The following is a 72,089-nucleotide window of genomic DNA, read 5'->3' on the forward strand; positions in this document are numbered from 1 at the left end:
CAAAAATGGATAGGGTCAACTGAGCATGAAAAATTGAAGTTTCACTTTTAAGGAATTCAGTGGGCAAGTAAATAGGAGTTGTGACCTTAAATTTATCAGTTTGTTCCGTAATATAACTGACAAATTATCTTTGAATTAGTCTAGAAAAAATATACCACAGATTTCAGGGAATTTATGTTTTCTCTCTTTGACAAACAACACAGATATTGAAACGGGAAAATATTATTCAAGTGAAATTATTATTTACTAACTGCAAGATTTCTAACAGACAAATTATCAAAAACTGCTTTTGTACGAAAATGTTCAGAAAATTTCAAAAATGTAATACGTTTCACTGAGTAAATAAGTAGGTAGTAATGAAAAAAAAAACCTTTTTAGAATGTGCATATGGTCGCCCATATAAAATTTTCATTCTGTCGAAAATTGTGCAAACTTTTTTTTCGTGAATTAAATATAGTGCTGACTAATTTTATCCTTATAAATTGTTTTGAAACAAGTTACATTCAGTAATACAATAGAACACAGTTTTCAACAAACTTATAGACCCTAGCCTCATATTTCCCTTTGGCACACTTACCTCATTTGAACCTAAGAGCATTTAAATTTCAAATTTTTAGGCTACTTAAGATTCATTTATTCCGTTAAGAGATCCATAAAGTAGCTTGCTTACTACTTAGTTACATCTTGTAAAAAAATCTTATTAAAAGTTATACGTGTGAATGTTTTGGCAATGAAGAGGAGCCTTTCTCAGCGTCTCAATCTACTCTTCTCAGAAAAGAGAAAAATTTAAACTACCCTAGGAGCCATCGAAAATTAATAAATTGATTCATAAACCGTAGGATACATCGCAACGTAGTGATCAATCCATTGATGAGATTTGAGTTTAGAGCATTGAATAAACATAATTTTAAAGAATAATTACCAATATAATGAGGTCTCTGTTTAAATCTCCTTCAGTTACACTCTTACCAAAGAATAGAAAAATAACCGTGATACACCCTAAAATCGGATTTTCTAACACAATGAAATGCTCTATTTTCAGATATTTCTCAGAGTCTATTCAAAGAGTATAACAAATTTCATATGAATTACCGAAAACCTAATCATTTAACTCACTAATTATTTCAAATACTAGAAAATCGCCCGTCAAGATATGACGGGTGAAAATTGCTTCTACATTTAAACGAAGCAATTGCCTGTTTTAGTGATATTTTGATGGCTGAAATTTTAATCCTAACTCCAGTGGATGAACCCTAAACTCCAGTAGATAGCGTTTCATTGTTGACTAATCTTTTTTTTTTTTTTTTTTTTTAAGTGTTGTCCCTTTTTTCCGTAGGAGAAACTAAAAATCAGTTGAAAACTCTCCTTTTAGTGTAGAAGAGTGAAAGAAGAGTAGAAGAGTAGAAGAAAAATAGTTCCATATCATAATAGTAATCCATTACATAAAAAACTAATTTTCAAGGTCTGAAATGGAAGATGTCAAAGAGAGAGAGAAATGTGTAGTATGTAGAAAGGGAAAAATCCGAACGTCAAAAATCCTAACTCGCATTTCGCAGCTCGCTCTGAGAAGAAAATCAGTGATATTTTAAAAATGAGCTTTTGTCAATTCTTCCTTACAGAAATTAATTCAACTTTCTTTGCGTGAATTGTTATATTTTCCATTGTTGCTTCAATTTTCGTTGTTTAATTACTGTACAAGCTGCGTCGCCCGGCTTTGCACGGTGCACCTCGAAAATAAAAGTTATGTCAAGTGACGCGTGTTCAACAATCAGGCTTGAAAAAACAAATCAGTGAAGTTTTGCGGCAGATTGCGGAAAAATAACCAAAAAGTAAGCATTTTTAATCCCCGATTACAGGAAAGCCTCAAAACAAAAGCCAGAATGTTATTTCTTCATATTCGCGAAAAAAATGGCAACACATCTTTCTTCTCAATGATTTTCTTCACACTATAAATTTTAATAAAAGCATTGTTGCGGAAAGTTGAGATGAAGCACTGGAGGGAAGCCTTCGAAAATGGGGATTTTATATTGAAATCTAAGTATCCTAATTAATAGTTTTTTTATTGATATCTCTGCTAATTATTATTGAGGATTATGTTAAATAGCCGCACATAAAGATGAGAAAATTACGAATTCATCGATACCTGGTTCGATGGTCAGTTTACTGGCGTTCGGAAGAAGTATTTCGGACATAGATATATACATAGATTGATAGATATATAGATAGATAGATATATAGATAAGTAGGTAGATAGGTACATATGCTTAGTTCTTAATTATATAAGATAGTATGTTTCTCACAGAAATCAAACAGTATGTAAATATTTTTCATGTATGTTCAATAGACAATAATAGTTATTATTTTGTTAAATTTTGTTTAAAAATATAATTACATATTCTGTCCTGTATTTTATGTTACGTTCATACATAGTTACTATCTTATTTGAGTAAATGATATACGGTTTTCTTTAGCGATGTTTTCTAGGTTATTTTCAAAAATCTGAACGACTTGTGTTCTTATGAGTGTGGATTTTCTACGCATTTTGTGAACCGCGGGCCGTAGATTGGTCATCTCTGCATTAAAGAATGTAAACCACACGCATAAAATTATAAGATTTTTAATCTTTAACATATAAAATTACACATCATTTACCAAAAAAAAACGCTACTTTTCAACATTCTTCGAAATGTTGCGAACTACATTCGCTGAAACTATAGTTCATTCTGTGTCCTTTTTTTTTTTTTTTTTTTTTTGAATACTAAAGAAAAGAGAAAAAACTGAATGAAATACACCAATAGTTGAGATTATAAACTGACAGCTCATGTTCAAAGATTAGCTTGATTTTATGTCACGCCCTGTGAAACAGCAGCTGGTATTATTACCTAGTTTACACAAAGCACGCTTTATCGACATTATTTCGACATTATTCTCTGAGATCTTTATAATTTTTGTTCCTACTTTCATGACATTTTTTTATATTGTTCTAATTTTTCTCTCAAATTTTCTCACAATTTTTGTACATTTCCCTACTTTTTTACGGGATTTCCTTCTTTTCTTTTCTTTTTCCCCTTTTTATTTATGAATTTATTTATTTCAAAAAATTCCTCAAAAACACTAGTGTTGATTTCTTTCTTTCTTTCTTTCTTTTTTTTTTTTTTTGTTAAAAGAAAAAGCCCTTGCAGCGGTTTATTTGTCTGTTGCGTGAGCTTCCATTGAGGCATCTAATACAACATTAGAACGAAGCAATGAAAGGAACAGCAAATTTTATCAGAATCTATCGGAAAAGCTGATACTATTAAATTGTTCTTAAGGTACTTTATCACTTATACTCATGAATATCAACTACCCGATTTCGTGAACAGTGACTCCCAAAAGTGTTCGCACACCTACGACTTTCAATGAAATAGGACCCTATCCATTGGTTAGAATTAATATATCGAAATAGGTATTTAATTATAAGATCTATGATCAATTTTCAACAAAACTACATGATTTTTTTTTTAAATATTAAAACTTAATTTTTTAAAAATAAAAAATCAAAAAGTGCCGGAAATTTCATCTTACAAAAATCTTTGTACACTTTAAAAAATGTCTATATATTATTGAATAATCTAACTTTTTATTAAGTTATTTACTAAAATATTATGCAGTATCAACAACACCTTTTGAACGTCTGGGAATAGTTTTCATTCTTTTTTTTCTTTTTTTTTTTTTTTTTTTTTTTTGCGTAATTTCTGAGTAAGTATTCTACCACACTTCGAGTCTTCGAGTCCTACTGTTTCTAGCTCTATTTTCGTTTCAATGCCGTATTTTCGTAATCTAGCCTCCAGATATCTCTAAATATGTTACGTTAAATTCAAATCTGGAGATTGAAGGGGTATTTTCTAAACTTTAGGACAATTTTTGAGGCACTAGACGCAAACGTTGAAAACCGTGTGCTTTTTATCGTTATCTGGATAAAAAACAAAGTTGTTTCCGAAGACCGAATTTTTGGCTACAGGTTTAAAATTGGTTTTTAAAATATTTAAATGAACAGAATGATTCATTATTTCATCAAAAGATTCCAAACTACCAAATCCTGATGCTGATATGCACCCTCACACAAGAACAACTTCACCGTCCTGAGTAACTAATCCAACGAAGTTCTTAAGAATAAGTTCCTATTTTTTTCTTCTATTTACAATTATGCAACAGTTTAACAAAAAATGTTGAATTCATTTTTATCTGCAAGTAAGACGTAATTCCAAAACGTTTTGAGCTTATTTATCATTGATTTTGTGACGAAAAGCGTAAGCTTTCTGTTTTTCGCACGACCAAGAAAATTTCTGCGGGAAAAGGCCCTATTTAGTCAAGGCCGACTGAGGGTGTTTCGCTTTTTCTCTCTGATCCGACTTTCGCTCTGTGTTCACCATACAAATACAATACGCACAAGTGTGGATATATGTAAACACACACATATATTAATGCATATCAATACATGCACAAACATACACATGAATATACATCGTTTCAGATTTTTTTGCAAGCAAATGTGCAATTTTTTCGAAATGTTTTTTTCCTTTTTAAACAATAAGTACGAACACACTGCTCGTACCATATTTTAAATTACCAATGTGACTGAAATTTTAATTAAATGGCGTAGAATAATGCAGGTGAATGGGATATTAATAACTATATCATTCTATCTGTTCAGCTACCTATATCTCCATACATATACACACACATTCAATTATGTACATAGGAAACTATGAAATGCATTTTTAAAAAGTTGTCTAAGATTACGAAATTAAGATAATTGATTTTCTAATTCACTGCAGAGTAACAATTTTTCTTGCTTTAATACGTGTTTAAACGTTGAATATTCAACAAGTTTGTTTTCAAAAAATAATAGTTTAAAAAACTAAAAAACACGCTTTCGTAGCAAAATGAATTAAAAAGTGAAAAATAATCTTTGGATGATAGTAGTTGACCAATCACTTAATTTTAAGGTATTACAAAAAAAAAAAAAAAAAAAAAAAACCGTGGGGTGCTGTCTATTTACATTTCTGCATGGACAACAAATGGGAGAAATTCAAGACAATTGATAAGAAGCTCCCCACGCTTTTTTGTATTACATTAAAATTAAGTGATTGGTCAACTACTATCATCCAAAGATTATTTTTCACTTTTTAGTTCATTTTGCTACGAAAGCGTGTTTTTTAGTTTTTAAAACTATTATTTTATTTTCTTCTTTTTAGTTTAACTTGTTTTACGAAAAAATATCGATGTATGTGTGCGGAAATCATATCTGCATTACTTTGAAAATTTGCGATGCATTTAAATAAAAGTTTTGTTCAACACTGGTCGGATCAGCAATGAATTTCCAGTTGAAGGCTCACCTAAATTTTAGCATAAAATTAGTTTAAAACAATTATGTTTCATGTTTTAATTACTTTGGAACATTGGAACAAGTTTTGTCTGATGCAGAAAAATTAAAGGTTTTCGGTAGATATTTTTAAATAATTCTTGCGAGCATTTTTTTCCCCTTTTTTACATTGTTGGATTTATGCCAAAATATTGATTAAAATTGGAGGAAACTAACAATTAAACGAGTTAATTAATTAATTTGAGTATAGAATATTGCTTTGTCATCGGGTCTGAGGTCGCGTGCCAAATTTCAAAAGAATCCGATCGCAGGAAGTGGGCGAAATTTGAGCTGCAAGATTCCATTACAAGTTACATACATACATACAGGTGAAGCTAATAAAAGCGTGTTAATAAAAAACAACACTTACTGTCAGAGCAGTGCTAACTTTTATTGATTTGTTTGAAAACGAAATTGGTTCCAGCTAGAGAGAAACAAATAAATTCCGTTTTGCCTTTTATTACACAATATTTTCAAAACATGCAAAATTACAAATTTTTCGAAAATTTTCAGAAGAAAAGTCAGCAAAATTGTTTACCTATTCACTTGCCATGATTTTATCCAAAGTTATTTTGTCAATAGTCTCCAATTTGTCATCTCTGCTTATTCTTGATGGAAGTTGCTTTTCTGTTAAATATTTCGGACAGTTCTGGAATATTTTTGGATAAGCGCCAGTTTTCAATTTTGGAATTGATCTTCGAATTTTCGTTGCAGTTCCATCTTTATTAGGCAGTTCGTCAAAGTTAATGACGTCTTCATCTGCAAAATGGTTTTCGCACCACACAACACTCATAGCTGAAGAACTGCGTTTTTTCCCGGTATTTTTCGAATCCATATATCACGAAGTCCGGTCAGACATTTCTTTTTGATAAAAATGAAGGAAAGATTATTGTTTTGTCAAAAAGATTTAAATCATTCTTGTATACATAAACACGAGAAACCACTAAGCATTTGTCATGTCAACAAAAACTAAGAAGGAACAACCGTTGAAGAAAGGCGGATCAGACGTTCTTCGTGACGTAACATCACGTGGTTTCTCGGACTGAGGGGGCCTTATCAGCTCCAGTCGGCCTTGATTTAGTCCAGCTAATCGGAGAACTTTGCGAACAATTTTAGGTGAAAATTAAGTGTAAAAATTTTCATTTAACTCTGCAGAAACTTTTACAGCACTCAAATGTGTATTTTTCATATTTTTTTTAACTGTAAATCTCCGATCACGCTTTGTCAACTTTGCCGGTTGAACTTTTCTTACCTTGTTTTCGGTCCGATTTTCTTTAAAGCATTTTATCAAGCACTTTACTATAGAATGGAATAAATTAACTAATTTAGAGACATTTCAAACCAATTTACCGCTACTGTCAGGAAAAAATTCAAATTTCGAATGCCGTTTGTGGATTTTTACGAATACTAGCCATTTTAAAGTAATAAGCACAATATTAAGGAATAAATAAACAAAAATTAAAGCCAAATGACTTTTTAGGGTCAACACACTGCACAAATTATAAAAAGAATGACGTATGATAATTTTTAATCATGAATTTGTTCGAAAATATTTGAGATTACGACAACTTTTGTGGCGTGTCATTTCTCTGTCTCTTCGTTTTTTGACCCATTTTAAAAAAGAAGAAACGTCAATATTTTGAAAAAAACTACAAGTTTCATTTAGAATGACATAGGAATGCTGTGAAAAACTATTGGATTTCATATTCGAACTCAGTTTCGCGTTATTTTGGAGTTACAAGAAAATTTCAAAGTGTGCGAACACTTTTGGGAGCCACTGTATGTAAGACATAATGAAAAATTCAATATTAGTTTCCTTAATACTAATTTGTTTCCTGCAATGATCATACAAAAAAAAGTTCTTAAATATAACAAAATATGAATAATTCTAAACATGAAATTAAATGATGAAAAAAGTTCATAATTTATGTGTTTACTAGAGGACCCAACAGACGTTGTTCTGTTCAAACTTTGTAAATTGAAAAGTTGAAAAATTTCAATAAACTATCAAGTGTTTGAACCTTTTTGCTGACAAAAATAAGTGAAAAAAAATGTTTTAAGCTGCTTGGTGTTAGAATGCATATATTTATTACAACTTGATTCATCTAATGCCCACTGAGCAGCTGTTTTATTAACTATTTTATTTCGTGTACTTGAAAGATATTTATAAAATTTATGATTTGTTCCTTCAGCCATACTCAAAGGATAAAAATCGTCCTCAGATATCAAGTGTAAAAAACTAACTACCCATCTAAAACAAACGACAAATCCCGCGGCAACGTCCCTCATCTAAAAAAATATAAAACAATAGAAAGGATATCATTTGAAAAAATGATAAAGGTAAAAAAAGTTCCCTGAAATAGCGAAAACCACTCCCCCCCCCCTCCTGATATAAAATAAACATTCTTCTACTTACATAACTAAACTCTTTAAAAACCAAAAACAATTCTTTGCAATTTAAAATATCTCTGCGTACTTGAATGATCTTCAGAGTACCGCATTTTCTGTGGTTTCGACAATCACGGTCATGTCCGCTGACAAATTGGGATCAGTTATGCCGCTGTTTTGGGAAAAAATTGAAAAAGAACTGATGTTTTATTTTCAAGAATAATAATTTTAAAACATGAGACTGAAGCAAAATTTTCAGCCCTAGGCAGCTGCCTGCTTTGCCTATTGGGAAATTGGGCTCTGGTTACTGTGTTAACTAAAGAAAATACAAAAATAAAACTATCTACCTTGATGATAACAGGTGTTTCCATGAACTTACATGTCGAAGATTGCGACACTAAAAACAACTATTTAGACAACTTGCAATCATAACCTCAATCAGAAAAAATGCCGGAATAGCAGAAACTTTGTTTCATGCACCAGCTTCTGCCTAGTACTGCTACCTGCCAGGGAGAAGGTCAACTAAGTCTATACATTGAGTTTGATAGAACCAGGACAGATTTTAAACACTTTTTTCTCCGTGGTTCAAGTACCCCCCGGAGGCTCATGTAGTCCCGGTTTATGGTACTGATAAATTAGGGTTTTGGTGGAATTGGAGATCTCAAACAATCAGGTTCAAAACGGCACATTTTCTCATTTTTCAAACAAAATACCACATATCCAATATCCAAAATTAAAATAATGATATCATCTTGATATTTTGTATGAAAATTTCTCACTCAGAGATATTATCTGTTTGTGCTCAATTCTATACCCAGAAAATATGATAAAATTATTTTGCTGTTAGCCTAATTCACTTTTCTCACCACCTAAACATTTTTGGAAAAGGGATGCGTCCTCTTTTGATTAAATTTGTCCTCGATATCCTTTCTTTTCTCTCATTGAAATTTTAATTTGTGTATCTAGTAACTTTACGTTTTCAACATAGAAACAAAATATTAGTTTAAAAAAAACAAGCATTTTATTTGTAAGGATATCACATTGTTTTCATTTACATAGATACATTTCGCAAAACAATAGAAAGGAAAACTTGGAAAACAAATAGCTTCCAGAAATTTCCAGCTTATTCACTGGAAATAAATGCAGTCACTAACAGGATTTCAAAGTCTTAAATTCGTTGTCATTTAAGACCACATTCACTTCAGGGCAGGTTTTGAAGCTGTGAGGAAGAGAGGAGAATATTAAAAATGCGTTCAATCCTTCTTTTTAAGAAAATATTTAGCCGCATAATCTAAAGAACACTATTATTAAATATTGTCAGAAACTGTTTTTTCAAAACATTTTAATTTCTTGAAAACTTAGAACTATGTCTTTCATTTCGTGCATTCCAAATAAATGAAAATGGTTTACGTGCTTAGTGAAATATTAACTGCACAGAGAAAACAAATCTCAGTACGTCCTCATTTATCAGAACAAATTTGAGCCAAAGGCAGTCTGAAGAATAGAAAATCTGGGTAATAAGGGTAAAGAGAAAAACAAAGAGAAATGTTCAGTGAATGAAGTCAGAACGTGCTATGTGGAAACACTGGCGAAACAAAATGCTGTACCCGCATAGCAGCAGGTCTGGAGAGTCTGGACCAGCGATTCTGAACCGGTGGTCCGGCGGACCGATACCGGTCCGCAGAACATTTCGACCAGTCCTCCGACACTCTTCTTCGTTCACGTTAAAAAAATTTCTTACTCGGAAAAAAAAAAAACATAGCAATAATAATAATATTCTTTACGATATTTCTACATGTATTTTGTGATCAATTTTTGTAATTTTCTGGGATTTTTCACTAATGCTAGGTACTTATGTATAATTATAACAGTATTTAGTGGTAGCTAATTTTCTTGACAGTTCTTTAATGCCAAATTAAGTTTTCTTAGTATATTTATTTTTCACTGTTATTATTGCTCTGTAAAAAAAAAAAAAAAAAAAAAACTCAGCAAGTCAACACAAATTTTTACGGGTTTTTAACGGTCCCCGTCCCGCTTTTTTTTTTTTTTTAAATATTTTAATGTTAAATAAATAAAGTAAAAACCTCACCATCTGAAAAAAAATTATCACATTTTTTAACAATCTGCGAATGTATGTTTTTTTTTTTTTTCAAAAAACAAATAATAGTAATAATAATAATAATAAAATTAAAATGGTCGCGATTTTTTTTAAAACTTTTTTTTTCTGGTCCGCGGGTCACAAAAGATTGAGAAACGCTGGTCTGTGCCATCTGCTCCCACCGTTCGTTTCTCAATTGAATGTCGTTTATGTTCTGTCTTTCGATTTATTTTACCAAGTGCATTTTAGTGCATTTGTTCTTAAACTAAGAACAGGAAAATAAATGAACAAAAGATCAATTTAATGTATGTCTGAAGAGATCCTGGCAAAGTTCCACTGGAGTTCCACACAACCGCAGTGGGGGTCTTAGAAATCCTATCACTACATAAACATGTATTTGCTATACTACATACTGACGGAGTCGGGGTATTTGTCAAAATTAATTCAGGGACGATCAAAATTTATAAATTCGCTTGTCTATACTGCAGTGAGAAGCACAAAAATCGTATTTACACTTTTTAGCAAGATTGGGTTATTATCAGTAGGTTATGTTCTTCGTAATATATCCCTAAATGCAATATCTTATGGTTATTTCTGACTGCGAAATGTTGAAAACATTTCTAAAAATGAGGCATCTGAATCAGGTATATGAAGACGTGAAATTTTAATTAGTAAATTTGTCATTTTTTGATGGCGACTACAGGTACCACTTTTATGCTTAGCACGCTAATATACTTAAATACGCAAGAATAACGTTACAAAACAGTCAAAAGTGAATCAGGAATGAAGAAAAAGAAGTTACATTGAGGTTTGTGTGAGACATTTTTCGTTAAAACTGTCTTTATTTCATACTAGTGGTACCCGCACGGCTTTGCCCGTAATAGAAAAATTAAAAGGTCTTTTGGTTCGCCTGTATATTTACAAATAATGTATGGTGAGTTTTCTCGCCAATTGGCTCGTACCCATGTTACGGTTCCACGTTATGATAATTTCGTAATTTACTCGTCCATCTTATGATAATTTTGATCTTAAAATTGGAATAGAAAAAGAACCACATCGAATTTTCAAAAAATCGCTTCGATGTGCACATCCCATGCTACAAACTAACTTTGTGCCAAATTTCATGAAAATTGGCAGAACGGTCTAGGCGCTATGCGCGTCACAGAGATCCAGAATCCAGAGATCCTCCGGACAGAGAGATTTTCAGCTTTATTATTAGTAAAGATAAAGAACTGGCAGTAACAAAATAATAACTAACAACCAATTCCACAAGAAAAAGTGCAGTGATTGATTCGAGAAGAGCCAATAATTAATTTTTCGCTCTCCTCTGTATCTAAAATTACACGTTCTGTTACCTCTCCCACACCCGATTTGGCAATAAAAGTTTATCTGGCAAAAATCCAACATAAAGTTGAAGTTCTTTAGTTACAATATTTTTTAATGTTCCGTAAGGATTCATTACATCCTAATAGATGCGACCTTAAAATCTTAGTTTATATATGACAATCAAATACAACTTACAGGTATTTTCCTCGGTTGTTAAGAAATGAGACGTGTTGAAGGCTAAATGTATCTGTCCCTTTTGCCAGCCATCCGTTATATTTCATGTATAAGGCCGTTACTTCTTTTATGGGTGTCAACTTCTCTTCAAGAGTTATAACAAAAACCTTTTCGTCTCCTGGAGTTAATTTGTCATCTTTTCTGCAAAAATCAACCATAACAAAGTAAAGTTAACAACAAAATAACTTAAAGGGGTTGAAGATCGTTGTCCATTCAGGATACAGTGAAACCTGTGTAAGTTGACCACTTGTGGTGCACTATTTTAGTGGTCAACTTAAGCAGGTGGTCAGCTTATAGAGGTTGAATCATATGATATAGATCTAATTCTGTGCCTGAAAATAGCGGTCAACTTAGACAGGTGGTCAACTTACAAGGGTGGTTAACTTTACAGGTTTTCCTGTACTTCTATACAGAATACTAGTGTATAGATGAATTCCTGTAGAAATCCGATCTCGTAGTTTTCGGTGGAGTTTGGTTTTAATTCTCGAGGGCATGGCTCAAATCTCAAGTTTACTAGCACAGTTTCTTATTTTTTGAAGTGAAAACTTTTTTAGGCACGTTGAGGATTTTTGAGGTGGGGAAAACCATTCATTTCGCGACACTCACCGACATTTGGCAAACAGCGCGTGCACGGCTTCTCTATGCTCCTTTACGTGCGTTGTTTTTGTCAAGATTACGAGACTCGATAGCGCAGTCGGCAGCGATTCAGTCTCATGATCCAATTCCCGAGTGCGCAATCTGACGATCGTGAGTTCGATCCTCACCCAGGAATTACATTTATTCTTCAGAAGTCAACACATATAATACTTTTAAATTGAAAATTTCTTTAGACGAGTTGGATATTTATTGAGATGAAGAGAAACAATGTTTCCGACATCGGTGAGATATGTGTTGGCCGTTGCCACTCTAAAAAAAAGACAGCTAATTGTAATGGTTGCTGTTTTTGTTTCACTGGTTAAGTCTATAAGCGCAATATAATATTTTTTATATGAAAATTTATTTATTTATTTTTTTTTTCCTAAAGACGCTTTCTGCATTATTTCAAAATAAGATAGCGGAAAAACTTTGATGATTTGTCAATGATTTTGAGTTAGGATTTTGGCATCAACTTTGCAGATGATAAAAATCTACCATTAATTGATTTTTTAATAGAGAATTTTATTTAACGATATCCAATGATTGCAATCTCAGCACAACAAGATGTAAAACTACAAAAAATTTTGAAAAAAAAATAGAACCGACTTCAAAATTGCTCTAAAAAGTGAAAAATAATTTTATTCTTTAAACACCATCGATAATGCTTTTAAACATAATTTTTGAAGTTGGCGCAAAAACAAAACGTAAAATCCAGTGTAACCATGCTTCGTTCATATTTTTTTTTAGAAAAGCATCCAAAGTTACGAACGAAACATTTATATCGCTATTCAAATATGCTGTCGTCAATGCATAATGTATGTGATAGTGAAGAAACTGGTCCTGGTTAAATTTATAGTTGTATTTGAGTTATGGCTGTGAATGATTTTATCTATCGTTTTTGCGCCAACTTCAAAAATTATGTTTAAAAGCATTATCGATGGTGTTTAAAGAATAAAATTATTTTTCACTTTTTAGAGCAATTTTGAAGTCGGTTCTATTTTTTTTTCAAAATTTTTTTTATTTCATTCTTTTTAGTGTAAATGTAGGTATTTCAGAAATAATAAGAAGTTACCGTCATGAAACTTCACATTTTTTCTTAAAAATGCTCCATACTAAAAAAAAAAAACTATTGGCACGCGTTAAACTTTAAGCGATTGGAACTAAAAACTTATCTTTGTTCCTCTCTGGAAATCATGCGTAGTTAATTTAATTATAACCATTTAAGTATTACGTTTTTCCTAACTAATTTACATTCCACAGCATCTAAGTTGCTCATGATGCAATCCTGTATTTTCTTACTTAGCCCGGATCATCTGTTATCGGCATAGATGATAACGATAAAAATACTACAGAGTAGTTGAGTCAAACCTAATGGTAGCATTGTGAAGGCTAAGCAGATCCTAATCACTGCATCACCTCGCTTCCAGGTTAGGTTTACCCCTACTATGGAGCAATAGCGCTGAAGAAAGGAAGATTTTGATAATTCACATAGGGTTACTATAAATCAGCAGGGTTACTAAAATAAAATTATTTACGCCAAAAATGAGACGACAGCGCCAGATTCCCCATTATCGAAATGTCCCTTGAAGAAATTTGATGCTTGCTTCAGAGAAGCCTTCATTCGAAATTATCATTACAATTACTATTAATGTTACTATTATATGGCACCAAACTTTTATACCAATGAGTTTCCTATTGTCGCGTAGATGAAGATAGCGAAGACAATGTGAAAGCAAAATGAAGCGAATACTCGTTAGTCTCAACTCGAGATCTTTATTCAGAACCACGAATGAACGTTACATCTCCTTATATACAACTTGAGAAAGTGCTGGAACTTTCCAGACTTGGAAAGATACAGAAATTAATAGAAGATTCGAGAAAATACGGGAAACAGTAGAAACGAAATTTTAGTAAAATTCACTTTGTCCTAGTCGGGATTTGAACCCGGGTCGCTCGTGTGGGAGGCGAGAATTCTACCACTGAGCCACCGTTATCCACGGATGAAAAGTGCGAACTTCGCTACAAAAACATTTAATAGGGAAATCGCATAAAATTTACTGTTTTTTGCCCATAACTTTTTTTCTAAAGAACAAATATGATCAAACAAAGTAACGGGACCTAAGTTGAGCCATCCCCTATCCATTAAAAAAAGAATCATCAAAATCGGTTCACTAGGTGAGACGCTATGAGTGGACAAACAAAAAAAAAAAAAACATACATACGGTATGAATTGATAACCGCCTCCTTTTTGAAGTCGGTTAAAAATGGAACTTTTTTATTTCCATTGGATTTTTTTATTTTTTAAAAAGGCTTTAGAAACTTTTGTAATTAATTAATGTATACATTTAAATATAATTAAACTAAAAATCGATGTTTTAAAAACTAAATTTCAAATAACACGTCAACAAAACGTTTTCATATAATCATGCAAAAAAAGGGTAAAACGCAGTTGCATGTGATTCAAATCAAACTTAAAATAGACTGCATAGTTGTACATATGAATGCATAACAAGAAGTTCCTTTTAGAACTGAACAAGCCTACTTCCCGTATACCCATATCTACTTTATATAGTACAGTGGCTCCCAAAAGTGTTCGTACACTTTGAAATTTTTTAGTAAAACCAAAATAACGCAAAACTGAATTCGAATATGAAGTCCAACATTTTTTCACATCATTCCTTTGTCATTCTAAATACAACCCATTGGGTTTTTTTTTTTTTTTTTTTTCAAAATATTGACGGATCTTCTTTTTGAAATGGGTCAGAAAACGAAGAGACAGAGAAATAACACGCCACAAAAGTCATCGTACACTCAAATATTTTCGAATAAATTCATGATTAAAATTATCATATGCCGTTTTATTAATATTTTTGCATTGTGTTGACCCTTATAAGTCATTTGGCTTTAATTTTTTGTTTATTTATTGCTTAATATTGTGCTTATTACTGTAAAATGGCGGATATTCGTAAAAAACCGCAAACACCTTTCAAAATTTGAATTTTTTTTTCCACAGTAGTGGAAAATTGGTTTGATATGTCTCTAAGTTAGTTAATTTATTTGTTTGTACAGTGAAGTGCTCGATAAAATGCTTTAAAGAAAGGAATGGGACCGAAAACAAGGCAAGAAAAGGTCAACCGGCAAAGTTGACAAAACGTGATCGGAGAACTACACATTTGAGTGCTATAAGTTTCTAAAGAGTTAAATGAAACATTTTACATTTAATTTTCACCTAAAATTGTTCGCCAAGTTCGCTGATTAGCTGGATTAAATGGGACCTCTTCCCGCAGAAATTTTCTTTGTCGTGAGAAAAACCGAAAGCTTATGCTTTTCGTCACAAAATCAGTGATAAATAAGCCAAAAACGTTTTAGAATAATGTCTTACTTACAGATAAAAATTAATTCAACATTATTGGCTAAATTGTTGTATAACTGTAAGTAGAAGCAAAAATTAGGAATTTAATCTTAAGAACTTATTTGGATCAGTTAATCAGGACGGGGTGGAGGTGTTCTAGTGTGAGGGTGCATATCAGCATCAGGACTTAGTAGTTTGTAATTTTTTGATGAAATAATGAATCATGCTGTTCCTTTAAATATTTTAAAAACCAATTTTGAATTCTTAGCTAAAAATTTAGTTGTTGGAAACAACTTTGTTTTTTATCAAGATAACGATAAGAAGCACACGGTTTTCAACGTTTGCGTCTAGTGCGTCGAAAATTGTCCTAAAGTTTAGAAAATACCCCCTCAATCTCTAGATTTTAACTTAATGTAACGTATTTAGAGATATCTGGAGATTGGATTACGAAAATAGGACTTTAAAACGAAAATAGAGCTAGAAACAGTAAGACTCGAAGTGTGGTTGAACACTTACTCAGAAATTACGCAAAAAAAGGAAAGAAAAGTATGAAATCTATTCCCAGACGTTTAAAAGGTGTTATAAATACTGTATGATATTCTACTAACTAATAACTTAATCAAAAGTTAGATTACTCAATAATATATAGACATTTTATGAAGTGTACGAAGACTTTTGTAAGATAAAATTTCCGGCACTTTTTGGTTTTTGATTTTTAAAAAATTAAGTTTTAATATTTTTTAAAAAATTTTCATTTAGTTTTGTTAAAAATTGATCATAGATCTTATAATTAAATACCTATTTCAAAATATTAATTCTAACCAATGGATTGGGGCCTATTTCGTTGAAAGTTGTAGGTGTACGAAGACTTTTGGGAGCCACTGTATCTGATCAATATTCTCAAAAATAGCTAAAATCGCAAATTGTTTCAAACATAATTTTTTAATATTTTAAGCTGATTTCTAGGAATCAAATATGCCTCAATCATCTAAAAAATTAGTCGCGTAAAAAAAAATATAAAAAAACGAACAAATAAAATAGCAGCACCTATTCGGAACTCCAGTGCTCGAATACGCTACTTTGTGGTGATTTACAAAACTGCAAATGAAACTAAAACATTGCCACGTTGCGTTCCACGCGTGTCTGTTGACGTAAACACAGGCAGTTTGTTCTGAGTATTTATTAACGCAATCGATGTGTCTTAGTTTGCTTTCAGCTACAGAAATTAATTCGTCCCTTAGTAGTATTCTCGAGCTTCTCAAAATAATGTTAGTTTTCATTATTTCCTTAATAATTGGTGAAAACGAAAATTCTGGATTAACAAACTTGGATAACGTTATACAAGGTAAAAAATTTTATTGTTTTGTATGAATTTGTAAGAATATGGGGTTTTTTTTAATCTTAAATTAATTAAACTTACCATATTTTACAGCAGCATTTAGTTGGAATGGACAGTATGCAAAATATTTTCTTGAATATATTATCGTAGAACAAAATGAATAACCGAGAAAGAATTTACTTTATTCCTTTTATTCTCAGCTGAAAGGTTTCGCCAAATTTGTTTAGGGTTATAGTTTTAGTATAGTGCGAGCAAAGTAGCCTTGGCGAGATTTCGCGTTTTTAGTTAAACCATTTTAAATTTTTATCATGAGTGGAATAAAATGGTAGTAAGATTACAGAATTCGATAAGTGAAAAGAAATAATGGTCAATCAACTGAAAAGAAAACTACCACCATATATCCGTGAGAATTTTGTTGATGATTTGCATAACATGACACAATTAAATCGTAACTCAGAAATTAGAAAAATCGAAACAGAAAATTTTTAAATTAACCGATTCGGGAATTCGAGAGAAATAACTCAGCTAGAAATGGAAAACAATAATCGCTAGCCAAGTAAGGCAAAAAAGTATCTTCTTTCGATAACAATTTGTAATGTCATATTGAATTTTCTAGCATTAATTGTTATTCTTGTCAGGCCACAATTATTATTTAGTTTTATCACGAATTGATAAATATCGAATTCAACATCGTGGAAATAGCTGCTTAGAACTACGAACTACGTAGTTTGCATTAATCTTTGCCGTTTAGTAATGCTTCTTGAATTCTCATTTCTTTCTACGTGGGCCAGAATATCCACAAGACTTTGAAAATATATTTAAAAAGAATAAAGCGAAAAAAATCATACGTACGAACAAAAATCACAACACTTTTAGCATTTTCTTCGTTACCATGTGCGTTTGTTTTGGTTTTTAAGTCCGCCATTAGACAGTGACTTCAGTGCCCCCTATAGTTCGTTGGAGTTGCGAATTAAACAAAGCAGCTAATGCTCTTTTTTCCATTTAAAAAAAAATTCTTTAACCGCTTTCAAAGAGAACAAAAAATAATTGAAATAAATAAGCTTATGAAAATAAATACATCATATCAAAAAAAAAAAAAAAAACGTTTGTTTTTCCCCTGTTGCCAAAAAATAATTTTTTAACTGAATTAATGTACTTTCCAAAACAAATAAAACAAGAAAATGTTTACTTAAAGAAATAATTTTCATTGTCAAAAAAAAAAAACTTCTGCGCATATATTGATGTAGAAACATAAAGGACTTCGAGTTTATCCACCGAAAGCTGAATACATAAATTAAAACTTTAGAGTGAAAATAAAAACAAGTCATATTAACAATAATTATTTCACAGTTAAAACCATGGCTGCGGAGTCAGAGTCAATCTCATTTTGGGATAAAAGATTCAGATTCGGGAGCCGAAAGTATTTAACTCAGATACTCGGAGTTGGAACCGTCATTTCCCTTAGAATCCGCAACTCTGCCAATGTTTGCGAAGTCGGAGTCGGACTTATTTTGAGATAAAGGAGTCGGAGTCAATTATCCAAGAATCGGAGTCAGTCATTTTTCCTCCGTGTATAAATTTTTTCCAAAGCTACGAAGTCGGAGTCGATATCGGGGAGTCGGAGTCGGACTAATTGTCGGGCACAGGAGTCGGAGTTGGAGTTAGGTGCCCAAAATTCTCAGAGTCTGGAGTTTGTCGTCAAGAGTTATTTCCAACAAAATTTGTTTGAAGAAAATCCGCCTTCAAGTGCGGAATCTACATTGACTTTCAGTTTCCCCGTAGGTGCTAATGTTAAGGGATTTGAACTGTTCAAAATTGAACGGAAAATTGTTCAAATCAAAAAGATATAATACATACACATGTTTTTCATAAAAAATTGTTTCCGACAAAGTTTGTTTGAAGCAAATTCGCTTCTAAGTTCGGGATTGCCTTAAATTTCCCCGTAAGCGCTAATGTTAAGTTTTTTTGAACTCTTCAAAACTGAACGAAAAATTGTTCGAATCAAAAAGTAAAATATGGAAATGAGGTGTCCAAGCCGAGATCTTTTGAACAATAAAAAGTTTGTTCCAATCAAACTATTCATTCAAAAGTTTTTAGGGGAGGACAGACCGACAGACATTTTTCCCCATCTCAATACCCTTCTTTCCAATTTTTATTTTTTCGATATTTATTTAATTATTATTTCTATTTTTCGACTTTTTTTTGTTTTTCGCTACGTTTTTAAGATGCTTTAAGCCTTCTTTCATGCTTTTTATTTCTTCTTTTTCTGAATTTTACTGGGAAAGTAGGTTAAAAACAGGGCTAACAAATCGGCATTTGGCTTTTACCAAATGTCTTTTCATCCATAAGCTCACTTTTTTCTTTTCTTTTTTTTTCGAAATGAACACCGAATTATCCGGCATGCTTTAAAATTTGAAATTCCCGGCATGCTGGTCTATCTCACGGCATGTCGTCTGAAGAGAGGTAATACAGTAAATTGATTACGTGGAAATGTGCATTGTTTATTATTTTTATGCATGTAAAACTGAATAACACAAACTGAGAATCTATTTTCAAATTTTCTTATATTTGCATCGATATTTGCTTTATAAACGAGCTGAAATAGATCATACCAAAATGTACACTGGTGTGCAAAAATTAAGGACGAGAAGGTTTTTTCAATATAACTGTTTACAAAAGCTTTCCAAATCAACACATTTAATACCGTAAGATCCCCAATACATAAGGACATGTGTAATGTAAGCAACACTTACTAAAAGAGAAATCAGAGGGATAAAAAGAAGCTTTATTGAAAAAGTAGCATGGAACGCAATGCGACTGAAGGCCAAAACATCCCTGTGATGGATGTCCAGCAAGAAACATCCGATCTTAAGTGGGAGATATGATCTCCCCCGACTGCTAGGCAGGTTTCACAGCGTCTGCCCATGCTGAGAATGAGGGTGTCAATAAATTGTTGAGGCATTGCTGCCCATTCGTCTTGCAGCGCCAATCGAAGCTCCCGAATCGTTACTGGTGGTAAGGTACGAGCTGCCAAGCGTCTGCCTAGAAAATCCCATACATGCTCGATGGGATTGAGATCCGGAGATCGTGCCGGCCAATCCATACGTTCAATATCCTCACTCTCTAAGAGCTGTTCGGCAGCTACTGTGCGATGACATGGTGCATTGTCGTCCATGAAAAGGAACTGCGGACTCATAGCGCCTCTAAAAAGACGCACATATGGAAGAAGAATCTCGTTACAATAACGGGTCCCGTTGACTGAACCTTCGTCGAAGATGTGAAGGTCTGTACGACTACCAAGCATGATGCCTCCCCAAACGAGAACCCCGCGACCTCCATACCTGTCCCTTTCAATGATGTTCGAGGGATGAGTGCGGTTTCCCCGCTCTCTCCAGATGAGTATGCGATGAGAATCGCTACTCAGACTGAATCTGCTCTCATCTGTAAAGATTACTCGTCCCCATTCATTGTCTCTCTAATTCCGGTGTTCCCGGCACCACAGAGAACGCCTTCTCCGATGGGCAGGCGTTTGAGGTACACACCGTATAGAGCGTCGTGCACACAGACCACCATCGTGCACTCTTCTGGCCACGGTAAAACGCGATATCGGTCGTCCAGTCGCCTGTGTCGTGTGTCTAGCAATTTCTCCCGCTGTCTGCCGCCTGTTTCTTGTGGCCTGTGAGACAATATACCGGTCATCTGCGGGTGTGGTTCCTCGTGGACGACCACTACTGAACCTCCGGATAGCTGTTCCTGTAGTTTGAAATTGTCTCCAAAGTCGTGAAACGATGCTGTGAGCAATTCCGAACTCTGCAGCCACACTTGTCACACTGCGGCCTTCCTCCAACTTCCCAAAGATTCGACCTCGGGTAAAAGCATCAAGATGTCGTCTAACAGATTGATTATTCGCCATTTCTTGCTGAGGCAGCAACTCGGTGTGATTTTAACTGCTATACGGCGTGCAATCTCTTTGCCAGAAATACTGATCTTACACCGACAACATGCTTTATACTACTCAGACACTCCCCCATTACGTCTGCCTGCATATTTGCGCATGTGCTACCGTACATCACCTTACTTAATCTCCTGATTGGTCTTTCTGTCCGCTCTGCCTTTTCGTTCAGCTGATAGGCTAATTTTTCCGACTTCGTCCTTAACTTTTGCACGCCAGTGTATATACTAATTGATGCTCGTATTGCTGATTAACGTAAAAACTAGACTGTAGCTGATATTTTGAATTTACAACTTATAAAATTTTAATTTTTATAACTATAATTAATTTTTAACGAAAATTAAAATTGCAAGTGCGCACAAACACACCAAATTTATTTTGTAGTTTTAAGTTTTCATTTCTGTTGGCAGTCCCATGACTACCTATTTTTTTTTAATTTCTTAAGTATAGAGAGGGTATCTGATTGGCTTTTCCTCTCTGGTAGTGGGAGGACCTTCTGATCTACTGGATTCCATAATTTAAAAATGAGAAAAAGCGTTAACTAGAATTTCTTGGGTGAACCACAGCCTGTAAGACCAAAAAATAATGAAAGGATGAAGAGGTGAGAGGAAGAAGTTGTCTTACACAACCAGATTAAAACATGGAGACATAAGGCACCAAATCTCTAGGCGAAGTTAAAATTGGACACATTTCATATCGCACTATAGCAAGATATCAATACTAAATCCAGAAAAAAAATTCCCGTTGAAAATGTTATCTCTTTCGCAAATCCCAAACCACTTTTGTCTAACACTATTAAAAGTTATACAAGATTAGATTAAAAGAATATCCCGATTTTAAAACTATTGCACTTACCACTATAAAATATACATAAAAATAAAGATAAACTCTGAAAGTTTTTTTTACCGTGCGTAACTACTTAAATGTGCGCGGTTCGCACTAGCGTAGCTTGAAATTCCTTCTGGAAGGGGTTTTTTGGTAACAACAGTCCGTACACGTGTATTAGCTACCGTGTTAGGATTAGAAACAATGTTAAAGCCAAGACCTTTGGGTGGGGGGGGCTAAACTTTAATGGCACGTATCTCATTCGGAGAACTTTTGAGACCCTTATTTTTGATTTTATTTTGTTTGTCCTGATGTGTACTATCAACCCTAAAAGTTTTCCCCAACAGTTCAAAAACATCCTGTATATGCTGTAAATCTTCTTAAAAGTAAGTATGACTGCATGGGAGAGAAAAAAAAACTGCGTGCGTATAAAATGTATATGTATACACTCACACAAATGAACTCTCTCAGGAACAAAATGCTCACAAAATGTATAACGGTTATATCGTATAATTTATACTTCCCTCCGCATTTTTTCCCTTTCGATAAACTGTCACAATGGTAAACTTACTCAGTTATTGTGATGTTTTCTTTCGCACCATCAGGTCCAGTTAAAGTCAAAACTATGGCTCCATAAGATTTCTTAATGTCCTTAGAAAAATGAACACCTAGCTTCGTGATATCAGCTAGACAAGAAATAAAATGTACCATAATAGTTTTTAAAACAAGAAAAAATAAATACATTTTAAGTTTTAGAGAGTCAATGAGGAAAATATCTTCATGCCATGTTAGGTAAAAGTCTAAACCAGCGTTGGTAAACCAAGGTTCTCCGAAACCTTAGGGTTATGTGAAAAGCTAAGAGTTTCGTACAAAAATCAAAAGTCTCGGATATATTAGTTCTCTGCAAGGCAAAAAAAAATAGTATGTTGCAGGTTTCGTTGATTCAAATCAGTTTAATTTAGGTCAAGTGATTTTTTAAAAAAATCATGGATTAAAATTAGTTGATTTTATTTTTAAAAATTAACTTTGCATTTTTAGAATGTCTTGCTCTACATTTAATTACACTGCATTATACAATCCTAACTTCAACTGGCGCAACTCCAAGATCCCTCTTTCTGCGTGCGTAACAGATTTTCAGAAACTTGCAATATTGCTTTTACTCCAAAATTACAGTTCAGAACTGCTAAAAAATAACATTTTTTTTTTTTAATACATCATGACGAATGTTGTAGAAAAGAAATTGCTTAACATATTATTTTGTACTAGAAACGTACATGATGATGGAAAACTTATCATTAAGCAAAGCATAAAACGAAATCACATCACATCTAAACATCCTAATGTATTTTGCAAATCTTAAAACGATATTGAAAATTTAGAGAACGTATCCTAATTAAAGAGTAAGCTGAATGGATTCATTAGTTTAGGTTGCTTTGTTATTAAGTTTTTGTCAATTGACTTTTTCACCCCAATGGAATTCATTTCAAAACTTTTGTCGCCTCTAAGATAAACAAAGAAAACTGCCATATTTTAAGAATTTTTCTTCTAAAATGTATGAAAATTATAATTCTAGGAAATAGTGATAGCACTGTTTAGCTATAAAGTTGTTTTTTTATTTATTGTATAAAATATATTATGTTTGTGAATGAAAAGTAGTTAATATCTACAAATTTTTAAAATTTGAAAATAATCAAAAAAATCTGATCAAAATAAAAAAAGAATTTAAATTTAAAAAAAAACAAATTTAAATTTTTAAAAATCCGATTTTTTAATTTTATTTTATTAAAAAATAAAAAAAACTCTGGTATGTAGTGGCCATTACGAAACTTTTTTTTAACTATGAATTCTTGGCTGCAATGTATAGTTGCTGCAGCAAAATCTGCTGTTCACAAAAGCAGAATCAAAGAGCAAAAATTAAAAATCATTTTAAAAGCCATACTAAAATTAACTAAACTAAAAAATGACAACAGATCAACATTTTAAATCACTTAGGTTTTTCTGATAGTCTGCAAATTATTGAATCGCGTGAAAGGCATGTACGAGGCAAACTGAGTGAAAAGCTTTTAATGTGATATTTTTATTCCTTATTTAATTAAGCGCAGAAGATGATCAAAACCATTCCCCCTTGGAGTGATTGGCGCCAAGATTTAATCAGCGCCTGTTTCCGTGTAAGATTACATATATTTCAAATTTCATTTAAAACGTAGCATTACTTCTTGAGATATAGCACTCGCAATCAACAAGAAAAAAATTTCGATTGCATCACTCTCCTTCAACAAGAAACAGTGATTCCAAACTATTGATGCCAAAATTCAATCAGCTCTTGTACACTCTACCGGTGGACCAATTTTTGCTTGATTCCGTACATTACTTATTGAAGTTACATGAAAAACGTTCGATTGCAATACCCTCTTTCATGTATAAACATTAAAATCTAACCAACTACTGTACTCTCTGGGGTTTACATATCGCCCAATTTTTATTTAATTCTGCCCGTTACTTCTTCAGGGTGTTCCGTTTTAACCTGCTATACCTTTAATTTCGCAACCGTTATTCCTAGATGAATACTTCCAATTGCAAAAATGTTCAAAATCAGATGCAATGTCAAGATATTGAAAGTTTGCAGTAAAAATAAAAATGAGTCAAAAAATACAAAATTGAACTTTTTATACGGGCCCCAGGTCCCCAACAAATATTTAGAGAAATAATCTCCATTGAAAACTATTACTGACACAAAAAACTTGACATTTGTGAGACCAAAACTCAAGGAGATATTCCATTTCAAAGTTTTAAGGGACCTTACAGAAGATGAGATTGGAACAAATCATCCATTCAGAAGAATGACAATTCGTCAAAGTAAGAAAAACAAGGTATTTATATTTTTCATTGCTATTCAAAAATAATTGCAAATGTTATGCCGTGATACGCAAAAACACACTACAAAACCTCGAACAATTTGAAAAATCACTCTCTAAGCACACATATCAATTTAAACACTTGTTAACCGCTATATTTTCCCCCAAAAGATGTTATTGACGGTGAGTGAAAAGTGTTCTAAGTCACAAAACGCTGCATTTCATATCTCGGTGAATATTGGTCGTACTAATTTCAAACTATTTGTGTTGGAATTATTTTTCAATGGAGATTATTTCCCTTAACATAAGTTAGGGGATTTTATGGGCCATTATGAAAAGCTAAATTTTGTATTTTTTGACATTTTTATTTTCACTTCAAACTTTCAACACCTTAACTGAGCATCTGATTTTGAATATTTTTGCAATTAGAAGTATACGTCTAGGGCTAACGGTTGCGAAAATAAAGGTCTTGCACGTTAAAACGGTACTACCTGTATATAGCAGTCACGCATAACGGAGAAAACGTTCGATTGCTCCACCCCCTTGGAGGAGTTGGTGGCAAATCCAATGCGCACCGATTCATACGGTAGTGCATATTTGTACCAAATTTCGTTCGATTTCATGCAGTAGTTTTTGCTTTTTAGTGGTCATTAAAAAAGCGGTTACGCACATACAAAAACACACAGACACAGACATTTTCCAAAAATGGTCAAAATGGACTTAGCACGCTTGAAAACGTGGCAATCCGCCGAAATAGGGAAAAATTTCACGAATCCAATACTTTTTCTATACATTAGATCTAGAGGAAAGTTTTAAAAAGAAGTGCTTCGGGGAAAGAATGAGAAGGTTAAGAAACAAATGTCTGAGCTATCAAAAAAATTTACTACTCAAATTAGAGGACTTCGCCACCAGCTCGTTTCGCTCGCCCAACCCGGTTTGATACCTGTAGTAACTCATTGCCGCTTGGAGTGGAAGACAAATGATGATTTCAAAACTTTTCGGGACAATTTTGGGTGCCCTCAGGACAGTGAGGACTGGATGTCTGGGCCCTTATCTCCGGTCTTTTTAGGTTTAGAGGGGAGGGGGGACAGGGTGGAATCGTTTTCCCTGGATGTGCTGTATCCAACGGTACCAGTATTGACCTGGTAGATATTGCCAGTACGGAAGAGATAGGGTTACAGACACACGCACTCACACAAAGAGAGAGAGACAGACGCGTACAGGTATTAATAGTACATATTATAGACTATCGATTACTCAAAAGTATTGTGCATAGCCGGACATTGCCACATTCCAGCCACACTTACTGCAGTAGGGTGGTTCTGCCTTTGTCATCAGATAGTTAGTTCCAGTCCCTTCTGCTTCGTAGCCCATGGTTCCGCAGCTCTTCCTCGGGCAGCTGAGGCACTTGGCTTTCTGGAAGGCCTCGTAATCGTCGCACTTGTAGCTCGTGAATTGGCAGTTCGTCTCACCACGGATGCTGGCCGTGAAGAGATGCACTGACCGTTCGTGATTGCAGACCTTGTTGTTGTCTCCCTCTACAAAATAACATGTACATCATAAATCGCTTGCAGCAGGACTAACTCAGATCAGCGGTCTTCAAAATATACTTCGTGGCTCTTTGCTGCAAAAAATGGTGCTTAATTTTCCTACATTTTGGCGCAAATTTTATACAACTACGTTTTAATGCTATATTGTAATGCATATTAAAACGTAGTAACAATATAGTATTAAAACGCAGTAAAACCCTGCATCATTGTTAGTGACTATCAATTCGCACCTTTGAATTACTATTACATTCTGTTGTTGGTGACACGTCTCATCAATCTTTTGACAGTGATGTCGGGGTTCGATCACGCGTCCAAAGGCACCCGCTGAACGTACTCCCGAACTCTCTCGAACTTAAATTTTCGGAAGAGGGGGGGGAGAATCTCTGTTTTCTGAATGGAACTTCGAATTTTGCCGAATGATAAAATACCACTATGCACACATACGAACATCTAATGAAAACGGAAATTCGGGCATTTTAAAATTGCAAATGTCTCTACGTTTGCCAAACTGTCTAACAAAATGAGCCGAATGAAAAAAAAATGGAAGGTCTTATTAGTGACCTTCTCATAACGGTGCGCCCGTGATTCCACCATCTATTTAACTTTGCCATCCAACCAATGAAGATAATATCAGTTGACTAAAGAAGACAGAGATCACCTTTGTAGCTGTAGCCGTACTCTACTGAAAGACGTTTTGTAAACAATATCATTACAGCATTGGCGAAAGTGTACGTACCAGGTACGTGTAATGTGATTGCGGTTAGTATGAAATCTAGAAGTTACTACTACTTATTGAGAAGTGGGTGGTCGAGGTTTTAGTTTAAAAAAGCTTTTTTAGCTGGAATTTCCTTGCAAATATGTGTTGAGTCTTCAGTGAGCATCGAGAGTTTTAAGAGCAAATCTTTAGAGTTGTAGCCATTGAAAGGCACATGAAAAATGTTATTTGAAAAATCTGATTAGTATAAACGACTGTGTAGTTAGTAGTATAATTGTTAGACATAACCATGTTAGTGTGTTGTTGAAGCACAGCTAACCTCGTCAATAATATCGACTCAAACCTTTAGATTAAACATCTACTTTAACAAAATGGGAAGAAAAAGGATCTTAAAATTCCTAATTTGGAATCGTTTTCTAACTTTCAGGTTTACTTAATAAGAACCGGAACATTACAAACCTGAAGATAGCAATGATGACGATGTTCAAATGACGTGTTTAATAACTTACTAAAAATGTCGATGAATGCTCCACCAATAGTGCTGCCGCATCCTGGTTGCCTCTTGCCACCATTGGGGTAGTAGTCCACATGGCCAACTGCTTTTCCCATTCCCACGCCACCGTACAGCAAAAGATCGGCGTTGGTGTGGATGACGTCTACAAAATCTGCATCCTCCTTTGACAAGTGTACTTCTTCCCCGTAATCTTCAAACAGAGGGCTTGCAGGATCCAGACCTATGCGGAGCAACTAGACATGAAAATTTGTACAACACAGAAGTAAGCAAACGTCTCCTAGGCCCCCTGCATCATCATTGTGTGGATGCATAGTACTTTTACACTACACATACATTTTTAATGAGAACTGATACAACAAGTTTATTCTTAACGAATGGCTTGGTGGGAAAAATTTGTCAAATTGGAGACTTGGTGACATTTAGCGTACTTCAATCTATGCAGAAATGAAGGGAAGTTTCTAGAATATTCTTATACAGAGGCACATAATGTTTTCTCTCGGTAAATTTCTAAGAAACTTGAGGTTCAGGTACAAAATCGTGTTGTCAAAGCCCGATTAGACCTTGCTTTGACCGTTAAACATGAAGTATTGTGGCCATCAGTGATAATTTTCTGTGTGAGTTTAATTACTGTTATTGTTTGTTCAAGACAAATATTGTGCTTTCGCGTAATTTTTTAAAAATGATTTAATGCAATTATTTGATACTTCATTTCGTTTCAAGTGCTGTTATAAAGAGTTTTTAACAGTAAGAACGTTTTAGTCCGAATTCATAGCGCCGTTGCTGTAGCAATTTCTTTGAAGCTCAATAAAAGAACTTGAATAGAGAGAGACTTCTTGGGTTCTCTCTCTCTTGTATTCATGGGGGATGACGGAACATCGCTTAGTTTAGTTGCTGAATAAAATGTATGTAAGCTTCGCATTTTGTTTGTACCCAGTGCCAGAAAAGCTATACTTTTCGAAAACAAGCATGCTGGCCCTCAGAAGAGGAGCCTAGAGGGTCCAGCAGCTGTGTTAAATTGGCGTTAATAAAGCGAAACTAAAACTTATTTTAAACTTTGAATAGGGACAGAAATAAAACAGATCCAAGTGTACTTCTTCGCCGCAATCTTCAAACAGAGGGCTTGCAGGATCCAGACCCATGCGGAGCAACTAGACAAGAAAATTTGTACAACATGGAAGTAAGCAAAAGTCTCCTCCCCCCCCCCCTGCAGATTACCACCCCGTAATGTATTAAATGAAGGGGGCATCGCGGAGAATGAAGAAGAATTTGATAAAGTTATTTTCCAAGCATAATTATAGCTATGTGTAAAGGTAAATAGTTATAAAGTTTGAAGCTAATATATGTTCGTTTTCGCGTATTTCTTAATTTTCAATCACATTTTCTGTCATTGCAATTTTGATGCAAAATAACAGGACTAAACACGATAAGTAGAAAAACCTGTTAAATACAAAAATAACGCTCACTTGACTTTTTGTTTTATTACGTGGAAAAGTAATTTTTTGAAGTACTAATCGAATAATGAATGTTTGAATATTATTTTCTTTACTTTTTTTAGCAACGTTAAAAGTATTTCTATTAGTAAGACGATTTTATACGCAAAACTAGTGTTCAGTTTCAACATACGTAAAAAAAAAAAAAACCTTAGGATGTTGGGAAATAATGCTCAAATTATCATAGTAGAAGCTGAAACTTTTTTTTCCATCAATATGGACTTTTTTCTTGTGCAAGTAAAATGGAAAAAAAAATCAAGGTTTTTTTTCTTTCTTCATTTTTAAAAAATGTGATTATTTTCATTACTTTTTTTTAGCAACGTTAAAAGTATTTCTATTAGCAAGACGATTTTATACGCAAAACTAGTGTTCAGTTTCAACATACGTAAAAAAAAAAAAAACTTAGGATGTTCGGAAATAATGCTCAAATTATCATAGCAGAAGCTGAAACTTTTTTTTTCATCAATATGGACTTTTTTCTTGTGCAAGTAAAATGGAAAAAAAAAATCAAGGTTTTTTTTCTTTCTTCATTTTTAAAAAATGTGATTATTTCCATTACTTTTTTTTAGCAACGTTAAAAGTATTTCTATTAGAAAGACGATTTTATTCGCAAAACTAGTGTTCAGTTTCAACATACGTAAAAAAAAAACCTTAGGATGTTGGGAAATAATGCTCAAATTATCATAGCAGAAGCTGAAACTTTTTTTTTTCATCAATATGGACTTTTTTCTTGTGCAAGTAAAATGGAAAAAAAAAATCAAGGTTTTTTTTCTTTCTTCATTTTTAAAAAATGTGATTATTTTCATTACTTTTTTTTAGCAACGTTAAAAGTATTTCTATTAGTAAGACGATTTTATACGCAAAACTAGTGTTCAGTTTCAACATACGTAAAAAAAAAAAAAAAAAAAAACTTAGGATGTTGGGAAATAATGCTCAAATTATCATAGTAGAAGCTGAAACTTTTTTTTTCATCAATATGGACTTTTTTCTTGTGCAAGTAAAATGGAAAAAAAAATGAAGGGTTTTTTTTCTTTCTTCATTTTTAAAAAATGTGATTATTTTCATTACTTTTTTTTAGCAACGTTAAAAGTATTTCTATTAGTAAGACGATTTTATATGCAAAACTAGTGTTCAGTTTCAACATACGTAAAAAAAAAACCTTAGGATGTTGGGAAATAATGCTCAAATTATCATAGCAGAAGCTGAAACTTTTTTTTCATCAATATGGACTTTTTTTGTGCAAGTAAAATGAAAAAAAAATCAAGGGCTTTTTTTTTTTTCCTTTTTTCATTTTCAAGAAATGTGATTTTTTTTAAAAAAAAGGACGTTACACAATTTTAAGGAAGTAAAGCTCATATTTAATATATTTTGCGAGAAATCTTATTCGTCAAGAAAATCACCATGATATACACTTAACCAATGAGGTTGTTGTGTTTTTTTTTTTTTTTTTTTTTTTTTTTTTTTTTGGCAAGTAAAAATCCGCTTTCATATTGAATTTCACAAGTGGTTAAACTGTTATCCTTGAATTTTCTCGGCGATAGTTCTTATCACAATGTAAAACAACTAGTACTTTCACTTTTCCACTTAATTGATGCTGCTAAGTTAAAATGGATTAACAAGCTTATACTCGAAAACCAATTGAAGTGGTTTGTAACTTTGCCCAAGGTCACGATTGACTGATTTCCTTTTACGCAATTATTACAGAACAAAGATATTTCACGTTCGACTTAAGTACCTTGCCTCGTTGGGTGGGATCCAAATAAAAATTTCAAAATAAGTTCGCTCTTGGGAACCGTTCCAAAATGTCTTACTTAGCTCCCCGATTTACAAACCAATCTAAAACACGAACGCGGAAGGACAAACAACTTCTTTAACGGCAAAAGTTGAGAATTTTCCCTCATTGTAGAGACGCAAAATAAATAAATCTTACTTCTCGTTATTTAATCAATGTTAGCAAATAAATAAGACAGAGGTTCCAAACTTCAGACCTCCGCGGACCCCTCCGGAAAAATTACGAACTTCGCGGACTCCCCCCCCCCCTCCCCTGACACGGACAAAAAAAAATATTTGACACATCCATTTTTTCCTAATATAGTTTTACGTTTTTTTCCCTTTAAATTTATTTATTCATGTTTCAGAGCTTTTGTTTGGTTTTCATTTCTTACATTATTATTTTGAGTTATGGAAGTAAAATTCTATTTGAAATTCAATTAGAAATAAAAATGTGATCACCAAATTTCTACAAAAAGTTCACTAACAAAAATGTACTTTCGAAGTTAGCGAACCAAACACTGCTTGACTAGTTTAAGTGTGTTAATTCTTCATATGAGTTCTATTTTGATGGCGCATTAGGGTTTTAATTATTAACTATTTGTCGGACAAACCTACCCAGTGTCGTAATGCCCTCTCTCGCGAGCTCCCATTTTACTTAATATAGGTTTGTAACAATATGAATTTCGATGTGTACACAAAATTAATTGATGTGTGGTGTGTTTGCTTCCGAGAGTTCTGAGCGGGGGGGGGGGGGAGCTGCTGCGTCCTGCATAAGCAAGAACTTTTTATTCCGCATATATGTCCTTCCTTTTTGAATTAAAATATCGTTACTCGTCCTTCAATCTCAATTATGTTTAACGTTTCAGCTGGATATCACCGCGGACCCCCTGAGTCCGCGGAGCACATTTCGGGAAACTCTGGAATAAGACATCGTATTCGCCACCGCAATTGTACATTGTGAAGAACATGATTTCTTAATAAAAATACCTGGAGCAGCTCTTTAGTTGATGTTCAACATTCAAGTCAAGAATTCAAGCAATGATGTTGCTTAAATCCAAGGTTTCCCTTTTCCCCTCAGACCGCAACTTGCTTTCCCTTCTCTTTAAAATCGATTAATATCTTTCCCCTTTATCAGGAATATTGAAATTTCCCTTTTTTTCCCTTCTAATAAAACTTAACAAAATATTGTTCATCAGAAAGGTGCAAATAATAATAATTTCTTAATTATGATATTTCATTAATTGTGATTGTGTATGTCTCTATGAAAATGTGGACACTATTTTGAGGGGGGAGGGGGTTGAAGGCAACTAAAACCGCATAAATTTGAAAATAGAAAACTTTAAAAAACAATTCCTTAAAAAAATGGAAGTTCTTCTCGCATGTCGTTTCTCATGAACATTAGTCTTTTCTCGCTACATGCGCCAACAAGGAAATGAATAGTGACCGTTTGTTCTTTCGTAATTAAATACGTGAAGACAGCTAATGAAATTCGCTTCATTGTTTCACCAAGATAAAACCGAGAACAGCATGAATAAAAAGTACATTTAAAAATTGACTGTGAGAAAACACGTTTTATATATTTTTTGCATGAGTAGACAATTGCACAATTCTATTGTTCGTTCACATTGTATTTTCGTCTAGAAATACGTATATTCCATGCAATATTGAAAATACGTGCACTTTTTCTATAAATTATTAAGTTTTTTTTTTCCTTCCTATTCCGGCAATATTGCAAAATGAATTGACTTTGCTAAAAATTGAAAGAAATATTCTGCCGCTGGGCTCTATACCTTCATTTAATATCATGTTTTAACTATCTAATATTTATAATTGTAAATATTAACCTCTACTTAATACTTTCCACACAGAATGGCTACATGAAATTGATTTTCAATACTTATTACCCCCTTTGTTCATGCTCTAATCAGTTCATTTCGTTCTACGCGATTTGACGCTACACGGCAAAAAAAAAAAAAAAACTGCCTGTTTACTAGACAATCTCTAGGAAACAGAATTTCTAAGATATTTCTGAGTAAATGGGATTTTTTTTTTTTTTTTAAATACAGTATAAGTAGTTCTTAAGGGGTCGTAAGAGCTAGTAACTTCAGGCTGGGGAATTGATCCAAACGCTCTTACACATGCACTATTTGCACTATTGGGATTGGCAACAAGTGTAAAAACCAAAGGATCTGGTGTAAGGGATTGATCGCAGAAATTCCCCCTCACTACGCTGAATCACTTTTGAAACCCATAGGTTTCACCAATGCTCAAATAACATGTAATTGAAAAATAATCCCTTTTTAAACCCCTTATTTACTTTTAAAACAGAAAGAAAATTTGTTACCTGTTGCTCTTCCAGGTCTCGTGCCTCTCATCTCTTTCATTCGTTTCCCGATGAACCCGACGACCTGAGCTCCCAAGCTGAAGCCGATGACGTGCAGATCCTTTTCTTGAATCCCGAAATTGTCCTTGATGATGTAGTAGAGCACGGCTGCTTGAGCACCAACCAATTCCGTATTCACGGCTGCAGCTATGTAGTACGGAATTCGGGCTCCCAGACTCCAATCGATAATGACCACATTTAAGTCTTCCTATTTACAAAGTATTTGATATGGATAATCAATTCGATCTTTCTGAGTACCTATTACTAAAATTCTATAATATCACTCTGACATATGTTCCTCATTAAGCCGAATCTATCAATCGTGCCTAATATTCTCACACACACCATAGTTCAACAAAGTATAATAATAATAATGAGAAGAAGAAAAAACAGAAACAAAACTCTTTGCATGCAAATATTAAACTCAAAACACACGCACACACGCATATATATATATATATATATATATATATAGATATATGCCCCCCGTTACAGAGCGGGCAAAAGATAATCATAATCAAAAGTGATGGTTAAACTAACATTCAAGTAAGTAATTCATACGGGAATATACAACAAAATTAAATTATCTTACTAGTTGATTTTTTAACATAAAGTAGAAATGAAAATATATATATATGGTTTTTTCGAGAAGAATTTTAACTATTATGACTTTTAATGCAGCGGATTCGAAAGAATTGATTACATTCTTACTCTGTTTATTTAGTAGGGGGGCATACTACATTCCGTGGGAAATTTCATGAGGAAATTGTGAGATCAACTTTAATATATTCCTTATGGTCTGTGTAACTATGCCTCACCGGGTGTTTTGCTTGAATTAGTGGTCAGACGGCCTGTATGACGTCATCAATCCAAGATGGCGGCTTTAATGAGTTTTTGCAATTATGAGTTAATTTTTGGGTATTTTGTCTTAATTTTCTGGTGAATTTACTTGATTAATATTCTATTTATCTTCTTATTATAAATTAAAAACAAAATATTTAAGTTTTTTGTTTATTAACTCATTTAAAAAAAAATCTGATAAATCTTCTTTTTTCACTTTGGCTCTCAGAATTAGCTGTTTTAAAAGTACCTCGGGTGAACTTTCTCAGTTAAAATTACTTTTAACTTTCAGGCTAAGATCACTAAACATTAGTACAGTCGAGCCTTCTTAATTCGAACACGATTATAACGAACTACTGCTAAAGCGAACAACATTTGCGATCCCCGTCCTTCTGTTGAAAAACACTTAACACATCTAACACTATTGTTTTTCGGAGAAAACAAGCTCCTGTTGAGACAAATTCACTTTGAAGGTCCTTTTGAGTTCGTTTTAACGTGGTTTGACTGTATAATCGTTTGACAGAATTCTTATAACCTGTATACCCCCCTGACCCCCTAAACTCTTTGACCGGATATGAATAATGTACACTGGGGGTGCTCTTAAGGAATTTGTAGGGAGAGTAGAAGAGAAAGCCTCAGCGTAGAGAAGGTATTGTTTGTCAGTTCGTTGGTGAATAGTCTGCAAATCTTCAAGTACAGTTATTTTTTCCTTAACTTATCACTGCTATTTTTATTCACGATGTCTTCTCTCCCAGAAACTCATTTACAAGCTTTTTTGCCTCCATCTTCGAAAAAAGCAAGGCTAAAAATTAATAATAAACTATGTATTTTTTGTCAGATTAAGAAGAAGTGCCCATTAGTTAAATCCATTGGTTATGATAAATTGTTAGAATGTATCAAGAAGAGAGTAGAATGGAATGACCAAGAGTATAATACATTACTTACTGAACGATTAACGAATGTGACCGTAGAAGAATTGAAAAATGAAAAACGCATCATGGCATGCAGGATGCTAAGAAAAGTGCACCCATAAAGCAAGCATGGACAGAAGTAAGAAATTTCACGAAGTGGATAAGAATAAACTATATTGTTCTACTTCCATTCATGAAGACAATGTTGTAGGCTACACACAACGAGATCCAAAATTGTCGTTGGTGACAAAAATAAGTGGTTTTTCTGCCTCGGAAAAGGCGGTATAAGAAAACCATTGGTGGCGATAAAAACAGATTCTGCAGGTCAGCAATTAAAAAAAGCCATTGAAATTTCCAAAAATGAAACTTTCAAAATTAAACTCAGTGACTGTACAGATCCAGGAGATCCTCATGCAAAGAACATTTTACACCATAAATATTGCTGGGCAAAACATGTGTTTCATCTTTTACGAAAAAATTGCGATCCTGATGTAGTAACAAAGCCACAAGACATTATTTCTAATAAAGCAACAGACGTAGAATTCCTGTGTGCAGTAAATGATTTTCTTGTTCAGGGAAATGTTACTACAATAGCAGACCTTGAAATGAATTATCAGTCAATTGCCAATAAAAAATTAAGAAAAAAATGAAACACGTAAAGAAATTAAAAATATCATTCAAGAAGAAATTCATGACGCTATATTTAGTAATCCAAAAAGTGTAAATGAGTCGCGAGGCGTATCTTTAAAGGAAACTGCAGATATTACCCTATCTAATGCATAAGATTATTTTATAGACATTGGAAAAAAAATGAGAACTATTGAAGTTGCAAACATTTTACGCAAAGCAGTTTTATCTGGTCAGAAATGGACATTTACAGGATCTTTTGAACATAATCAAATAGTTGATGCCGTTCCAATCGAAGTTGATCAGTTTTTAAATGGTGCTGCAACGGAAAATTCGAAATTAATTCTATTTCTGAGGTGCACGACAATATCCTACTGAATAAAGCTAAAAGACTGTCACACATATTCATGTATAAAATATTGTCTCCGTACCAAGTTTCGAAAGAAACTGTTCATCGACACGTCCGAGATGTGCCTTTGCAAGTTGGTGTTGGTACTCTGCTACCCGAAGTAAATGTACAATTGATTTTTTACACAAACTAGGTGTTTTGATTGATTATGCTAAAGTTCTACGCTTGGAAACATAGTTCGAAAATGGGTTAATAAGGCGTATGGATGATAGTGACGGGATGTATATTCCTCCTGATTTGAAAAAGGCAAGATTTTTATTTTGTGCTGCAGATAACATTGATTTCCTTGATGACACATCTTATTGGAAGGGTACTTTGCATGGAATTGTAATGGTACTTTATCAACAGAAAAAAGACTCGGATAGACAAATTCCACTTTCTCTTATCATACCTTCAGCATCCCGTTCCCTTTCGACATTACCTCAGTTCCTGACTGAAATAACGCCCTATAAAATTGCAAAGACAAGTAAGCCCAAATGTTCAGCATATGGGGAAGCATTAAAAGATAAGAAAACACAAAGAGAGATATTAAGGCATTGTGACAGCATTAGGACCAGAAAAAACTCGAGGAATATTAGAACTCCATGCTCTACCAGAATGTGATACAACAGGTTCACTTGCTAAGAAGGGAAACCATCTTTTTGAAAAATTTATAAGACGGCAGATAAAAATACTTTTTGATGCTCTGAGTCATCTGGGGTCAACGGAAGAATTTAATGCAAATGATAAAGTTGCTATTGAAGGATTTATTTGCTCCTTGTATGTACCGCTGACCAAGATTTCAGATATTATAGAGAACTTCGTTGGTTCATGTTTTCCAAGCAGTAGGTAAGAATGAAATTTTGCCTCCTACAAGGGCATCTTTGTACCCATATATTTTAAGAGCGCATTATCAGGTATTAGAGTGGCGTCTTGCTGACCAGCAGCACCCGAATTCACCAACACCGTTAGACTTCGGATATTTAAAAGAAAGACAACTTATATGCTTCAGTTATGTGTACATCCGTGTGCACCTGAATCCATCTTGAAATTAGTTCGATGCAGCTGTGTAAAGGGCAAATGCATTGTTTCATGCAAATGCAAACCTTAAAACATTGCATGAACTGAACTTTAGTATGTCTGGAGGTGATGAGGACTTATGTGAAAATCACAGCCAACAAAGCGATATTGATGAAAATTTAAGTAAGACCTGCTTGTTTATTTTTAAATCTATATTTTTGAATTAAAATCAGAGTTTAAACAATTTATTCATTACTTAGAGCACATAAAATGTAAATAATAAAATTGTCGTTGCTTCCGATATTAAGCAACGGAAATTGTAAATTTTTTCTACATTAAAAAACAAAAAAAAGCTTCTTATAACCCCAAAAGCACGTGTATGCAAATAATTTTACAGGTTTTTTGGAATAATAAATTTGATTTTTATCGTACAAGCATTCTAAAATATTTTTAACTGCTATTGTTTACTAAAAAAGTTCATAAAATCTGTATCGAAAATCAAAAATAACAAAATAAATAAATTATTTTATACAGATAATTTGTTTTTAAATTTGAAATATAATAGTATTAAAATATTAAATATGTAATAAAAGTTGATAACATTTCATAAGATGCCTTAAAAATGAGTCAAAACCGAAAATTTTCATCAATATCTAGTGCAGCCGCCATCTTGGATTAATGACGTCACACAGGCCGTCTGACACAAATTCAAGCAAAACACCCGGTGAGGCATAGTTATATAGGCCATAAGGAATGCATTAGAATTGATCTCACAATTTCCTCACAAAATTTCCCACGGAGGGTCTTTTACCCTAAGTATGCTACTGGACTATATTGTTCAAAAGAGGAAGCTAATGAATTTTCCTGGGATATGCGGGGTTTTAAAACTTAAATGGTCTCAAGTTAAGAGCAAAATTTCATTACCTGTAATTTTTCGGGAGACAGAGCAAAAGCACGATAGATCAGAGTAACAGATATAATGAAGCGCGATAATGCGAGGGTTCACTGTATTTACTAATTACATTTTAGAAGTTTTTTGGACATGACAAATCACAATTTTTACCTTTTCCAGGAGGGCCGTTTTCATTTGCCAAATCCACGTCAAATTATTTTTTCCTCCAAAGCCGTGTGTAAGGAACTTAATTGGCGCTTTTGGATTAATATTACTACTCTTCACTGTTTCTGGCTTTGTGTAATCCATGATTTGAGGCATGTGAGGATTCTTCTTGGTGTACAGCAGAAACTGAGTGTTCACAGTTTCTGGAGGTTCCGGTAGCTGCTTCAAGTGTTTGAAGGTGCCATCTTTGTCGAAACAGCCCAGTTCGTCGTAACATACACTGGATGCATGCTGGATGTCCTGTGGACCTTTCACACCTTTGTTTTCCAATTGTCTCAGTTTCAGTTCTCGCAAAGACTGGATTACATATGGGTAAATATCGATGTTACCACTAGAGTTCTCAACTTTGGGAATAGATGCTTGAGCATGGGCCAACAAAGCTGCTAAAATAACAATAGATAGTTATTGAATAAGTGTGGTGTTACAGAGAATTACTGCTAAATAGGTTTATCTACTCAAAAGTTGTAGCACAAGTAATTTCACTGTATATTATTTTCAGTCGGTTAGAAATCACTTCAAAAGTAGAGTCAGTTTCACATCAGTAATGTTGTAAGATAGTGTATTTCGGTATGTAGTTCATAGCTATGCAGCGCCTTGTTATCATTTTTTCTTTTACAAATACGAATAGTACACTTAAAAATAAAGAATCAACGTTTTACCAAAATTCTGGTCTATCCCGTGCATTTTTCAGAGAAAATGGTTCAGTCAGAGGTAACTGAACCATTTTCTCGATCCTATTGTTCACGAAGTGGAAACGGCCCACGGAGTCTAGGTAGGATACCAATGGTCCAAAGGAATAGGAAGACAAAACCCAATTTTGAAATCAACTATTGGTTACTTTGTACAAGCTGCGGGATTTTCTTCTAGGAGTATTTCGATTTGTAAAAATCGTAATGAGTATTTTAGGATTAGTATAGTCCACTTGCTTGCGCCCATGCCGTCTATGCAACTAGTTCACTTCTGGAAACAAAACAAAAATCTATATAAAGTTCCGACAAGTTTCACACAAAAAGAAATTTTTATTATTATGCTCTCAAAATTTACACAACCGAAAAACACCAAAAAAAAAAAAAAGGATGACTAATATTTAATATTTTTAAAAAATGCTCTGAAAAGTTTATAACAATTTAAAAACTTTCTCGGAGGGGGGGGGGGGGTTCCCCGACAAACGTTATTCCAAGTCCTTATCATGATTTTTTTGGGGGGAAAGAGGGGGAGGAGTGGTGGATCCACAAGAGGAGGGACAATTGGGCCAAAAGGTTTGAAAATTCGAAAAATTTCCAGGGGGAGACCACCGAATCTCCGTCTTCCCCTTCCCTCACCCCAACGTCACAAAAATCACCTCCAATTGAGTTTTTAAGACTCAAATTCCAAAAATTTTCCAAGGAAGAGTCTCTTCTCCCTCTTGTCATCGTTAGATCACCTAAAATTTTACGCTCTTTGAGCTTCAAGTTAAAAAAATTTCCTGGGAAGTTTCTTTCAACCCATCCTTTCCCCTAACGTTAGCAAAGTCGAATTATGCAATCGGTTTTTAAGACTCCAGTTCCGAAAATTTTCCGAGGGAAGACTACATTATATCTCCTCCTAATATCATTAAAAAAAAACGTCGATAATTGTGTTTCTGGAATTTCAATATCAACGCATTTCCAGGGGGAGAGTTCTGAACCCCATGCTTTCACTTTTTGTCATTAAAGAAGGACTAAAGTTGCATTTTCAGAACTTCAACTCTGGAAAATTTTCCGCGGGAGAACCCCTATCCCGTACCACCATTTAGAATTGTGTAAAGTTGTACCTTTGGAAACTTCAATATTGAAAAGTGGAGGGAGAGTTCTTAAACTGCATTGCTTCTTTTAACGCTACCAAAGATAGCCAACAATAGTGTTTTTAAGACTTCATTTTTGAACAATTTCCGGGCAAAGGCCCCCGAACCTTCGATTACCAAAGTTTGTCTAAAATTACGTTTTTGGACTTCAATTTCAAAAATTTTTGGATCGAAGTTCCGATCCGCGTCCCTTCTCCTAACGTTATAAAAGATGGTCATCAATTGCTTTTGCGGGGAATGTGGACGTGAAGAGTGCGCGAGTGATGTGTCCATGGTGGGAGTTTGATCAGCAGACTTTTGTGATGCTAACCATGTACTTTACTGGAGCCAAAAGGATCTGAAGGCTCGGGGGCAAAGATGGCTCAGAGCTCTCTGAATGCACGCCAAACGTTTTTAGGCCTTCAGTTTCAAACATCATCTAAAACTGCGTTTTTGGCCCTTCAATACCAAATTAATTTTAGGGAAAAGTTGTGAAACCCATGCTTTTCCCTAATGTTAGCATAGATGGTCCACAATTTCACTTTAAGACTTAATTTCCTAAATTTTATTTGTGAAAACCCTCCTAACCGCCCTATCCCAAGCATCATTAAAGATCCTCCAAAATCATACTTCGGAACTCCAATATCGAAATGTGACTGCATTGTTGAAGCTTCAATTTCGAAAAATTTCCGGAGAACCTCAAGCTCTCCCTTTCCTCTTTTTCACCAGCAACGATCGTCGAAAACTGTTTTTAGAACAAAATTTTCGAGTGAGCCCAGTGGCGGATCTTCGATTTTTCTGAGACGGCGCAAAAACTTGATACTGGGGCCCTGATCCCTCCTCTTTTTCCCTTATTTGGATGTTTTAACTTTTCATTCTTTGTATTCAAAGCACTAGTATCATTCAATTAAACTCTTTTAATTACAAATATTATTATGTAAAAAAAAGATATACTTCAGTTTTTAACTAAATATATATATTAGTTAGTCTCCCCCCCCCCCCTCCATAGTTTATTAGCCAATCTCTCCTCCCAAGAAGACTGGATCTACATGGAGGGGGGGGGGAATTCTGAATTAATTGGAAGTAACATGTGTTTCTGTTTAACTAGTTCTTTCTTTCTTTCTTTTTTTTTTTTTTTTTTGACTTATTTATTTTTTACACTCACCTATATATTAATTCTTTATTTGTTTTTTATTCTAGTAACACCTGCTTTAAATATTAAAAAGCGACAAAAGCTGCCGTTTATTCGAGTTTAGAAGTACTTATTTTACCAAAGCATTTGTTATCGCAAGGAACTAGAATTTTACTGTCTTTGATTAAATTGCGCACAAAACGAAAGTGTAATGAAATGAAAATAAAATAATAAATTCAAAGACTAAACTCAACAGTTACCGAAAATTCAAAGTTCCTTCTGCTTTTTAACTGACTTTAAAAAAAGAGGTTATGATTTCATATTGCGGCTTTTTATGTATGTTTTCGTATTTCTCCAAGAATACTGGACCGATTTGAAAAATTCTTTTTTTGTTTGAAAGGGTCTACTTTCCAGATGGTCCCATGTAAATTTTGTTTGGATCTGATGAGGGGTCCCGGAGAAATCTAAGATCAACTTTCGTCAGCTGCGCTCACGTCACAGGTCACGTGATTTTGGTGTGAACGGTGCATTTGTTCGACGGAGGAATCTTGTTTGAACAAAATTTAATTCTCACGCATCGCGGTGTTTGATTTTCTCGGTGCCGCCTGTTAATTTTAATTATAGTCTTACTAATATATTTATTACTCATGTAGCAAATCAGTAAACTAAATGTATTTTGCTTCGAAAATAGTTGAATTAATTAATTTAATATAAAAATGTTGTTAATAAATAAATTGTTAACAAATAACTTCATTTTTATGTATAGTCATTAAAGTTTTTTCTTTTTTTAATATTTCAGTTTTGAAATATATTTAGTGTTCAATTCAAGGGGAATTGAAGACAAAAATCCCCCCCCCCCCCCGCCCCCCCCCCCCCGCCAACGATTAAATTTATGTTCATTAATAAATATATCGTAACTTGTATCCGATTTCTGAAGTTTGACAAGTATTCTAGATTTAATATTTCATGATGCCGTCAGTTTAATATACAGTGATGGCAATACTAATTAATATACTTCGTTGGAATTTTTTTTATGTACTATGCTCCACGATTATTAGAAGACGCCTGGTCCGATTAGGAAATTTCTTTTTCTGTTTGAAACTGTATACTTCTCCCGGTCGTCTAATTATCTTTTATAACTCCGGGTATGAAGGATCCTGGAGAAATCGAGGAAACTCTTCAAATTTCTTACTCACGCTTTGTTAGATAAATAAATACCGATGCTGAACAATAAAGTAAGAAAAAACAATGTCAAAAAAGCACAAATTGCCGATTTCAGCAGACACGCCAAAACACGTGTCTGCTGTAATTGGCAATTTGTGCTTTTTTGACGTTTTTTTTTTTTTTTACTTTCACGCTTTGTTGTTTGTGAATTCATAGCGTCCCACTTAGTGAAACGATTTTTTTGGTTTTTTTTGTTTAATGGATAGGAGTGATCTAAATTAGGTCCCAATCTTTGCTTCACGATATTTGTTCTTTAGGAAAAAAACTATGTGCAAAAAACAATAAATTTCATTCAATTTCAATATTAAACGATTAAATATAAAATCCGTTGTTAAAAAAAGTACCGGGAAACAAATATACTTTCTTTACTCAGTGTTAAAGAAAGTACCATAAAACATTAATATTAATCAGGGGTGCTCCTTGGCGGGGGGGGGAGGTTGAGGGGTATTTTTCCTTTTTAAAGGGGTGGCTCTTGCTTTGGGGGAGTACCCCCACCTAAGTATTTTCCCTATATTAATCACACACACACACATTAGTAGTCAAATCGCAAATTTTGAATAAAGACACCTCTTAAGCAAACAGGAAATTCATTTAATATCATTGCTCTAGTAGTATTTTGATCTTTATATATACAACATCACAGTAGATACCCTGTTTCTAGTGTGGTGTTGATCTATAACGGGGACTAGTAAAGAGAAATGTGACTTTTTTCACAAGTTACGTTACACGTATTATTGTGAAACATAAAATAGTTAGAAAAACCATTTACATTTAAATGGTTTTAACTAAATTAGCGCACAATTAAATCCTGGAGAGGAACATAGATCAGTTTTTAGTGCCAATCGTATAAAATGTTATGCGCATTAAGCTTTTTTTTTTTTTATTTTTTTAACCGACTTCAAAAAAGACGTCCTCCTCAACTCGTTGGAATCTTTTTATGCACAGTGACTCCCAAAAGTGTTCGTGCACTTTGAAATTTTTTAGTAAAACCAAAATAACACGAAACTAAATTCGAATATGAAGTCCAATATTTTTTCACGTCATTATTATGAAATTCTAAATAAAACCCTGTAATTTTTTTCAAAATATTGACGGATCTTCTTTTTGAAATGGGTCAAAAAATGAAGAGACAGAGAAATAATACGACACAAAAGTCATCGTACAATCCCATATTTTCGAATAAATTCGTGATTAAAATTATCATATGTCGTTTTTTATTATTTTTGCATTGTATTGACCCTTAAAAGTCATTTGGCTTTAATTTTTTGTTTATTTATTCCTTAATATTGTGCTTATTACTTTCAAATGGCTGGTATTTGTAAAAAACCACAAACATCATTCAAAATTTGAATTTTTTCCTCACAGTAGCGGCAAATTGGTTTGAAATATCTCTAAATTGGTTAATTTATTCCATTTTATAGTACAGTGCTGATAAAATGCTTTAAAGAAAAGAATCGGATCGAAAACAAGGTAAGGAAAGGTCAACCGGCAAAGTTGACAAAGCGTGATCGGAGATTTACAGTTAAAAAATCATGAAAAATACACAAGTTCTCTGATTAGCTGGATTAAATGGGACTTCTTCTCGCAGAAATTTTTTTGGCCGTGCGAAAAACTTTTTGTCGCGAAATAAAAGATAAATAAGATCAAAACGTTTTGAAATTACATCTTACTTACAGATAAAAATGAGTTCAACTATTTTGGTTAAATTGTTGTATATAATTGTAAATATAAGAGAAAATTAGGAACTTAACCTTAAGAACTTAGTTGGACCAGTTAATCAGGACGGTGAAGGTGTTCTTGTGTGAGGGTGCATATCAGCATCAGGACTTCGCAGTTTGAAATTTTTTGATGAAATAATGAATCATGCTGTTCATTTAAAATATTTTAAAAACCAATTTTAAATTTTTAGCCAAAAATTTGGTTATCGGAAATAACTTGGTTTTTTTATCAAGATAACGATAAGAAGCACACGGTTTTCAACGTTTGCGTTTAGTGTCTCAAAAATTGTCCTAAATTTTAGAAAATATCCCTTCAATCTCCAAATTTGAACTTAATGTAACATATTTAGAGATATCTGGAGACTAGATTACGAAAATACGGTTTTGAAACGAAAATAGAGCTAGAAACAGTAATACTCGAAGTGTAATTGAGCACTTACTCAGAAATTACGCAAAAAAATAAAAAAAAATGAAAGAAAAAAGAATGAAATCTATTCCCAGACGTTTAAAAGGTGTTGTTGATACAGCATGATATTCTACTAAATAATAACTTAATAAAAAGTTAGATTATTCAATAATATATAGACATTTTTTAAAGTGTACGAAGACTTTCGTGAGATAAAATTTTCGGCACTTTTTGGTTTTTGATTTTCAAAAAAAATAAGCTTTAATATTTAAAAAAAAAAAAGTTATATAGTTTTGTTGAAAATTGATCGAAAATCTTATAATTAAATATCTATTCCGAAATACTAATTCTAACCAATGGATAGGGTACTATTTCAATGAAAGTCGTAGGTGTACGAACACTTTTGGGAGCCACTATATGTCCTTTGTAAACTCAAACACGCATAAACGAATTTGGGATTTTTTTTTCTCGTTTGAAAAGATATATATTTCCCAGGTGATCCCATGGTCATCAGGTCATATGTGAAGATGGAATCCTTGAAAAATCAAGAAAACTCTTCAAATTCTATGTTCAAAGTTAAAGCGATTTCTGTTGTTTTTTTTAGTGACTCGTGAATTTTTTTCGGAAAACATATTTTAATAAAGTCAAACTGATGATGAAGACAATTTTCTTTGTAAATAAGTGCACATTTGAAAAAGCCTTTCTTCACAGCCTTCGGAAGTCTCCGAGACGCTGTGCTCTATTTTTTTCTCTCCCTATTTTGCTCATCTTAGCTGTTTTCAGACTCCTGTGCACGACGCTTTCTCACTCGAGATGTACGTAAGAAGTGTACCACATATTCTACCCCTCCGTACTTATATTATATTTACACCACTGAAAAGCAAAAAATAAATTATTTTCAAGTAAAAAAGCGAACCCACTTCAAAAAACAAAGGGGAACTAAAAAGTAAAAAATAATTGGTCATACTTACCTAGGATTTCCTACTCAAACGTATAAATCAAATTTATTTTACCATTCCAGTACAAAAATCAACTAAACTAAACACCCAATAATAAAATAAACACTGATTTTAATTACTATACGATGAATTATTTTAATACCTAACTAATTATATACGATATCTTAATTTTTAATAACCATTTGAAGTCGGGGCCTCCTATAAACTACTACCTAACGTAACTGACAACCCACCAAATCCTAAGTTAAACACTAATTTAACAAAACGCGCAAGTCTTTAAAACTAAACCTACTCAGTTAGTTAGGTAAGTAGCTTATAGGAAGCCCCGACAAATGGTTATCAAAAAATAAGAGATCGTATATAATTAGTTAGGTATTAAAATAATTCATCGTATAGTAATTAAAATCATTGTTTATTTTATTATTGGGTGTTTAGTTGATTTTTGTACTGGAATGGTAAAATAAATTTGATTTATACGTTTGAGTAGGAAAACCTAGGTAAGTATGACCAATTATTTTTTTCTTTTTAGTTCCCTTTTGTTTTTCGAAGTCGGTTCTTTTTTTATTTGAAAATAATTTATTGTATTCTAACTTGCGGTTGTAAAACAATTGTACAACTCGTAAGCAAGAAAGGCTATCATCACACAATTGTTTGTCGTTCAAATTCAAACAAATATCTCTAGTTTAATCAGTAGCGAACTTTATGTGTTTTGTGTACTTATGTTTATTTGCATTTGTAGAAATTTCGAAAGACACTTATTGCTTTATTTGATCTGCTGATAATCTCACACGCACTGATGTTTGACCTTGAAAAGCATTTATCACCAGGCAAAAAAAAAAAGAAAAAGAAAAAAAAAATAGCACTTATGAAATCAAGCAGAAAATTTATATAAAGGGGAAAGTGGAGAAAGGTGACGATACTAAGCTTCAAAAAAAAAAAAAAAAATCTCGTTTTGGGATGTGAATTACAATTTTGAAACTTATGCCCAAGGCTTCTTGAAAATTTTAAGTTTAACAAAAAAATAATAATAAAATTGAAACTTTGTTTATCTGCTTTTCAGATATGAAAACTTTCATCAAAAGCAAAAAAGTTTTCGCTATCCAGGCTCGGATCTGTAAACTTCGGGCCCTCCATCAACAAAATCTATAAGGCCCCTTCCCCAGAGGCCAGCAGTGTAAACGTTAAAAAGGCTTGTGCTAACGTTAAAAAGGCTTGGTATTAGTTTTATTTCAATTTTTTGGTCCTTTGGGTCCCTAAAGGACGTGTGACCCCCGCACTGCAATTCTGCGGGTACGCATATCTGGAACTGTCGCCATCTTACGTGAGTAAGATGATGAAAAGATATAAGAAACATTAAAAGAGGAAAACGATACTTTAAAAATACGTACAAACATCAAGCAGTAAATTGCCAACCCTAAGCCAGGGCTAAGGCAGAACTACGTGCAAAATACCGATAACCCAGTTATCGCATCTAGAAACTGTAGTTTCGTCCTTGTTTTGACTCATCGGTCTGGAATAGAGAATAACCGAACTGGAGGCAGATGGCATCTCATTGAAGCTGAGAATGCCAACAAACTATTAGATCTTTTTTGCGCGTACAAACATATTAAATTGGTATCCGTCCCAAACTCTAAACAAAATGTTCAGAGAACCACTCCACAGTTGGAATTATTACGGTTGAATGGTTATGTTGGAATAATTCTTAATGACTAATTTCCAATGGTAGATTTCCGTGTGTTCCGAGTTATTGCTGCACGTGAGAGATAATCATATTCACTATTAAACGATTAATGATCTTGATCATTTTTGAATGTTTATTTAGCGGAAATAAATAGTGAACTTGAATAAATATATTTCTAAAATTTGAATAAATGCTTTACATGAACCCGGAAAAAATTTATTTTTGAACAAGAACGAATTGGTTGGGGTAAAATGTGTCAGTTTGTAATTAACTCAACGTAAACACCGTTGAAATGGATTTTTTTAACCAAAAATTTGTGATGATATTTCTTAGTTTGTTAGCAACAAATTTTAACTCCAAAAGCGTCTCTCTCAGGAAGGTGACAACAGAAAGAAAAATGTTTGTTAACATCAGATGTTGTATTGCAAATCCCGCAGTAAACAAACTTCTAAAAATCTTTTGTATTTTATTGAATAACAGGGAAAATTAAAGGATCATAATAGAAGTTTATTAGATCCACTGAAAGCAGTGAAATAAGGTAATATTGATTTGATCCTTTTTATTTCGTTTTATTTTGGATGGGTTAAAATGGGTCATAGTTGTACTTAACTGATTTTTCCTTAATATTTAGTCTATAATTACGTATATAGAGGCAAAGTACAAATGAGACAGTGAGAAGCAAAGAGATGTAAGTGCTAAATTTAAAAACTTTGAGATAATCAGCATAAATAGTGGGAAAAACCTCTCCTCTGTTTCTGGGCAAGAGATGTTACTAGTAGCTCTGGTGGGTGCTGCTATACAGCATGATTTAGAACAAAAATTCTATGAAATCCTACCTAGGATCTAAACTTTAAAAAGGCGTTTTACTCGAAACTTTAAAAAGTCCACTAACATCCCTTTGCTTCTCACTGCCTCAAATCACACATGGTGATAGCATTGAAGTACAAGTAATGTATTAAACATTATCAAGAATGGCGAATGGGTGGTTTCCTTCAGTCAAAAGAACTATTTTTAGTCATTGAAATGGATAGAAGAAGTAAAAAAAAAAATTACATGAACCCAGAAAATACTTTCATTTTCCCAACAGTTATTTTATTTAATTTTTTAAAATGTCCGATTTTTCAAACAAGGCGTGGTTTTTATGACGTCACAAATGATGCAATTTGGCGCATCTTTCTACTACGTTTCCACGTTATGATAATCAAGCAGCGAATTAAAATTGCACTCTACGCTTGCTATCAACCATATCGTTGCCAATACACGTGAGTAAAGATGCTAATTAAATATTTTGTTCTATGAATGGCAACATTGAATGGCATTTCATCATTTGTGATGTCACACGACAGAAGTGTAAACAACGAAAGCGCAACGATTTAAGTAATTTTTTAAAATATTAAACTTAAATAAATTATCTAAAAAATGGTCAGATCCTACGTTTTTAAGCATGCTCTTTCAGAAAAATATACTTTTAAAAGTTTGAAAACGACCCCATTGTTATATATTTCCCAAAGGCCTAAATTATTGGAAGATTCAATTTTCAATCAGCGACAACAACATTTTATTAAAAAATGAAAAAAAAAGTACTTGAGGTAATTTTTTTTTGTCTGTTTGTTGTTGTTACTTTTTTAACAAACTGGTCCTCCAACATTTTAAATTAACATCAGTTTTGCACGATGACCCATTTTACCGCATCATGTAGTAAAATGCGTTTAGATATTTATAACTATTTTTTGTTAATTTAAAATTTAAATATGTTTCCTAAAATTACATAAGTTTTTTTAAAATGAATCTAATGTCAAAATAAAATTTTAAAAAATGAAAATATGGCGATTTTGTTTCTAAAATACTTTAAACTTGAAAATAGTTCAAAAATGACCCATTTTACCCCACCCTATACTCTATCAATTTTTGCGTATAAGATAAATGGGACATACCTGAACGAAAATTTTAAAGTATGGTGTTCATTTAACGTGAATAACTTAATAATCTATCAAATTCAAATAGTTTATTTATTTGACAATTTAAAAAAAGGTTGTTGTTTTTTTACATAACATTATGGAAAAAATAATATTGGGCACATTTGTTCAACTACACACGTAGTTTTATTCTTTTGCACAACCACCCAAATTCTTTGTCTCGAGTCATCCTAGAATTTAAGAAACATAAGATTCAGATAAACAAAGATTAAAATGCAAAGCATGAAAATATACTTTTTTTTTTGTCCTCAATGCTTGAAATATGCTTCCAGAAGCGTGAAAAATATTCTCTGGTACTGTACATACTTTTTACATTAAGTATATCCAGTGGATAACTTTTTGGTAGCCTTATATCTAGCGGAAGACGTCAAGTAAAAACCTACATTAGCAGGGAACAATTAAAGAACCTCCTTATTCAGGGAGAGTTGTTTTTAGACCCTTTAAAACACATGTCCGCTAAAACTTTCAATGATTCAGTCTATGCCATGCACCCCCCCCCCCCCCCTCCTCTCCTCCCCTCCATTTGTGGGCTCTCCAGAAGAATGAAAAAAAAATGTAGAAGGAGAAAATAAAAGGGGAAATGTTACAAAATTAAAATAACAACAACAGTTTTAATATAATAATGAATAATGATAATGTATTTACCTACAACCAATATGTATATCATCATTAGTTTTTAACAATGAAAATCTGTTTGCATTGACAGACAGCTGAGAAGGTTCTGATAAATTGCTTACGCGTAACATTTATGTCAGTTTTTATCTTTCAAAAAATATTCAAAGGCGACAGGTGTACATCACATTCAGATCAAATCTTCTCTGATAATGAATTCAATTATAATTATCTCAGGTAATTGTTTCCTCCTTTTACAATCGAAGTTGTTGAATGAATGTCGATTCGACATAGAATATCTATTGAATACATAAGGTAGTCGATCAAGATAATTTCTCTCATTTTTCATGCATTTTGGATGGTAAAAAAAAAAAATTGAAGAAAAATTTCCGACTCCGACTCCTGGATTTTGAAATGTCCGACTCCAACTCCGACTTTTTTATTATTATTATTTTTCTTCTTTTTTTTTCAAATCCCCCTTCCTCAAGGGAGGGGGGGGGGAATACCCAGACAGAGATTGAAATATTAATTCCTTTTTATGAAATTTTTGCGCTGTATTTTCAAATTATTCAATAGCTGCGATTTCTAAAGTGAGATTACTTAAAAATTCCATTAAAAAAATGAATAGGATTAATTTGCTCCCCTTTAATGTTTAACTACTAGATGTTGATCAAATCCTGTGATATCAATTTTTGAAAACTAACTTAAGGTTTTTTTTTTTGCTTAGTCAAAAAAAAAATCTTGAAAGGGGGACGGTCCTCCCCCTCCCGTGTGACCCTCATCAGGTGAGTGTCACCTCAACTTAAATTCAGAGTTTATGAAAATTGAAATACTTTAATTCTGAAAATATTCTCCAATAATATCCCCCTAAATCTTAATTTTCATCTTAAAAACTTCAACGAAAATATTGCACTATATTGCGGGGAGAGGTCGGGTACGTCTGGAGCAAATTTTACCCAAAATGCGGTAGAATACAGCTTTGTACGAATAACTTTTACTATAGCTGTATTTCTTGACTCAATTTTTTTTTTAAATTTTATTGGCAGCTTTAGAATTAACTTCAGTGAGAGGAATTTTAAGATTAACTACAATTATTGAGTATTGTTATCAATAAATCATGTACTGATTTTATTTTGTACTTTCCAGTGATAACCAAGCTTTCTTAGATAAATTCTTTAGATTTAAAAAAAAATCGGATCTTTTGGATTTGCGCTTTCGGGTGCGGCCAAGCCATCACTTATTTGAATTTACCAAGCACCCTCAGAAGTCTCCCGACTTGCCGATTCATACATTCCTTTTACTATTTTATTACTGAGATTGAGGTAAAAACTATATTATTATTTTTATTTCGAAGTGATTACTGAAGAAATAGTGTAGGCAACAAAACCGTTTGCTGACAGTTGCTATCACTTAAATAAAGTTTAAAAGTAAGCAAACTAAGAGATGGCGTAGGTACCCCAAAATCATTCCGACCTTCGACTCTGACTCCACAGCCCTGCATTTAATGTTTGGTTCACTGGCGCATCTAGAATTAATTTTCAGGGAAGGGAGAGAAGAATCATAATCGTTCAGATAAAATACCTTTATAGAATTTGCAATATATGTTTGAACCAAGGCCCCTCCCTCTCTTTAGTTCTGTCATTGATTGGTTTGTTCATTCCAGTAAGAAGTCTTTGAGACTGCTGACTAACTTATCTATATTCCGCAATAAACTTATTTAATTTCTATTTGAAAAAATCGTTGCATTGACTGAGGTGAAAGAAAAATTTTCGTTAGAAGGTCGGGGGTTAATATCGAATATTTAATTATTTTTCAATAACACCTAAAACTGATCAGAAACTAAAATGTTCTTAGCATTACCTCTTCCATCATACTGCATCTAAGTATATTCGGCAAAGGCTAGAATTTAGCTATTTAACAAGTGTAATGCTACCCAAGAAAAAACCGCAAGTTGGAGAATGTTAACTGTCACCAGTGATTCGCCGGAAATATTCGGTCTCCTGCCGATGTCTTTGAGATGTGAATGTTGACATTCACAGGTTAATGCCGACATTCACCAGATTTTGGACTTGCACAGTAGCATATTGTTAACCCGCAGCCAGAAAATACGGTATATTGACACCACAAATCTGTCTGGGGCTCTGCTTTTGGTCCAGCCGGCCCTGCATGTCAAAAGACACGCTGGCTCACTTGAGCCACGCCCCTTTTCTCACAAGCAGGATTTTAAGTACAAATTTTAAATTAATGATGCTTTTCTTTGTTAACTATTGCAGTTTGAATCTAGAGTTTTAGAGCTGTCTTGTTACTATGTCGAAATAAGATTATACAAGAGGTCGAAATAGTGAGTCTGTATAATAAGGAGAAATAATTGCAACGTGTCTGATTCCGAATCAGGTGTAATTTATCAGTTTTTCGTCCCCACTCATATTTTAAAAACGTTATTGCATCGATTGTTTTATTTTTATTGTTTTATTTTTTTAATACCTCTTGCGGACCTTGTGCGATCCCGCGATGTAGCATCCCATTTTTCATGTTGCACCACTATTGGTGGATAACATTACCACGAAAATTTTCTACGTCCAGTTTCCTCACTAAATGGACGCACGTGGACTCTATTCGATGCGAAACTGCACGAGGAATTAAATTTTGCCAAGAAACACTTCAAGCCGAACGAATACTCAAGGGATCTTCTACATGCCGCATAAATCATACTTGAAAATCCACCGACTGGAGCCAGGTTCGAACCTACGCCTTTGAACGTCAGCATCAAACCACTACACCACTGAGTCGCCTCTGTCTGTTGACGTAAAAGTGAAGAAAACTCCTATCGTGTAGTAAAATTAAATAGAGAAATAATAGTTATAAAAACCATAGATAATAATTTATTCACCTGATTCAATGTTATCTTGCCACTTGAGCAGATCCACTATTTATAAGGATCAGGAGAGTCAATTGCCCTGTTCTCATGACTTTGGGAAATCTATGTAGTCATGTGTAAGTGGGCGTATTGTTTTTTTTTTTTTTTTTTTTTTGGTATCATTTACATAATGTAGATGTCCGTTACCCTTCCCCCCCCCTACCTCCCCTCCTCCCGTAGGAAAATTCGAAATGACGGGTCTGCACTAATGTAATTTTTTATCATGTGAGAAATGTAAAGCAATTTTTTTTATTAAAAAAAGGGGGAACACAAAAAACAATATTTTGTTATGTTTATAAACTTGCCATTTTTTATAGCACGTCGTCACGAAATTTCTATCATTTAATGTGTTGCACAGACTTTTAAAATGTAAGATGAGAGAAGATTTCAATAACTTACTGTCAGCATTTAAGAGTAGCTTCCAAACAGTAACTGCAGAATTATTAGATTTTATGCAATGAGCTAGTATGTACAGTGTTCCTAATTTATTTTTTTAAATAAAATGTAGAAAACTTAAATTATAACCTTGCCACAGTGTCTATTGAAATCATACTACTTAAAAATATGAAGGAGCTCAAAGCTAATCAACTCAGGGGCGTGCACAGGGGGGAATACACCTGTTGGCCCAGGCCCGAGCCTGTAGAGGGCCTAATATTTTTTTAATTAGGGGTGAAATATGGGGTAAACAATATGGAAGGGGGTCCGGAAAAGTCATTTGTGACGGACTCCAAAATTTCTGTGCAAACTGGGTTCAAATTCACACTAAATTTTGTACCTTTGATAGTATTAAATTCACTGCATGTCTCAAACCTTCCGCTATCGAAAATACAAGCTGCGTTTTCGTAAAAACAGTGAAGCCCCAATTTTACGTCCCCGGAGTTTACGTTTTTCCTTCATTTCACGTTTTTTTCACCAGGTCCCAGTTTTTCAGTATACTAATAATGTTAATTGACCTGGAATGTAAGTTTGTTCTTCATCAATTTTCCGTATTCAGCGTTTTTCCTAGGAAGTGAAAAAAGAAAAAAAATGTTATAAAATAAGCAATATGTTTTATTCGTGCTTTTTTAAAGACGATCCACGTTGTTGTAAGTTAAACAATGAAAACAGAAATGCTATACTGCTCCATCCGTAGCCTGCCTTAGGGGCCGTCCATTAATCATTTGATTTTTTTTTGGCATTTTTGACCCCCCCTCTCCCCCTTGGTACATGGTGAGGTTGAAGACTTACTCCCCCCCCCTACTAAATCACGTGTATTTTTAGTACTCTACGAAAAATCTTATTATTCTTTTTAAACATTTTACAGGTTTAAGTTTCATCTAATAATGAAAGACTACGATAATAACAACAAAGACTATAATAATGAAAGGTATGCGAAAAAATTATTAAAGTAGAGTATCCGCGGACCACAGATTACCAAGACTTTCTTCCATGCCAATAACTGGATAAACATCTTCAGTTGTAGTTGTAGGCACAGTACTTAATTCTTTGAGATCCACATCGGTTTCATCGAACCACTCGGCGTCGTCAATTTCGCGCACTACGCACAGAATCTCTCGCGATCGTCGCGAAGTCCGGGAAGGACGAACATTGTGCATCTCTAGACTTATTGCGAGGATTCAGTTGCTTGTGACAAGCATTCACATGTTCCTTCGCTTTTTTCTTTGTACAGAAGTACAATGCACACCGCTGGCATGTCCTTTCTAAAAGTATCTGTCGATCCTTCTGCAGTCTAGGGCAATACATGTCATAAATGAATTGAATGAATGTCATAATGAATGCCGCGACAACCGGGCGCGCGGGCGGTTGTCGCGCCTCGCGATCGAGAACTTTACTTTTAGCTCGTTTGGTAACGGCGCAGCGGCAAATCAAAGTCGCACGCTACAAGAAGCCGCTTTTCGGTTGAGTGTTGCGCGTTTGTCGAAAAAATAAATACACGCGATATATTACTACAACCCTCCCTCCCCCTATGTGATGTTTCGTGATTTTTTCTGGACCCCCCCCCCTCTTTCGAGCATCACGTGATTAATGGAGGGCCCCTTATGGACTTTTCGTCCGCCAATGCAGATCATTGAAGCGCTTACAAATTGTGAAGGAATATTTTTTCTGATAAAGAGTAGAAAACAAAAAAAAAAAAAAAAAGCTTGCAATTCACCATTACGGGCCTTTTTTTCAACCTGAACTCCCGGATTCACAACTTAACCTCTTAAAATGATGTAAAACGTTATGTACAATAATATTCTTTTCGTATAGATATTGTGCCTTTTGAAAGGGTTATTTTTGCTACCTTTATTATTTTTTCTATTTGATTTTATTTTCTATTGTATTTCCCGCATTTTACGTTTTACCGTATTGCACGTTCTTTTATCCAGTCTTTTGAGAAACGTCAAATGGAGGTCTCACTGTAACATAAAATGCCTGTTTAGAATGATAATTTTTTTTTTTTTCCAACTTTTTGAAGATTCCACACGAAACAAAAAAAAACTACTTTTTCACTGTTCCTGATGTAAATACTAACTTCGACTACATTCTCTAAAATTACGTTTTATTCGGTCTACGAAAGAAAATTATTTGTGCGAACGAAATGTACTGGTTTTTTGAGGTCATTTTCTGACAAATGATGCTCGAAGATAGATTTGATTTTGCGTCACATCCTGTGAAACAGCAGCTGATACTATTTCCTAGCTCATACAGATCACTTTCATCGATATTATTCCCGTCCACAATTTGTCGAACAGGAAATGATATCAAAATGCTTAAAAATAGCAGAACCGCACTTTTCTTACTTGGTCATATCCGGTCGTATTTTGTTCAAGAATTATTGAGATCTTGTCGCATGTTAATCTGGCAGTGGAGGAAAATCAAGACAAAATCATTGCACAGTTATAAATTTAGAACTCGCAACATTTAATTTGACATTTGAATACTTTAAAACAGAGGTGGCCAACCGTTTTATCCGAGGGCCACACCTGATATTAAGATGATATGGCGGGCCATAAAAATGTAACATATTTAAAATTTTTCTAAATTTTATGGCAAACATGGAAATTGAAAATAAAAATATTTTTTGAAAAAAATAATCGCACCGACTTCAAAACAGCAGCTGGAAATACTAGCTGACTGACATTCACAGAGCAAAACGATAAGTATTTTGAAACATAAACCATAAAATATTAACTTTTAAAAAGATATTTTCTCCTCGCTTATTGTACTTTTTGAGCTGAATTTTATGGTATAATTGAATTTCCAAACTACATATTGGGTAATTTTAGAAAAATTCTTAAAAGCTTGGTAACTGACTGACATGAATGCAACCTATGTGAAAAGTAGTACTGATTCAATAAGAGATTTTTCTGAAAGTAAAAGGAATTTTTGTTAAATTCAAATCAGGATCAAAGAGCAATGAATAAACTTTCGACGAAAAGGATAGGTAAAGTCTGCACCTCAGAGCCAGAAAGACGTAAGTCACACTGCGGTATAATTCACAGGAGAGAGGAAAAACATTTTTCTGGCTTAGGCAAAAAATCGGACGCGCGGTCTTTCTCTCTGGTAAAAAATTTAAAAGGATTTTAAAAAAAGAATTACGTTCATATAGCTCGTTGTGGAATAGGCTATTACCGTCGAACTCGCTATAAATGCTCGTTATAACCGAGGGCTCATAAAAAGCGAGTTCGTGAAAATATCATAAAAATTCAGCATAGTTGTTTTTTTCTTCTTCTTCTTCTTCTTTTTAATCACGATCATTTTCTCTTCAAAATTGTACTTTAAAAAATCATTTATATATTTTTCTTCAAATTGCAATCAACCTAAATTATGTACACAAAATGTTGATTTTGATGGTGTTACTGTATTTTGTCAAAATTTCAATCAAATCAGCTGTTTTTCCGGGTTTCTTAGTTGGATGGCGTTGAAAACACTGAACTCAATAGAACTGGAAGGCTTACACCCCGCCGCCGCTCGTGGAGGAAATGAAGGCCAGCTACCCCCCCCCCCCTAGAGGAAACGCCCCTACCCCACCCGAGCGGACACTCTTAACCATGGAGTCCTACGGAATTTTGCTCGACTTTAAATGCGGGCAGAACGTTTATTTTAATCTTTTCGAAAGTTACAAACGCAATAAGTGATTAAAAATTCTTCATTTTCGGAGCTACCAGGATTGATTTTTTTCTGTGGCCAACGAATTCTTTTAAGTACTTTACAAAACGTAGCTCAATCTTGAAGATATTTTTGTCGCCAAGTTTTGTTTCTTCGTTTGCCGCGTCGCGAAGAACGAAACTACAACATAACGTATCGACTAAATATTTTTTAATGACATAATGGATATACTTTTTTTTAATGACATAGGTATAACATTCTTTTCATATACGAATACCATGAAAATTGATTTTTTTAATAAAATTGGTATTATCACGCATTTCGATTTATATATATTTTTATCACGCATTTTGCAAGTGATTTTCTAATTATTTTAATTATATTTTCTTACATTATTTTTTGGGATAAATTAATAGTTTAGTTATAAAAATTAATTTATGATTTTAAACTAATAAAAAATAATTAATAATAAAACAATAAAAACATATTTTTAATAATATCAATTTTTTTTTTATTTTAAGAATTATTTGAAGCAGAATGTAAAGGGATTGATTTCATTTCTTAAAAGCAATACGACCTTCAGTTTAAGATTAAAAAAAACCCTATAATTTTCGTAAAAAACATATTAAAAAATTAAAATTTAAATCAAATTTTAAAAAATTTGAATTAAATATACAATTTAAATCTGCGCACATTTGTATATTTTCATTTTTAGCTTACTTTCTCACTAAAAGTCAGAGAAAGAAGAAAATATCATCAAAGGATTTCTGCAACTTAAAAAATACATTGCGAAAAACAAACCAAAAAAAAAAAAAAAGTCAAAAATAAATAAATTAAATAAATTAATATCGAAAATTTAAAAATTTCAAAGTAGGGTATTGAGATGGGGGAAAATGTCTGTCTGTTCTGTCCCCCCTATTACTTTTGAGTGAGCGGTCCAATTTGAACATTTTTTTTTTTTTTTTTTTTTGATCGAAAGAGGACACTTCATTCCCACATTTTATTTTTTATTTGAACAATTTTTCGTTCAGTTTTGAACAGTTCAAAAAAAAAACTTCAAGGCAAATATAAATTTTGAACTTAGAGGCGAATTAGCTTCAATAAAACTTTGTAAGAAAGAGCTTTTGATGAGAAATAGATAATGTGTTTTGATTTGAACAATTTTCCGTTTTATTTTCAAACAGCTGTAACACAAATTTTTCTTGAAAAATAAAAACCTAAAAAAAAAAGTTTGTGAGTGTTTCAGGGGGAATTAACTTTGCATAATTTTGGGAATTATCTTTGCATATATTTTCTTGTCATACGTGAAATGCTTCATGTTCTATTGTTAATATGATAACTATGATAACTACTTAAAACACACACATGAGTTATGAATTTTGATTTAAATCCACCTCAAAATGAAATCACCTAAAAGTCCAAACTATAAAAGTGGTTACCGCTTACCTTTACCGAAAAAAAAACGTAAATCAATTATCCATTAAACAGCATTCATTATCTTTTTTTTAATACATGGGTATGAAATAAAATTTAGTTTAAACTACTTATTAACAAAATCTTCAAACAATTCAACTTGTTTCTTCCGAAAACTTAGCAGGTAAAAATATCTACAAACCAAAATGATTCTCATACTCACAGATCAGTAGCGGATTATGGAAGAGTAGGGCGCGGGCAGAGCCCCCCCCCCCCAAAAAAGGATAAATTAATTCATTAATTATTTTTAATTGACTTCTGTATAACATAATTTTTTTTTGCTTAAAAAGACCACCAAACATACACAGCATATTTTGAATAAAAGCATTTTTACTCGCTTCGAATTCAAGGGAACGTAATACCACGATTCGTCCATTAATTCTTCTTTGATGGAATCAATAATTTTTTTTAAAAATATGTAGACGTTCTTAAAAAAGGCGTTTCTATCAAGAAGCTATTTTCAAAATAATAGATTTCTTTTTCAGCTCATAAAAATGCAAAATGAAAGAACTCACATGGTAGTTTCTTTGTAAAACAATTATATTAATAGAAACAGCAGGTAGTTTCAAAATGTCACCTCAACTGCATCATGGCTTTAAAAACAAATCTGTAACTGCTTTGAAATTCGCAAAGAAATAGTTTTTGCCGACCCGGATCTGAAAATTTTGGGCCCTCCTGCAAAAAAATCAGCAATGCCCATAATAGCCTATGGGATTGCTCACCTCCCCCTCCTTAATAATGAAAAGAGTGATTGTTGTATATTTTTAACTGCTTTAATATTTCTACCTCCTAGATAGTTATGTCGGCTTTTTAAACCCGATTTTATGAATTATGTCAGCAAAGAAACAAGTCTCCCATAAATTAACATTACTCCCCTCTCCCGAAATTCAAAAATTCTTGTAATTTCAATGTCGGCTCCTATTAGTTAAGATTCGCTTTTGTTCTTGATGCGTAGTATGCGTTTAATTTTCCTGAATTTTTTACTAAAACATTACAAAAATATTTGAATCCTTTAAAATTTGTGTGAAGATTTCTTTTATTTTTTGATTTTTTCTTGGTTTCTTGGGCCGTCGGCCTTTTAGTGTTGTGGGGCCTGCGGTATGACCGTATCCAGAATTTTTTTTCGGGAGGGGCTCGTTATCGCTCTTTTCGAACATTGCCCTAGCACGCCACACACACACACACACACACACACACATTTTTTAATGCTCCCCGCTGTTTTTATTTTAATTTCTTATTATCTTTAATTCACCTGGTAACAGGAGAGTGGCCCTTTAACTGGGATGTAGAACATGCATAATTTCAGGGTTTCCTTGGGTTTCTCCCCCGGGAAAATTTTCGAAAAAGAGATATAAAAATCTGTATTTTGAGGCCTTATATGGTGGCAATTGAGACTACAAATATGAAGAAAAATAGGCAAACAAAACCTTTTAAAAGTTATGCATACAACAATAATTAAGTTCACAAAAACGCGAGAATCGTCTTTTTGCATTTTTTAGGCAGGAAGGAGCTGAATTAGGCGCATCTTGGTAATCAGACACGTATTGCCTAATCGGAAACTAGGGCAGGGGTGATTGTGAGTTCATCAAAAAATACCTGAAAGTTTCAAAGTGAGACCGGGGGGGGGGGGAATATTTGACCCTTTATTACTTAAGTGCACCTTTTCCATAGTATTAAATAGTTCTGAGTCAAAATATTGTGTGTACATTAGGACTCGACCGATGCATCGGCCTGGCCGATGCATCGGCGCCGATGGTTCAACGATTTAGCCATCGGCATCGGCATCGGCGGCCGATGCTAACTTGCAGGAAACATCGGCCCATCGGCCTTAAAAACATCGAAAAGCCGATGGAATTGGCCGATGTTTTTGAAAAAAAAAGGACTTTTGTTGTTTTACATTTTAATACAAAGTAAAGGGAATTATTGTTTTCAAACAAAATTGTTTACTTAAATTTCAGTATGAATTTCTATAGTCACCCCTGAAAGAGTTTTTAATACTGCATTCAGGTACCAAACAAGTTAATTATTGCGTCGTTTCTTGCTGCTGAATGTATGTATGTATCTCTCATAAGTCAAAACTTAAAAATGGTAAGCTGTAGAAGGCTAAATTTTCGCATGCGCGCACGTTCCAGTTGTGCACTTCGCTTTTTGTTTTCGATTGGGTGTTCTAAAAAGCTTATTAACCGATTTTTTGTGGCTATTAATTACTTATTTCAAAGCAAAATTAATATAGCGTCTCAGACTGACGATCATTTAGTGATATATTGCAGAACTGGAGACCATGAAAACAAATATGAGATGCAGAAACCGGTTTTGTTTCATTTTGTTAGATTCCCGTTGAACCGACGGTAATTTTTAATTTTTCGATATTTGTAATATGAACCACAGTAATACAGTCTTTTCTGTATCGCTTCGGCGGAGCTGCATGTTTGGGGCCCATCGAAATATATTTTGGGGCCCTATTTCTCAATCACGGAAGTTGTAAAACATTTATCATAAGCATTTTTGTAACTCCTACGGTGCCCCTATGTATATGGGACCTCTCGCGCAATTGCAACATTCGCTATATTTTAAATCCGCCACTGCACGTCAAAACAAACTCGGGTGCAAGTTTTAAAAGGGTTATTGTGCTCAATATTTATGATTATTTTGAACTCTATTTTTTTCCGACTATTTTTTGTATTTCCGAGAACACTTGCGTGCCCCTCCTCCCAATCCCTCAATTTCTGAAATTAAACTCAAGTTGTACTTCTGAGTTGTTTAAAACTAACACCATTCATAAAATTAGAGATTTTTTTCAAGCTTTATCTATTGTTTAGGAAGAATTTAGAGCATTCATGTAAGAAATTGATTAAAGACGTTTTGAATGGTGGCATAACTCGGAAAACAGGGACTTTTGAATTTTTTCTTCAGAAGTGCTGAAGTAGATTCAGAAACTCTTCCGAGACGTTGGTGGTAGCGGTTCTGTACTAAAAAAATTAAGTCGAAGTTGCGGCCGAAGTTTAACGTTGTGAGTTACTTTAAAATCAGAGGGTGACCCCCCTAACCCATCCTCGTCGTTTCAAGCATTTCTGAAATAATTAGCGGTTATTCATTTTGGTCAAGAAATGTCATCTTGCGTATTTCTTATACTTATTTCATCTATATTTTGTAATGCATCATCTTTTTTGCATCATTAATAGCGATCGATTTTTTTTTTCTGTTGTAAGTAACTATTTTTATGTCTTTATATAAAATCAAGGAATAAGTTATTTTCGTTTTCATCATATGTTTAATAACATGTTATTGAAAAGTCTCAAGGATTTTCTACTATGCCATTTTTTAAATTTCAGAAAATTATTGTTAAATTGAAAAATTTAATTTGAATTTGCTTGTAGTGTTGCATAAAAGATTAAACAATAAAATTGCTCAATATTACGTGTGCAAACATCAGATCAAGTTGTATATGTATTCAGTTATCAACTTGGTGTAAATATTGAGTTTGTTTATAGTAGCTGCGTTTTAAGAACCTCGCTCTTTTCATGGCTATTTCTTTTTTCCGCAAAACTTATGTCATTGTTATACATGTATGAAAAATGCAAACTTTTCTATTCATAAATTTTAAATAAGTACAAAAATATTCCTATTATGATTCAATAATGTAATTTATCTGTTACCTTTTTTGTTCAATTTGATGATTAAAAAATGTCGACGTGCAATCTTTCCACTTTAATTGCGTAATTTGTTGACGGTTTCATAGTTTTATTCTTATTTTTTTTGAATGATAAAACAACATAATTTAATGTTTTTAAACTATGTTTAGTTTACCTAAATCATACAATATTACAATATTACAGAAGTCTTTGTTATGTGTTCAATTAAAAAAAAATCAATTGGTTATAAAACAGTATCTTTATTTTTCTTCCTGTTTTTTTTTTTTTTTTTTTTTGGCTGTTGTTCTTTGTCTTCCATCATACAACACACAAAAAAGTAGAAGCATTACTACGCCCTATACAGATTGTACGTAGTACGATCCAAAAGTTCGGGGAACAAGTTGTATAAAACCTTACCCAGAATAGTTCACATTACCGAAGCACATCCACCTTCAAAAGGTCATTTTGAGGGACTATGTACTTCTGCCAGTGTTCATATAACTTTTGGAAACACTCCTGGAAGCCATTTTTCGCTACCTTCTGTGATGCAGCTTTATCTTCTCCTGACGGAAGAAAGCGGTGTCCATGTAAATGTTTTTTTTTGCTGGGAACAGGTAAACATCACACGGAGCTAAGTCCGACGAAATGTTATGTTATTTGCTTGTCATATCAGAGTATTGACCAATCGAACCGTGCATCCTCAACAAAAAAGTCGCCTTCTTCCCCACGATGAAGTTGAAGCAGCAGCGCAAGAGGCCTTACAGGAGGTTGCGACAAATGTCCAGGAGTCCTTCTAAAAGCTATACGAACGTTGGCAGAAGTGTATAATCGTTCAAGGTGACTATTTTGTAAATACAGTGGCTTCCAAAAGTGTTCGTACAACCACGACTTTCAATGAAATAGGCCCCTATGGCATTGGTTAGAATTACTAATTCGGAATAGGTATTTAATTATAAGATCTATGATCTATTTTTAACAAAACTGCACGAAAATTTTTAATAAAACATGAAAACTTAATTTTTAAAAAATCAAAAACGAAAAAGTGCCGGAAATTTTATTTTACAGATATCTTCGTACACTTCGGAAAAATTATCAAAAAATTAGTAAATAATCTAACTTTTTATTAGTAGAATATCATGCAGTAACAATAACAGCTTTTAAAAGTCTGAGAAGAGATTTCATTGTTTTTTCTGTCTTTTTTTGTGCAATTTCTGAGTAAGTGTTCAGCCGCACTACGAGTCTTTCTGTTTCTAGTTCGCTTTTCGTTTCAGTGGTGTATTTTCGTAATCTAGCCACCAGATATCTCCAAATATGTTCCATTAAGTTTAAATCTGGCGATTGAGGAGAAATTTCTAAGCTTAAGGACAAGTTTTGAGGCACCAAACTTGAACGTGTGCTTCTTATCGTTAACTTGATAAAAAACAAAGTTGTTTCTGATTAGCAAATTTTGGGCTAATAGTTTAAAATTGTTTTTTTAAATATTTAAGTGAACAGCATGATTCATTATTTCATCAAAAAATTCCAAATTTCCAAGTCCTGATGCTATTATACACAAAAAACACCTTCACCGTCCTGATTAACTGATCCAGTTAAGCTCTTAAGATTAAATTCCTCATTTTTTCTTCTGTTGACAATTATGCACTATTTTAACCCAAAATATTGAATTTATTTTCATCTATAAGTAAGACGTTGTTTCAAAACGTTTTGAGCTTATTTATCATTTATTTTACGACGGAAAGCGTAAGTTTTCTGTTTTTCGCGCGAACACGAAATTTTCTGCGGGAAGGGATCCCCTTTAATCCAGCTAATTAGAGAACTTGGCGAACAATTTTAGGTGAAAATTAAACGTAAAATGTTTCATTCAATTCTGCAGAAACTTTTTCAGCGCTCAAAAGTGTATTTTTCATAATTTTTTTAACTGTAAACCTCCGATCACGCTTTGTTAACTTTGCCAGTTGACCTTTTGTTACCTTGTTTTCGATCCGATTCTTGTCTTTAAAGCATTTTATCAAGCACTTCACTATAGAATGGTATAAATTAACTAATTTAGAGACATTTCAAACCAATTTATGGCTACTGTGAGGGAAAAAAAATCAAATTTCGAATCGTGTTTGTTGTTTTCTGCGCATACCTGCCATTTAAAAATAATAAGCAGAAGCTTAGGGAATAACAAAAAATTAAAGGCAAATGACTTTACAGTTTCATTACAATGTAAAAACAATAAAAAAACCACATATAATAATTTTAATCATGAATTTATTCGAAAATATTTCAGTGCACGATGACTTTTGTGGCGTATTTTTTCTCTGTCTCATCGTTTTTTGACAAATTTCAAAAATAACATTTGGCAATATTTTGAGAAAAACTACTGGGTTTTATTCAGAATGGCATAGGAATAGTGTAAAAAAAATGGTCTTCATATTCGAATTCAGTTTTGCGTTATTTTGGTTTTACTACAAAATTTCAAAGTGTGCGAACACTTTTGGGAGCCACTGTAGATGTACTTCGGTAATGTGAACTATTCACGATATTTTTATACAACTTGTCCTCGAACTTTTAGATCATACTACTTACGTATGAGTTTTCAACTTTCTATTTCATAACGTTTTTGTGTAACGTAAGTTTACGCGCATGAAGACATCACGAGAGAATTTGCGATAATTAACTAGGGAGGCGTTCAAAACGGATATTTCGGTCATCTATATGTTCTTAGGTACATATGCGCTGGAAAAACTTGTAAAGTTTAAATTGGATGATAGTAAAATAAAAATTTAGGTCGAAATCTGATTTTTTTTGGGGGGGGATTACAATTCCTTATTCCTAGAAAGGAAGTAAAGTGAAATGAATCAATGATCCTTTAAATCCTTGACAATCTTATCAATTTATTTCTGTTAGATTTTTTTTTCTTTTTTTCTTTTTTGCCATCGGCCAAAAGCATCGGCCATCGGCCATCGGCAATCGGCCATTTGAAGGAAAACAATCGGCCATCGGCCATCTTTGAACAATCGGCCAACAATCGGCATCGGCCCATCGGCCAAAAAATGCCATCGGTCGAGCCCTAGTGTACATGTGACTAAATTTTTAATGGGTTACAAAGTTGCTTTTGAGCTGGTGTTATACAAATTATCTTGACATTTATTTGTCCATCTTAAGGGATAGGTGTCCATCTTAAGGCTCTTGCAGGTATATTTGATGAGTATTATATAATTTAAAAAAATTGCGGAGGTAGGGAGATAAAAACATTAAAAAAAAAAAAAAACATAATTCCGGTATTTTCGGACATAAAAATACCGGAAATACGTCCGAAAATAACGGAAATTCGGTAAAATACCGGAACACAATCACCCCTGAACTAGGGGCTCGACCCTTGAGGAGTCCCGAAATTGGCGTACTGTAAGTTTTATAAGAGTTTTTGGGGGAGGAGGGGAAGTCTACCAAACTGACCGAGCACCTGCCTTGGTCCTGGACGGCTCTGAATTGAATTGGGAAAGGGAGCAGGGAGCCCTAATAAGTGTCGAAATTTTAAGTATGCTTTGCAGCTAATGAGAACTAATTGCTTATTCTGCATTTCTTCAAATTTTCACTCGTTTAATAGTTACCCAGTTAAGACTTTAAAAAATCCTTTCTTCCGTTTTACGTTGCAAAACGATTCGGGGGAGTGGTCCGCCCCCCCCCCCCTGTGGATACGTCCCTAGTCTGCGGGTACGTAGATCCAGGTCAGAGTTTCTGAATTCTTCAATAAAACTTATGTGTTATGATTTTCCTAATTACATGACATTTTACAGCTAAAATATAAATTAATTTATAAAAACTCAAATGAGGTATGGGTTTATTTAATAGCCTTGCCCTCGTGTTATAATCAGTATGACAATGTTCCTAATTAAAACCGTTCATTTTATAATATCTCAGTGATGTTATATTGGGTTTAGCATTTAATTCGTTTCAGGGGTGCCCATCCCCCCCCCTTATTTTTCTCAATCCTCTTTCCATTTTTTAAAATTTTTCATTTGTTTTTGCTCTATTTTTTTATTGCATTTATTTTTTTAATTTATTTAATTTTAATCGCTATTTTGATTATTTTATCAGAAAAGTTCTGTGCTACGCCAATGACATACATACACACACACACACTAAATAAATAAATGAAATAAATTATAAACAGAATGAAATGAAATAAACAATTTAAATTAAAAATTAATCAATAAATTTAAATTAAAAAAAATAATCATGAAAAATTAATCAAATTCAAAAAAATAAATAAAAACATTAAAACAACCCCCCCCCCAAAAAAAAATAAAACTTTTGATTACGCAACTTGCGCCAGTATCCCCTCCTGTGGGCACCCCTGATTCGCTTGAAATGTTAAAGATGTTTTACGTCCACATTCAAAGCATATTAGTGTATAATATTTATGTACCTAAAAGTAGACGAAAAAGCCCTAAGTGATCCTAAAAGAAACATTTAAAAATAAAGTCATGAAAACTTTGTTATGAAACATTGTATGCGGAGGAGGGGGGGTGCGCTATTTAATTTCCAGACCCCTCCAAAAGTTTTTTCTGTATCCGCCCCTGTCACAGATGAACCGTTTTCTCTGAGGTTTCAACATTTTGATGCTTGTATAAGAGCAATTATATGCACTACAAGTTGACATTGATTGTTATAAAAAAAAACTATACGCATCCGATTTAAAATCCAACACTGGAACCACATTGAACAATGCAACAATGAACAACAAAAGAGCCCTCCCCAAAAGGCATCTTCGCCAAATATCTGCCAAACTAGCGATAAAGTAGCCACGCTAGGAGCTGGAACCACACCCGAAACCCTCTCCATGAAGGTCTTGTTACCATTCGGGGGAGAAGTGGAGGAGTTGTCTTCAGTTGTCTTTTTAATCACTGTGCTCCAAAGAAGTTGCTCTGAACTGTCTGAGTGTCTCTTTCTTATGTCATTGTTTTTGAGGAACATACATATACACACACACATAACTTTTAAATGTTTCTTCACTCCATAAATTAAAAAAAAAATGGATTTATGATTTATCACTGACTTTGGTTAACTTTGGAATGTCAAAGAACATTTACCAAAAAAGGCTAAGTTGAGCTGGAAATCAATAGAAATTTTATGAACCGCAAAAATACTGCTCGCTTTAAGCGGGGTTTTCTCGTAAAAAACAACTTATGCTCCTAAAGACTTAACATTGTACTAACCAAATATTTCTGATTTCCTCGCTAAATACGGGCTCTCGTTAAATCAGGGCTCTTTATAAGTGAGTTCAAGAGTACATACAATGCACAAAAAAACGGAAATTCGCAATATTTAAACTTACGCCATTCTGGCTCTGGGGTACAGAAATGATAAGTAACCATATTTCGTCCATGTCTTTCAGAAGAATCACTCAAAATTAAGAACGAAACATTTACATCATTACACAAATAATATTTGTTATCAATTTAATGTACGCGAATGCTAGTAAAGAATCTAGATCCGCTAAAATTAATATTTGTAATTAAATTTGGGTTAGCAATCATTTTACATATCGATTTTCGTCGACTTCAAAAAAACATTGTTTGAAAGTAGTAACGATAGTGTTCAAAGAAAAAAAAAATTGAATTTTTTTTTAGAGCAATTTCCAGCTGCAGTTTTAAAGTCGTTTTTTTCCCCCAAAAAATATTTTTATTTCTTCCTGTTTAGCGTAAATGTGTTTTAGAAATGACGAAACTTCATTTTAATTCATTAACAAGAAAAAAAAACTATCGACGCATCTAAAACCATTTAAAATTTAATGGTTTCCCCAACTAATTTATATTTCACAGCATCACGGGACGCGGAAGCATCCTGGCCGCCAAGAAAATCAAATGTCAGACACCAACAAAGCCAAATATCCACCGCCATGAAAGACGAAAGAAATTAAACCTGCGACTAAGGATAGTTTACACGACAGGACAAGTTGAGATTTTCACCCCTCTGTATCTTAGCCCCATGAAGACACCGGGAGTTGATTTTTGGTATAATTCATCTCTTGTGGCCCCTGACGAAGTATACCAAAATACAATCCTCAGGATAATCAGGGGGAGGAGAAATTTAACTTAGAAAATCGCTATTCAAAAACTTTTTCGTGTTCTTTGACATAGCTACAGCCCAGACGAAAAGAAGAATCGAGCTGAAATTTCGCACACACGTTCCTTGTGCCCTATTGATGTGCCTTTGACCCCCCTCCCCTTCGTTTCTATCCCCCAAATCATACCTTCCCGGGGATCTTTGTCAATGATTTTTTGCATAAATATTCTTGAGGGGTCATTGAGGCCATATACAAAAATTCGGTCCCCGGGGACATCATGGGCCGGAGTAATTAAAGTTTGAAAAGCACTATTTTCCCCTAAACTCAGACGCATCCAAGTTTAATATATTTAATGGCTTCAGTTTTTTTTTTTTTTTTTTTTTTTTTGGCGACACCATACGTTATTTCGTCTTCTTAATGAACTTTTAAACAAAACAAGGTATTGAACAAGACAAAGAGTTCCATTAAAATGAAAAATAATTCGGCAAATAATTAATATACGCAGTTAAAATGTAAACAGGTTCGTGATTTGGCTTATTTTTAACCTTTCGAAGATTATATTTTTATTTTATTAATTGCCGCCATTACTTGTTTAGCGATACCAGACGTTATTTTTTCTTGAGCTAGGGGGGGGGCGACGTTAAACAAGACTGAGAGCTACATTAAAAGGAAAGATCAATCACCAAACAATTGAAATTAGCCCATAAAATGTAAAATAATCCGTCATTTGAGAAAAGAAGTCATTAAATAAAGTGAAAAAGCTAGATAAAAATTTGCAACTCCAATAAACTATAGGGGACACTGCAGTTTCTGAGGGCTGTGACACAAACGTTGAACCCCAATTAGGATCTCTCTTAACGATACTCGGAATTTCCCGACTAACGTTCGTAGGTACAGCAGCTTTCCCTACATGTAGTCTATTCCTAACAGGAAAAAATACCGCTGAATATTAAAGCATATGACATGACAATACAGGCAATTGTCAAAAATTGATACTCATATTGTAATATTTGATGTAAGTCAATAATTATTTTTCTTATAATTAAATGATAAAGTTCTTGTTATTAACATTTTAAATAATAACTAGGGGGCTATCGCCCCCTGCTCGCTATCGCTCGCCAACCCCCGGAACTGCTTACGCAGTTCCCTGTGGATCGCTTCGCGATCCATGCTCGCTTCGCTCGCTCGCTGTATGCCAATACATTAGCCTAGCTAAAATTTTCCGTAAAAATTAAAGTTGGTAATTGCATTTAGGTCACCATCCATTTAACCAATATGAAAATTACGTTCATAATGTTAATTTGTCTGCTTTAGCCAGATTTTCGACAGTTTAACTTTGCTGTATGTAAGATGACTGCCTTGGCAATGTGCACAACTTTACCATTATAGATACAAAAGTGTCTGTCATTGCTTTGGAGAGATTGCACTTCTACCTGTTGGTCCGCGGAAGGTATTTTATTTCCCTTCTACCACCCATTGGAAAACCAATGAAGGCATTCCCCTATCCGCCACCTGGGGACGCGCCCTCTAGGGGTTACAGGCTCCCCCGAGGGATGTATTTACATTATTTACACTCTTATATATATTTACATATTTACACTCTTATATATTCTAATCTGAGAAAACTTCCTCATATACACAATTAAAAATGTCCCGTTTGGGAGCCACAACTGACACTGCTTCAAAAGATCTTGTTCTTGATAATGCCACATAGAGCTGGCCATGACTAAAAACAGGCTCAGAGAGCACCAAACATATTTTCTCAAACGTTTGTCCTTCTTGTTGTTATTCTGAATCCTTGCCACGTCACGAACAAAAAATGGTTTAACTAAAAACGCGAAAACTCGCCAAGGCTACTTTGCTTGCACAATACTAAAACTACTATAACCCTAAACAAATTTGGCGAAACCTTTGCTTGCACAATACTAAAACTACTATAACCCTAAACAAATTTGGCGAAACCTTTCAGCTGAGAATAAAAGGAATAAAGTAAATTCTTTCTCGGTTATTCATTTTGAACTGAACTGTCGTACTGAAGCAGAGAATAGACGACGCTCAAAGCGCCTACGCGTTCAAAACAACATTGCCGATGAACATGATTGTGGAGCAATGTGTGAAGAATGCGAATTTTGTGGTGCTCTTTATTGGCAGAAAGAGCGTAATACTGCAAATAAATATACTAAATGTTGCCATGACGGAAAGGTGCGGTTACCGGCATTGTGTGACGCACCTGATCTGTTGAAGGAACTGCTGACTGAAAATTCCCCAGCCGCTAAAAATTATCGGCAGCGAATCAGAGAATACAACTCTGGAAATGGCTCGTCTTAAATTGGATTCAAGAACGGTTTCCTGCCTTCTTTGAGCTTTTCTTTGCTGATTAAGGTTGAAATGTTCCACAGCCCGACTCAAACTCATCTCAAAAAAAAAAAAAAGTTCGTTGAGTATTCTGTGATTCAAGATTTCAAAACAACGTAGAAGTTTCGATTCAATTCGATTCAGAGTCACAACTGACTTCAACTGCATTTATGTCGAGGTCTGCATACTGAGTGCCTTACCTCCATTATTTTATATACCGATAGATGGCAGCACCATCACCGGATCGAGCAGTTAATGAGAATTTAGAACTAGTCCAAGAGCTAATAGCTACCTGGTACTAGCACCCCCAGAGGTATCGTTTCACTTGGAGGACATTGAGACCACGAGCATATTTAACGTCGCCCAGTCCCCTTTAATGACGACGGTGGGTCTTCGACCAGCAAGGATCGAACCCGAGGCCCTCCGGCCCCGAGTCCAATGCCTTACCGATCAGGCTACCACGGCCCTCGTAGAAGTTTGTTTACATGATTTATCGGCGAAGTGTTGCCAACAGAGGTTTAGAAATTCACCCCTTCATTTGCCGGCACGTAAGAGAATTATATATATAGATTGAAACCTACTAATATTCGTTGCAGTATTTATTTTTTCTTCCTTTTACGAACTAAAGGAAGTATTGTATTAGCGCGAAAATTGTTTTTACCCAAACATTGGCCTTAATTTCCATTTTGCTCGCTCCCGAATGGATATTCAGTTCTTTTTCAACCCGACAACACGTGGACATATAGAACGTGCCTAAGAACGTTAGACACCCGAAATATCCATTTTGACTATCTCCGAATTAATTACATTGAGTTTTCTCGTGACGTCCGTATGTACGTATGTATGTTCGTATGTATCTCGCATAACTCAAAAACGGTATGTCCTAGAAAGTTGAACTTTGGTAGGTAGACTCCTAGTGGGATCTAGTTTTGCACCTCCCCTTTTGGCTGCAATTGAATGTTACAAAGGAGGTCTTTTTAATATTTCACCTTTTTAGGGGAAATCATTGTTAATTTCAATGCAAACTTAAGTGGTGTTATAATTTGGCAAACACTTGGCGATATATCGTCAAGCTTCTGGTCGCTAAGTATGAGCGCCAACTTGATGACCATACTAGCGGGGCTTTTAGCGGGTTTAATTAGCAGGGGTTTGGGGGGGGGGGGACAATCGCGATTGCTTATTGTTTTCACTTGACCGTTTTTGATGTCCGTGCCTTTTTCAGACGGTGGGCGGTGGGCCTCTGCAGCACCACCGCTCACCGTCTCTGCAAGCGCGGCTCCTCTGATCCTGACCACTGTTCGCCGGAACCCGCTTCTCCTGGTCGGTGGCGTCCATGTCCTCACACACGCACGCTCGCACACTCACACACACATACACACATGCCTTCACACATATGCCTACGAGCGTACAAACAGGTCTACGCACACACACAACTATACACACATAACCGCCTAGAAGGAGCGGCAGGCTTGGGGTAAAAATATTGTTACAAATCCTGTAAATAGTAATTATTGTAGTAACGTAACCTGTAAATAGTTTCCCGTAATGAATATACAACCCCTTTTCATTCGGCTAAAGTATACAACCCCCTATTCTTTTTTTCTTATTTCATTCACTGATTTTATCAATGAAAGTGTAGTTGTAGAACGTTGTAGCATTTTCTGGAATCTTTGAGAGCTCTCTTTTCGGTGTGTATATAAACGGTTACGCTGGATAAAGAGTTAGTTTCGATTGAGAATTTGTACTGAGAGTGTGTATTAGCTCTGTTTATAGCGAAGCATTTCGCTGTGTTGTTTTCGTATTTGGAAGTAAATACGTGTGTAACCGTTGAGTTTACGGTGTTGAGTGATATTTGCTTAATTGCTGATGATTATTTTAGCAGTTGTTAACGATTTCTCCTGTACATAGTGTAAATAAAGCTCCTGTGTTTTTATCAAGAACTGTGTCTTCATTTCAAGAAAGTGGAAGTCGCGCCGGATCCGCTACAATTGGCGCCCAACGTGGGGCTTCTTCTGGACTTTCTTGGAGTAAGTGTGACTTTGGACATTTTTTTTCATAAAGACTTTTTGAATTTGGACTTTATTTTTATGGTGATTACTCGCGCAATGGATGAACAATTAAAACAACTTCTTGACGCAATCAACTCTGTGAAGGGTGATATGACGGCTAATCAAGAACAATTAAAAAATGATATGGCGGCTAATCAAGACCAATTAAAAAATGAATTGACTGCAAATCAAGCACAATTGAAAAACGAATTGGCGACTAACCAAGAACAATTGAAAAATGAATTGGCGACTAACCAAGAACAGTTAA

General features: G+C 33.9%; 1 protein-coding gene across 1 annotated transcript; it reads right to left on the reverse strand.

The window, feature by feature from the left end:
• Window positions 1-8,794: 8,794 nt before the first annotated feature.
• Window positions 8,795-49,347, reverse strand: LOC129220381 (pancreatic lipase-related protein 2-like). Its single transcript, XM_054854789.1, has 8 exons — window positions 49,280-49,347; window positions 37,684-38,120; window positions 32,796-33,042; window positions 27,184-27,408; window positions 25,717-25,947; window positions 22,126-22,240; window positions 11,412-11,591; window positions 8,795-9,011 (listed from the first exon to the last, which is right to left on the reverse strand). Exons 1-8 carry the CDS (start codon window positions 49,302-49,304, stop codon window positions 8,942-8,944), a joined length of 1,530 nt encoding a protein of 509 aa, XP_054710764.1. The 5' UTR covers window positions 49,305-49,347; the 3' UTR covers window positions 8,795-8,941.
• Between the last annotated feature and the right edge of the window lie 22,742 nt (window positions 49,348-72,089).

This window comes from Uloborus diversus, chromosome 4 (genome assembly GCF_026930045.1).
Source record: "Uloborus diversus isolate 005 chromosome 4, Udiv.v.3.1, whole genome shotgun sequence".
In the NCBI taxonomy this organism is placed as follows: Eukaryota; Metazoa; Arthropoda; class Arachnida; order Araneae; family Uloboridae; genus Uloborus; species Uloborus diversus.

Excerpts from the sequence above, each read along its gene's own strand:
- LOC129220381 (XM_054854789.1), bottom strand. The coding sequence starts at position 49,304 with ATGATGATATACATATTGGTTGTAG. Across the intron at positions 27,409-32,795 it reads GAGACCTGGAAGAGCAACAG|GTCTGGATCCTGCAAGCCCT; the intron begins GTAACAAATTTT and ends TGCTCCGCATAG. Across the intron at positions 11,592-22,125 it reads GAAAACATCACAATAACTGA|AAAAGATGACAAATTAACTC; the intron begins GTAAGTTTACCA and ends TGATTTTTGCAG.